The sequence below is a fragment of the Phocoena phocoena genome, chromosome 9 (genome assembly GCF_963924675.1).
Source record: "Phocoena phocoena chromosome 9, mPhoPho1.1, whole genome shotgun sequence".
NCBI lineage: Eukaryota > Metazoa > Chordata > Mammalia > Artiodactyla > Phocoenidae > Phocoena > Phocoena phocoena.
This window is the reverse complement of record NC_089227.1, coordinates 27,573,212-27,645,300: the sequence shown is the minus strand read 5'-3', so window position 1 is coordinate 27,645,300 and position 72,089 is coordinate 27,573,212.

Sequence of the window (72,089 nt, the reverse complement as noted above, 5' to 3'; positions counted from 1 at the left end):
CCGAGCGATTCTGATGTGAGGCAAATTTTGCAAAAACACTTTGGTGGTAGGATGCTCTAGTGTATCACCATGAAGATCTCCCCTTCATGTCTGAGGCATTCTTTCTCCCAGCTTCTGGAGGCAGAGATACTCTTACTGGCAACAGAGAACTCTTTAGTAAGCCCCCCTCACTAAGAGGAATTGCCCGCCATCAAAGAGAGCTGAGAGCCATCAGGTCCCAACATTATATCTTCTCCTCGGAAGCATCCCATCTCTGTGACAAATAGATGGAGGGGCTGGTATTAAACACCAGGCTCCCTTGCTTCAAGGTGGGCAACTATGAAAGGTCATTCCATTTTCAGGATTCCCTCAGATTCCAGCTGTAATCACATTATAGTTCATTGTCTCCCTTTGTTCAATCCTGATTCCCTCACCCCTCACGGGTATTTTTTCCATAGTACTCTCCAACAATCTTTTTGCAAGCAAATCTCAGACTTTTGATTTCTGATTCCTGGAGAATCTACACTAAAATAATTACCAATGGCATCCTCAGTGGCAGAGGTAATAAAATATTCAACATCTATTTCATTCAGCTGCTATAATAGTTGTTGTTATATAACCACCATTCTCTCCTTCTTGAAACCTCCTCTTAGTTCCAGAACGCCATTGCTGTCTGGTCTTTCTCTCATCTCTTGATTTGACTTTATCACGGTCCTTTTGAAGATTTGTTCTCACCATTCATTCTCTCAGTCTTGATATCACTCTATTCTTGTTTTTTTTTTTTTTTGCGGTACGCGGGCCTCTCACTGTTGTGGCCTCTCCCGTTGCGGAGCACAGGCTCCGGACACACAGGCTCAGCGGCCATGGCTCACGGGCCCAGCCGCTCCACGGCATGTGGGATCTTTCCAGACCGGGGCATGAACCCGTGTCCCCTGCATCGGCAGGCGGACTCTCAACCACTGCGCCACCAGAGAAGCCCTGATATCACTCTATTCTTGCTTGTCTTTCCACCTAACTCTCCCTTAAAATGTCTTTAACCATGCTGTGCATTAAATCTCCAGAACTTATTCATGATGACTATAGTTAATAACACCGTATATTTACTTAAAATTTGCTAAGAGGGTAGATCTTAAGTGTTCTTGCCACAAGATAGAAAACTATGTAAGAGGTGTTGGATGTGTTAGTGAACTTGGTTGTGATATTTTTTCGTGTTGTATATGTATATTAAATCATCATGGTGTACATCTAAAATTAAAAGAAAATCATATTGTATATCCTAAATATATACATTTTTTATTAATCATACCTCGATAGAGTTGGAAAAATATCTTTTACATCCATAGAATCAAAAAGATGCCAAGTTTATATTCTACTTCAGAACTCTAGTATAATGTACTCATTTTTTTTACTAGACATTTACAGCCTGATGTCCAAACAGCACATCATGGAATAATTTATTTAACACGTTGATTAGGTATATCTTACTTATCAGATATTCAAATGTATCAGCAAATTCAAAATTGAACACTGTCTACTCCCTCATACTCTGACATGGTATGAGCAAGGTATGTGAGTGAGAAGTAAAATCATCTGAACTTAGGGGATTTAAAGCAAGTATCTTGTTGCTGGAAGCCTGTGCTGATTGGGTCAATAGATTTTAAGAGAGTAGCTCATCCTCTGAGGAGAGGAAGCCAGCAGTCCCAGGGAAAATTGCTATGTCATCCAATAGATGATCCACTGGTCTTTCAATTCCCTCCTAGGTTAGAGTCCAGACTCCTTAGGGTCCTTCAGATAACAATACAGTCTAATTTTCTAGTCTCACACCCTGACATTCTGGTCAGTTAAAACTTATGATTTGCTTAATACAACATTCTTTTTTATCTCTATGTGTTTTCATCTGCACAAATTATTTATTTTACCTAGAATGCCTTTCTTTTGTTTCCCACTTTTTTCTCCTTTTTTGGTTGAAGTATAGTTGATTTACAATATTATATTAGTTTCAGTTGTACGGCATAGTGACTCAGTATTTTTACAGATTGTACTCCATTAAAAGTTATTACAAGCTAATGGCTATAATTCCCTGTGCTATACAATATATCCTTGTTGCTTATCTATTTTATACATGATAGTTTGTATCTATTAATTTCATACCCCTAATTTGCCCCTCCCTCATGTCCTTCTTTGGTAACTACTAGTTTATTCTCTATATCTGTAATGAAACCTACTCAACCTTACGATTTGCTAAATTGATATTATTCCAAAAATATTTATTGAGTATCTTCTCTGTGCCTGGAAATACTCTAGAGACTACTAAACAAATGTAATATGAATCTCTGCCATATAGAACTCACATTCAAATGAGAGAAGACAGACAATAAACATTAAACACTATAAATGAGTATGGATGCCATCAGTTAATAACTGGTATGGCTTAACAAAACAGAGTAGGTTAAAGGGGACTGGGCAGTGCCAGAGGATGCAGGGAGCCTTGTTGTAACTAAAAATATGGTGGTCCAGTTAGGCATATAGAGAAAGTCATCTTTGAGCAAAAACTTAAAGGAGATATGGGAATTTGCCATGTGTCTCTCTGGTGGAAGAGTCTTCCAACCTGAGGAACCAGTCAACCTTAACAACCTTAAGGTAAGAGTGCACCTGACATCTTAACAACCCTAAGGTAAGAGTGCACCTGACATCTGTGAGGAATAGCAGGGAGCTTTGTGTGGCCAGGTAAAGTGAGCAAGAGTTCCCTTTAGAAGAGTTGGAGATGGTGGGGCCATAGTACTATCATGGGCATACATCACAGAGCATACTGTGTGCCATTGAAAGAACTTTGGCTTTTGGATGAAATTGGTAGCTATTGAAAGTTTTGAGTATAGGAGTAGCATAATCCAACTTCCTTTTTAAAAGGACTCCTATAGATTCTGTTTTGAATATAGGCTATGGAGGGGACAGAGGCAGAGCAGAGATACAACTTGGGGAGTCATGGCTATACATAGAGTTTTGTCTTTTTTTTTTTATTTTAATATGGAACTGGGTGTGATAATATTGGAGTATCCCAGTATTGTGCCTGGGATACTCCAATATTAAAAGTCATGAAAGGAAAGGAAGATTCAACCACATAGATTGAGAAGAAATAGCCAAGGAGGTAAGAAGAAAAACAAGAGAGTTTGGTGACATAGAAGCCAAGTTTAAAAAAAAAAGTTTATTATGAATGAGGGAATAATCAACTGTATCAAATTGCTCTGTGAAATAAGATTACATTTTCTATTACTTTTCTATACTAACAAAGTACCACAAACTTAGGTGTGAGGTAACTTATTATTTCAGAGCTTCCCAGGGTTAGGAGTCCAGTATATTTTAACTGGGTTCTCTGCTCAGGATCTTACAAGCCTATAATCAAGGTGTGAGCTGGCTGCACCCTCATCTTAATGCTCAGCTAGGGAATGATATTCCAAGTTAATTCAGGTTGTTGGCAGAATCAAAACTATGAACATATATTTATTATTTCCTTTTTAAAAAATTTTAAAATTTTATATTTCCTTTTTTTAGGTAAATATCAAGTATCTAACAATGTGCAGTAGTTACTCTACTAGGTGCTGCAAAGAATAAAATGGTTAATTACACTGATATTTTCTTCAGAGAAAACATAATATTGTCTGTTAGATGAAATCTGTAAATGAACAACTATAGAGGTTATTCTAAGAAAGACATGTTCATTTTAACTTGGGGCCTGAGGAGTGTGGGGAATGCTTTTTAAAAGAAGAATGGGATTTCACAAATAGAAAATGCCTTTGGCTACTCAACTGCCATCTGGCTTGATCAAAAGTAGGTTGGAGGGAAAGTCAGAACAGAAAAATATAGCTGTCTTAACCAATTGTCATTAAAATATTTTAGTTTTGCAACTTTTCAAATAACATGTGACCATGTGGACACAAAACTAGTGTTCTTCTCTAGGGTCAGAGAAAGAACCCAAGCCAAAGGGGCCCTGAAACCAAGCTTCATTTACCTCCTGGTAACCCCACTTCTGCTGGAAGTGTAGGGTAACAGATCACTTAGGGGTTGAAAGCATGGCTAAGCAGTTGGTCTTTAGTAGTTAAAGGGGAGTTACTGAATCAAATGTAAAGTGTGAGGAATTACCTGCGTGATTCGCATCACGAACCAATTTTATCTAGAACATCCAGATCACTGATGGGGGAGAAAGGAATTTGTTGGGTTTTTATTTTGTCATGACTTGTTTATAAAATTTATTTCATTCTCCATTATGTTATACAAGTGCAATTAAGAGGAAAAAAATGAAGCCATTTATTCATGTGGATTTTATTAAATAATTATCAATTCTATGTGTTTATGAAAAACAGATCCTTTTACAGCTTATTTAAAATTATAAAACATTTAAATTAGCTCTGAGATTTGTCTTTGAAGTAAAATGTTAAAGTATGTAGATGTACTAGTTTTTCCAACAAAAGAAGGGAAAATTTAGTTTTTGTTTGTTTCTATTTTCTATCTTGCATTGTTTGCTTCCTTGATTCCAATTGCAAGCTGCAATTGAACAAATTATTTCTCTGACTGATGCAGAACTTTAACTGAATTAACATGCCTTTTCTAACCTGTTACCTATAACCTTGCTACTCAAAGTGTGGTCTGTGGATCTCATTAAAGTTTGAGAAGAACTGTCCTATAAGACCTAGAAAAAAAGACCTTTCAGGCAGTTCTTGGAAACACTTTAAAAATCCTTGTCAAAAACAAACCATTACATTATGTATATAAATACAATTAAAATGTCTTTATTTGTTCTTTTTTGGTGACATGAATACTGTGACATATTACCTACAGTAATAAAACTGGCAGCTAAAAATGTTATTCCCATGCCTTCTAAACCCTCCTAATTCCCAGAAATTCCTCCCATGAAGAACAAGGGAAAAGAAAGTCCATTCATTTGTATGAAAAATGGAACACAATTCATAATAACTCTTTTGAGGCTTTCACAAGACTGTGACTAGCTGTAAAAAATAATTTTTTGAAAGCTAAGAGATTCTACGCATATTTTATTTGCTTATTATCTTACGATTTATACACATACTACTGCCAAAAATGAGCGGAGGCCCATTTTTTTTAACTTATTCTAAAGACTTGTCTTATTCCTGTACATAAATTACCACTGGCATTTTTGCTAAAAATAATAACCTGTTATTTGTGATAATCCTCTATATTGGTTATTTCCACGTAAATATATTAGAATAATAGATTTGTAGAAGTGAAATAATAAAGGTCAATTAATCCAACCTCTTACCGAACAGATGAATCTACTCTGCATTGGAAACTATTGCTTGGTTATATGGTGGTGACAAGCAATTCCAAAATTTTTGAGGCTTACAACACTTAAGTCATATCTGACTGCAGCTTGGGGGTGTTGTGTGAGGCTCTATTCCTTGTGCCTTCATTTCAGAATCCAAGCTGAAAATCCAGCTTCTATTTGGGACATATTATTCTCATAACAGAGAATGAAAAACAAAAAAACAAACAAAAAAACCCCAAAATGAGATTTAGCAGAAAGACCTATCAACGGTTCTTAAAACCTCTCTTCAAACCGGGCCTATGTTAGTTAGACTCATATTTTAGTGACCAAAGTGAGTGTCTTGCACAACCTTTCCATGGTGCTGGGAAGAATTCTCCTTCCAAGGGAAGGCAGTGCAAGTACATCCAATTTGAGGAAATGGATAAACCTCTTACAGGGAAGGGGAGCAAATCATTTGGAATGATATTTTTTTAGTACAATTCAAGATTTACGTAAGTTTAAATTAGTTAAGTTACTTACTTTAAATTGCACAATGCTGAGGCCACTCCAGCCTGGGGGAGCATAGTCTATACTAAGTAACGATTATTTCCATCTAGTAATACACGGTCATCCATCAGCTCTACTCAGTCATGAATTCACTCACTTCATACAGTCAAATGCAAACTCCAGCCATTGTGAAGAAGAAAAAGTTTATCTCAATGTGAATTTTCTCCTTTAATAATCCTACCACTTTTACCTACAATGCCCAGTTTTCTTGTTCTGTCTTTGATGGGCCAGAGCTGCCTGTGAGCTCATTTTTCCCTTTATTTCTCTTTTTCCCATCCTAGCTTACTTCTACAGCTTTTAAAGCTTTACTTTATAATATGTAAATACTGTAACCAAATTTCTATCAGGGTTTTATTTTACTTGGGAAACATAATTCTTTTTCAGTGAAATTGAATATGTCTCCTTAAGAATATGGGTCAGCAGTGAGGATGATGGTGGAAATTGTGGGTTCTGTGTAGCCGATTGAGTGGGAAGGGTCTTCTGTCATCCCCTGTGTAGAGGAGTGTCTTCTGCAACACTGCATCTGATAGGTAGACTTTTCTCTGGAGGCAACAATTTCAGACTTGTTAATGGATAGCTATAAATCAGTGAGAAGTTAAAACAAGGGAAAATCGTAACTCTTAGTTTGTAATACTTAGCATTTTATTATAATATCAAAATCAAGTAATGCCATTTTTGCCTGTATTTTGTAATGAGAAATAGCTATAAATTTAGCTGTATCTAATTTCTCACAAAAAATTATCTTGAACTGATGAACACAATTTTTTCTTTTCTCTTTTTTTTCTTCCTTGCCCATCTATACACAAAATAAAATACAAAATTTGTTAGGCAATTAAAAAATGTTTCTCTCAGTGGATGATATATGAACTAACTGGATAATTTCCTGAATTTCAATTTCCATTTGTATATGTACACATGGCCTGATTTTTTTTAAGCCTAGCCAAAAGTTTTTCTGTGGTGAACTTTATGTTTCTTGTTAGAAGATCATTTCGGTTCTGTTGGTAAAACTGTTCAAAGAATGAGGATTTGTGCCACCAATCACTTATATTAAAAACAATAAATTTACAAATATTTAAAATCAAATATTGAGGTGTGTTTGAATGAACTACAAGTCCTTTGTTGAAAACTTCTGGGAAGAAACTATCTTTAAAAAAGCTTTAGAAAAAAGAAATAAAGTAATCACATACACCTTAACCTCTGTGGATTACAGAATTGCTTTTAACTGTACTGTTTGCTACTACTTTAAGTCTAGTGGGGTTTCCATTTGTTTGACTAAACCAGGGAGCTGCACTAGAGAACCTTGTATGACTGATTTATCACTACTGACTCTAATCAGGGAGCCGTTTCCTCACATAGTCTCTCTTGCCTGAAATATTTTCCCTGCTGTGCCGTTTAGTTTGATTGGAAAAGCAGTGATCCTTCCTCTATTTTTGTAGTAAAACCAGAAAATTTCCTTTTTGCCCTTCAACCATCTTTGAAAATATATTTCAATAATTCAAAAGTTTGTAAACTTACAGCGATATGACTTTTTGTCCTTGGAGAAACATAATCTAGTATATAAATTGAAGAATAAAGTGTATTCTTCCAGATTGGTATTTTTGTAGAATTAGATATTATAGGAATCTTATCTGACTTTTAGGTCACTACTTTATCTTAAAGATGGTAATAAAATTCTAGTAGCATCCAGAGTTATGTTGTTGCATTTCTTAAAAGAGCATTTTATACATGAAACAGAAATATGCTTACTGAAACTGATGCTCTGAATACAGGTTTTTCATATTTGGGGCTTTAAAATTTTTGTAGGGTATAATCATTTAATCGTATAATTAGACTTTATATTGTGAACAAAATAATAGCTCTCGTACTTCTATTTCTAAATGAGAAACTGGTTAAATGCAAATTGAAACCACTTAGAAATGTCTAGATAGCTGGAGGGGATTCACCCTGAAAGTGAGAGTTAGACCAGAGGTGATAAATCTCACTTATTTAAAAATGCTAAATAGGACACCAAAGCACTAAGATTAACCTTTGCCTGCAATTCTTGAGGTGCCTCTTTCACTATAAACTCTGTAACAGCTATTCTTGAAATTGTTTCAAATTTAAACTAAGCTAAATACAGGTACATGATTTATCCAGCTAACCCTATTATTCCACAAGATTCTAGAAAATTTCTTTACATCTATTATTTTGAATAATTTATTCCTCTTGAATTATAATTTGTTTTAAATAATTGTATGAATTTCTTGTGGGGCTGGAGCTGAGGGGAATGAAAATTGGGTAAAACTTGGAATTATTTATAGGACTTGTAAAATTTTATTTTGTAATACAATCTGACACGATATTTTCTTCTTAGATGAAAGTACTGAGGCTTGGGCTACATTCAAAGGGAAATAAAGATTTCAAACAGTCTTTCAAGAAATTAAGATTTTTATATCTTATATTTGGTAATTTCCAGTTCTTCAGATGATGTTGCGTGTGTCAAAGATACATATATATGTGTGTGCATACATATATCAAGAATCAAATAATTGGTTATTTAAGAATTGTAAAATAAATTCAGTGTGAAAAAATTGGTCAGAATAGTAAAATTGTGGCTATATATTTGTTCCAAAACATAGTGAGTAAGATATATTTAGCCTCGTATTTCGTTGTAGAACATGATTAAGTCACCAAAATTGTTATTAAAGTATGAATTTATAAACATATAAATGAATGTATTTTCCAAGATTAGTTTTAGTCCTTTGTGTGCCAAAGGAAAATACAAAAATGTGAAATGACTTTTCACTAATACATTAAAACCTATTACATTTTAAAATTTATAAAGTTCTAGATTCCTAATCATGAAGTTGTCTCATAACCCTCTAGACAAGAACATATTTTTTAGGCCATATAACACCTAACTGCTCCCCACCCCCCGTTTTTTTAATACATTGCTAGAAAAAGACCTTTATGAAAAATGCTGTGGTAGAAAAAGTTCTGTTTTTATTATCCTAGCAAAATCAGGTCACCCAAATATTTTATATTTCTAGTTATGGTGCAAAGTAGCATCATAACTAGAGTTTTCTGTAGTTTTTTTGAGTTAAAAAAATCTGTAAAACAATGTCCTTGTGATGCTCATCTATATCAATTCTTAGAACATGTCAACTAAAAAGTATGCCAAAAATGTGATTTAGAGTTTAAAATCATTAAAATTTAATTATTGAGATGTTTATTCAAAGTTAATTCAACCAAAAAGCAAATGGATATAGTTTTATTCACATCCTCTAAATTTATTTACATATATATGTATACAGCAAATCATAAAGAAAATGGTATATGTTGTTAAAAGTAGGCTAATCTGAGTAATTGATATATGTTCTTTATAATTATTTTCAACTAAAAAGTTAAAAATTTAAAAATATGCAAGCTTGTTTCCATTAGTTTGTAACAAGTGAATTTCGAAACAAATTACCAAACTGGTTAACTTTGGAGCCCTGCAGTTGTATACAATTAAAATTTATATACATTTACTGTTCACTTTTACTTCCATTTACTCTCATTTAGCCATATTTCTTAACACCTGAAACTCCAACTTCAAATGAATAAATTTGAGAATGTTGATCACACTCTCCTCCTTGAAACAGTGTTCACTCAGCTTTCAAGACACCGTAATTCTCCTGGTTTTCCTCCCACATCTCTGGTTGCTCCTTCTCACCCTTCTTTTCTGGTTCTTCCTTCTCTCCCTAACCCTGTAAACATTGGAGGGCTCAGTCCCAGTCTTTGGTCTCCCCTGCCACCCCATCTTTATTCCTAGCTTGATGACTTTATTTAGTCTCTTGCCTTAAACTGCAGTGTGTGTGCCGAAAATTCCAAAGTGGACATCCCTCGCTAGTACTTCCATTATTTCCAGACCTCTATGTCCAACTGACTACATGATATCTCCACTTTGATCTTAAGCTAGCGTCTCCAACTTGATCTCTCCAAAAATGAGCCACTACTTTCCCTCAAGCCTGCTTTGGCCACAGTCCTCTCCCTGTTGGCTGATAGCAACTGTAACCTTTTAATATATTTTATTTCTAGTTATTTCAGTATGTCATTAGCCATATGTTCAGTTATTTTCAAGACATGTCTCTTTCTATACATTCAATTGAGCATACATTTAATGTATCACGTTTATATGGGAGAACAAAACACCTGGAGTCATCCCTGCTCTCACATTATCTCACACTACACATCAAATTCCTCAACCAATTCTGGTCTACCTTTAACATGTATCTCTAGATTCTGATCCAACTCTTAACTGCCTCCATCATTACATTCCTCTCCCAAGCGACCAACATCTAACCTATATTATTGCAAAGTCTTCTAATTGGTCTTATTTCTGACCTACACATTCTATATCCTTTCAGACTATTCTTTTTTAATATAAGCATTGAAAGCAACAAATTTCCCTCTAAACACTATTTAGTTATATCCCACAAATTTTGATATGTTAATTTTTAGTATCACTCAGCTCATAGTATTTTCTAATTGCCTTAGTGGTATTTTTGACACATGAATTAATTAGAAGTGTATTATTTGGTTTTATAAATTTAATGTCTTCTAAAATATGTTAGTGTGACTGATTTCTAACAATTTGATTGTAACTACATAATATAATTATTTTGATTGAAGTTCTCTTAAATTATTGAAAATTGTTTTATGACCCAATGTATGATCAATTTTGGTGAATTAATCATGTTCGCTTGAAAAGAATGTGTATTCTGCAGTTGTTGAGTGTGCTTTTCCTCCACATAACAATTAGAAGAAGGTATTTGGTACAGTTCAGGTAATCTGTGTCTTCACTGATTTTGTATATTTTACTTTTTAGTTCTAGAATTTCCATTAGTTCTTTTTTTTTTTTTTTCTTTTGCAGTACACGGGCCTCTCACTGTTGTAGCCTCTCCTATTGCGGAGCACAGGCTCCGGACACGCAGGCTCAGCAGCCATGGCTCACGGGCCCAGCCGCTCTGCGGCATGTGGGATCTTCCCGGACCGGGGCACGAACCCGTGTTCCCTGCATCGGCAGGCAGACTCTCACCCACTGTGCCACCAGGGAAGCCCCATTAGTTCTTTTTTATAGTTTCCATTTCTCTGTTGAGATTTCATATTTTTTTATTCATAGAAGCATGCTTTTCTTTGCTTCATTGAGCATAATTAAAATAACTGCCTTAAAGTTAACTAATGTTTACTAATTCCAACATCTGAGTCTTTTCTCTTTATACTGGGACACATCTTGTTTCTTCATATATTGAGTAATTTTAGATTATATCTCAGACATTATGATTATTTTATTATAGAGACCCGGGATTCTATAACATTCTTCCAAATGGAATTGATAATATATAATATAATACATAACATAATATGTTATATACATAATATAAAATAATACTGTTATATATAAATATATACACATTTATATATATTTTTATATATGTATAAAACAGTATAAGCATTTCTAACCCATACCCCTTTGGTAAACACCTTTATCAAGTAGAATACAGTCCTTTTTTTTTCTTTCAGCCTTAAAGACTCCCTTCATTTCCAAGGTTACTTAGATCAGCAGCTGTCTTTCATATTCCTTCCGTGAGGTTGTTTGTAAGACAGTTAGGTGGTTTTGTCACACTCTGCATTTCATCCTGAGATACACCCAGCCTCCTGTTTTTTAAAAATTGTATACATTGGGCTTCCCTGGTGGCGCAGTGGTTGAGAGTCCGCCTGCCGATGCGGGGGACACGGGTTCATGCCCCGGTCCGGGAGGATCCCGCATGCCGCGGAGCGGCTGGGCCCGTGAGTCATGGCCGCTGAGCCTGCGCGTCCCGAGCCTGTGCTCTGTAATGGGAGAGGCCACAACAGTGAGAGGCCCGCGTACCGCAAAAACAAAAACAAAAAAACAAAACAAAAAATTTGTATACATTAAGGTTCCTTGTTCCTTAAAGTGCATTTGATTTTGAGAAATGCACAGTGTTGTTACCCACAATAACATTGTTATAGAGAATAGTTTCACCATCCTGAAACATTCCCTGTCTTTCACCTAGCTAGTGCCCCCTCTTCTCCAGAATCCTTGACATTTACTGATCTTTTTAGTGTCTCTTTTTAGTGTTTCCCTTTTCAGAAATTCATATAATTGAAACCATAGAGTATGTAGTTTTTTCAGAATTCTTTCAATTAGCAATAGAAATTTAAGGGTCATCTATGTTGTGTTCATTACTTGATAGCTCATTTACTTTTATTGGTAAATAATATTCCATTTTATACATGTAGCATAGTTTGTTTATCCATTCATCTATTGAGAAAGATCTTTGTTTCTTCCAATTTGCGGAAATTGTAAATAAAGCTGTTATACACATTCATGTGTGGGTTTTTTTGTAGATATAAATTTTCACATCATTTGGTTAAATACCCAGAAGCACAATTATTGAATCATATGATAAGCTTATGTTTAGCTCTGTAGGAAACTCCCAAACTACTTTCCAGAGTGGATTGTGCCATTTTTCATTCTCACCAGACCCGAATGAAAATTCTTGCTGCTCCATGTCCTTGCCAGCATTTGAAATGGCCAGTTTCTTAGACTTTAGCAATTTTAATTGGTGTGTAGAGGTATCACATTATTGTTTTAACTTGCAATTCCGTAATGAAAAACCATATTGATCATCTTTTCATATGCTTATTTGCCATTGTGTCTCATCATTGGTACTCAGATTTTTTGCCCATGGTTTAATTGGTATGCTAGTTTTCTTACTGTTAAATTTTAAGAGTTCTTTTTGCATAGTTTGGATACAAGTTCTCTACCAGAAGTGTGTTTTCCAAATATTTCCTCTCAGTATATGGCTTGTTGTTATGTGCGGATCGCATACTGAAGAAATTAATTTTTCTATCATTGCTCAAAATTTTCCAAATCAAATGAGGTAAATGTGTTTAAAAAGCATGAATCTGAGGTCTTATTCTATTCTAATGTGTAGTGTTTCCAAATATAAGTAGTTAAACACATAGCTTGTGCTCGCTCTCTCTCTCTGTGTCTCAATATAACAGTTTCATGAGTATAAGTGAATGTTTGTGTATACATGTTTATTTTACCTGTAGTGAGTTCAGTTGCCTGATAAAAATCAACCAATTCATTGGTCTTTATACGGTGGATATTCATGAAAAACAAAAAGATTATATCACCATTCAAGTTTGAAACAAGTAACAGATCCTCCGTTGCATAAAACTGGAATGTAAGCACTAACATAGTAGCAGTGATTTTAACTGTCTTACCATCCAGTATGGAAATCATTGTATGTCAGTGTTAGTATTTCTTTCATCCCTGATGTTTCTCTCTGGAAATTGTTATTGTCTGTAAATTAATTTCAATTATGGTAGTAGAACAATTATAGTCACATTAAATGCTGTATTTTGAAAGTTTTCTAAAAAAGAGAAAAAGAGTCTGAGATATTTTTTGTACTTCTTGGATTTCATTATTGTTTGTTAATGTTCACTGAAAGAGCTCATTTGAGGTAGTTTTGATTGTAAATTCCATATGTCAGCTAGTAAGGCTTAGTTGCCAAAATATGAAGAATAAAGACAGAAGGGAATTCTTAACCAAGCGCAATACATACCAGCTAGTCCTTGTTGAAAAAAAACATTGCTGAGTGAAAAATATGTGGAATTATTTTGGTGGTCTGAGAATTTTAGAAAGTGATCCGTAATAGAATAATGTAAATTGGTTATAGATAAGTATATATAAGGAATATATGTGTACTTACCATTGTATAACATTCCAATAGCTTCTGCATGTTTTAATGATTACTGCTGTCTAGAATTGGAGAGAAAATGAGCTGTTCTACATATAAAGCCACCTTCTCAAAACAGTGATTGTTTCCTCACAAGACTCTAGATATTTCAGAATTTACATTAGTTTTTCTTTGGGAAATAGAGTAATAATAAAGAATTAAAGGGTAGATATTTTCAATTTCTTATTTCTGTCATCTAAGGCACACATAGAATCTCTGAGAGTAATGTAGAAACCCATATATTATACAGTGGAATATAAATAGCATATTTGCATCTGAACAATTTATGATTCTTTTTAGACAAAGGAATGATTATCATACATTTGGACTTCAAGAATAATCATTTTAGTATTTATGATTCTGTATTTGATGGGCCTGAAAGTTCTTTGTAATTTTCAATGCAAAAGGATAATAGATTATATTATTGTAAGTTCAAAAATTCTTATATAGATTGACTATTTTAGATCTTTAATCGGAAGAATTTACCCTCTGAATATTTGTCATTTAACTAATAATTGCAACCTCACATGAATGGAAACCGCAATATGAAAAGATAGTTCTCATTGTGAGAAGCCAAAATCTTTAGAGCAAAACTGAACAGACAGCTAGCTAGGACACTTGGAAAGGGGGCTTCACTATCCCTCTACTGATGGAAATTTCCCCCATTAATACTGGGAATTAATTGATTGAATTAATTGAATTATTTTTATTCTTCACATGCTCTAAGACAATCATATACTTTAGCCTTTTTTCAATTCAGTTTATATTTTAGTGGCTTTAATGCTTTCCCCCATATTTTTCTCTTAATAAACACTACAACTGGGGGTTTATGAGCCCTGTAATTACATTTCCCACAGGAGCAATTAACATGGTGATCAGCAGTTACAAAAACTAAGTGGTAACTATTACTAGTAGTATTATGAATTGGAAATGGTATGTGACATATGTCGTCAGATTTCAGAATGTGAGTTCAGATTCCAGAACTCAAATCAATGAATGTTTCTACTGCTTTCACCTTAAATCCAAACTTAGCAGCTTTCCAGCAAACAAGTACCATGTCCATTCTCAAAGGATGTAAACATCAATTTGAAGAGCATTGAACTTTGATTTTGCCAGCCTGTCAAATTATTGAGCTACCTCTCCTAAGTAACTTACTGAAGAAACTCAATGTACTTAGAACTATCACTCTCTTCTTTTAAAAAAATGTTTTCAGAAACATTTGCTTTTCATGTAGAAACATTTTTATACTGTAGTGCATAAAAACTACCATGTTATTTTTAATTCAAAGGGAGTTGCTGAGTATCTATAATAAGTATTTTGTACTCCATGTTTTAAAATGCTCAAATAAATGTATACAGCAATGAAACTTTCTTGAACCTATCATAAAACCATATAAATTAATAAATTGCAAGAAATTCCTATCCAAATATTTCGTAGGCTAGTAGCAGAGATTTTATTACTGTTGAATCAGAAAAAGACACTGGAGTGTCTGCGGGAGGTTGCAATATATATTTATCAATAATTTATGCCCTTCCATATTTCCTTTTTCTGGCAAATATTGCTTGCCACAGTTTTCTGTGAACTAATTAATATCAAATATCCGTACACTAAAACCTATACTTTACTTGTGTGTAATGTACGTCATTTTAATTTTTTAAAGCATGAGAAAACAAATTCTGGTTTGTGGTAGTTCTTACTAGTTTTTGTGTGCATGCTATGATTTAAAAGGTAAAGGGCAAGGTCAAAACAGTTGCTGACAAAGTTTAAAGCATTGAGGATGTTACAAAAAAGCAGAGCACAGCACGGCAGAAGGAAATGGTGGCTTGGTGTAAAGTCTTTGCTAAACTGTAGGGCTACTGTCGGGGACCGCTGCACTAATATTCTATTTATACACATATATGCATGTGCATATACACATACACATATGTGTATGTATATGTGTGTATGTCAAATTTCAATAAGAACTTGATTCCATTTCTTAGAGTTTAAAGTGGGAATCAAGTTCTTACTGAAGTTTTATAACTATTTTTTAATTAATTCTTATAATTTAAACAATTTTCTGCTATGACATTTCTTTCTTCCTAAGATACCAACAGCCCTGCTAAGTATTCCAGTAAACCTAGGTAGTTTTGCAGGAGAGGTCATGGAAGCACATAAGTGTTTATACAGGTTAAGTCATACTATTGGAAAAATTATTTAAAATAGAATTGCCAGCATACTTGTCAGTACAGTAGATGATAAAATAAATCACTTCTTTTAGTTTATTTAGAATATTTAGATGATACCAAAACTGCCAGTGGTAACTATAACAAACTTTATCTATTTTTTATAGTCGACTTCTCTTTTGTGCCAATGTTTGGAATCTTTATCTAATAAAAATACTTTTAATGCACCTCTGAGAATTAATTTAAAACTGTTACTGTATGTGTGTGGTTCTTTCCATTGTAGGTTATGAGGACATGTTTAAAGTATCCCATTACTTTCCTTCATGTTTAACAAGAACTGTTATTATTTTGTGGGCATAATTTAGAAACTCTAGGAGAAACATGTTAGTATTAGTCTGTCAGTTGAAAAATATCAATTGAAGTTATTAAATGTTGGGTTTATTACTCTGTAAAATATGAAGCTATAGATATCATAGATTATATATTATTAGACATGCATAGGGTGGAACTGTTACCTTGCTTTCTACTTTTCATAAAATGGTATTCATTTATTTTCTTTTTATAATAAACATTTAATATTAATACCAACTTAAGCCATGGCACCAAATTAAAAACCTGGAAAAATACTGGTTTTATTTGAAAGATAATGAAGTGTAGTGGAAAGAACACAGACTGAACGTCAGTAGACATGTCTCTATGTCAGAATCTGCTCAAATTAGCTATGTAACTGTCCATAAGATATTTGGCTTTTGGGGGTCTCAGTTTCCTTAGCTATAAAATAAAATTTTAGAAAAAGGAGTAAATCTCTTTATGTTCTCTACTACGTACTCCACCTTTAGTTGGATTACAAAGATGTAGGTACACATTAAAAAAGAGAAAATGATAGACATGTATATTATGTTATGAAAATGGGTATTAGGTAATGGTTTAACTTACTATTATTTTTAAAAATCTTGTATATAATTGAGGAGGAATAAAATCAGTAGAAAGCAGCATGGTTGTAAAAGCAGAATGAAACATGTTAGAGTATACATAACGGTAAAAGACAAAATAGATATAAAGAAAGGAAAACCATGAAAGAGTATAATCAGGCAAAATGAGAAGACTAAACAAAAACTGAAAATAAGCATCTTTCAAGCCTGTGTATTTCTGCTTCAGTGAAGAAATACTTCTATTGTCCTACTATCATTGCCACCACCATTGATCTGCAATTTCTACTTGCTGTTCTTCCTCTTGATTGTTATCTTAAAATTTGTGTCAAATATAAATATTCATAAAGTTCTTCCTGACAAAATTCCGGAGTAAAACTTAAATTTCTATTGTAAATTATATGGTTTCAAATGGCATTAAAATGGAGTTTGGTTAGAAGTATTTTAAGCAATGACCATCATCAAAAGAAGAAAATGTAGATTTATCCAAATACCATGGACTTCATAATCTGTAAAGAAAGGCAAAATAGGATGGATGTAGTGTGAAATTCACCCATTCATTCATAACAAAAAATACATATTTGGCATCTACAGTGTACAAAATATCACTTGATAGGGGTAACATACTACATCATGGTCCCTGTGTTGGATGAGTTAGTAAGTTATGCTTCTCTAAATAAAAACCTCAAACAGAAATACTCTTGAAAAAAAAAAATTGAAAATAGACATTGAATGAAAAACAGAATAGAGGCATTGCTTCCACCTCTTGGTGGACCTGTGTGAGTTTTGCACGTGCCTGAGAGGAGAGAGAGGGAGATGGAAGGAGATAGAGGGAGAGCGAGGGACAGGGAGAGGGATGGGGGCGGGGGGGTGGAGGAGAGAGAGAGAGAGACAACCTAATCAGACTTGTCTGGGTGTTGTAAGTTGTTATTGTGTAAAATGGTGTCCTTTGAAGTACAGAAATTATAGCCCTATTTGATTTCCTAGTTGACTGAAGGACTGTATAGTGGGGCAAAATATGTCACATTCAGTGTTTAGTGAAGGAAGAAGAAAGTCCTCAAACAGTGCCCTCGAGGATTTCTAGTCCTGTCAATGTTTCAGACTTTGGTAAAAAATGGAAAAGGAAGGGGCTTCCCTGGTGGCGCAGTGGTTGAGAGTCTGCCTGCCGATGCAGGGGACATGGGTTCGTGCCCCGGTCTGGGAAGATCCCACATGCTGCGGAGCAGCTGGGCCCGTGAGCCATGGCCGCTGAGCTGCGTGTCCGGAGCCTGTGCTCCGCAACGGCAGAGGCTACAACAGTGAGAGGCCCACGTACCGCAAACAAAACAAAACAAAACAAAACAAAAAATGGAAAAGGAAGAGAAAAGTTAAATCTAAAAAAGAAGGATGCATAATAATGTTGGATCTCAATATTATAAAAAAAGAACAGTATATCCCAAAGGCACGTGCACACTTGAACACACACACACAAACATATATGTTTGTGTGTGTATGTGTGTTTATATATATATCTATATATGTGGAAGGATAGATACCAAATTGATAATCCTGGTTACTTTAGAAGGTAGAATTAAATGTGTACAGAGGGGCATGTTTCTGTACATATTTCTGTATTATTTTTACTGATACAATAAAAATGTAACATTTTCATAAAAGGAATAAGACCTTGAAAGAAGGGGCCAGTAGTAACATACTTTTAGGCTATTTATCCATGGCTTATAGTAGTCTCTACAAAAAAAAAATTCTTTTTTTCTTTCAACATGGGTTTCGGGTTTTGTGTAGCAGTTTACTTTTTTGCGGGGGTAGGACATTGTTACAAGCACTTGTGGACAGTGGAACATTGAGATGCCCTGGAACAGTTCACCTTAGCTGATACCTTTTCATGCTTGGTTGGGGGCTAAGTCAGTCAAAAGGCATGACTATCTTTTGCTTCAGTCCTGTTCACAGGGCAGTGTTAGGGGAGGCTTAGGCTCAGAGACAGCACCTTATGTTTAGTGCCAAGACATAAAAAATGGACTCACTGGCATATTAATTTTTTCATAAATACAAGAAATATTTACTTCATGTCTATCATATGCCAAACAATCAATCCTAAGGAATATAGATATTAATATGACAAACCCCGGTTTTTAAAGAACTCTCAATCCACTGAAGACAGATGCTCTCATAAACAATATGTTATAATACAGTGTGATAAGACCATTATAAAAGTATGTAAAAACATAAGGGATGGCACAGGACCTCTCCATGAAATTGCTCAAGAAAGGCTTACTTAAAGTGAAATTTGAGCTGGATCTTAAAAAAATGAACAGAGGTTTGCTAGATAGATTTATTACTGGCAAAGGACATTGCATCTGACAAGACAGAGAAGTTAAAAAATAACAATTTTGGAAAAGTGAAAAGTTACTTTTTCATTCAGATTATAGGGGGCAAAGCAGGTAGCAGCTGGAGATGTGACTGAAGGTGAGATGTGGGAATGAGTATGTTTATGCCCTGAAAAGGCTTGAACTTTCTCCCATGGCTCATGGACAACCATGGAAACACTATATATAACAAATCAAAGATCAGCACTGTTCTCTTTTTAGCATTGATAATTTTCCATTTTTCTATTGAGTCATTTGCTTTTTTTCCAAAATGCGACACATTTTCTTCTTTACAAAGGTACATTATTAATCAAAGTAGAACCACGTTTTATTTTTCTAAGTAGGAATGAGAGAGGAAAAGTGTCTATTCAAAGTAAAGGCTGAGCATATAATGAAGAATGAGATGGGCACATGTGTGGACTGCCATCAATCAAAGCAGTCGTTCCTATAATTTTTACCTCTAAACATATATTTGGGGAAAACGATGCAAAATATTTTTAATCAGTTTAGATAATGAAATGGGCATCTATTTAAACAACTTAGAGTAGAGACCAGTGAACATTTCTGAAGTCATCTTTCTAAAAAGACTCTGGAGTCGTACTTCTCCATAATTATTTCGCAAATGGTGTATTATATTAAGGGGTTAGTTGAGATTTTTACAAATATCAAAGACACGCAAATGCTGTACTTTGGGTTTCTGTTTGAATTGTGTGTGGTCCTACACACAACTGGGATCATTGGCAGCTAATCCTCATGTCTCGCAGAGAACAAAATTCCTATTGTTGCAGTTCTTCGTTGGAAACAGCTGGGCTACCTTTCCTGGGTTTGTTGGCAGGATGGGCAGCTGCATTCCTCAAATCACGCAAATCATCACTGAACCTTATTTTGATTGCTAACTTCTGCTACATCAAGATACCTTTTTTTTTCTTTTACTGTTTTTTTTGTATGTTGCAGTAGATTCTTTCCATGCACTGCTTCACCCAGTAAAATGTTTGGTCTGCAGGTCCCCTTTTTCCACTGTAAAGATTCAAGCCTTCCCCAACTTTGGAAAATATTACTCTCTGGGATTTGTTGCTGCAGTTTTGAATGGGGAAAAAACCCTTTATTTCTTCCGTTTATAGTTGTATTCATAGTTTCCCCTAGGGCAGTTTTGGAATTTGCAAAATATATTTCAACATACACTAAAAGTATGTAGTGTGAGTTTGGAGCAGTTTGGGGCATGGGGAAATACGTATTTCTTTTGCTATGGAGAAAGAGTCTCCATTGATGAACTTTCTTCTGAAATGAGGGAATTGCCTTTTTTAGTGTCAGCGTGAGCTAGGAAGAGAGGGATAGCATTGTCATGACAGGGAGTGACCTAAAATTGCTCAGATAGTTTATACACAGCATGATGCTGTAAATTAACGTACTGTTTGCTTTAATGGGGAAATAAAGATGGTATTTATTTACATATAAAAAATCCACATGTTACTAATATATCCATTATAAAAAGGTTTGAACTTGAGAGAGTATAACTGGGAAATACTTTTTTTTTCTTTTCCTTTCAGTGTTGCCCCACAGAAAAAAATTTAGAATCTCTCTTTTTATCTGTTAGATCTCACAGGTTTTCAGATAGTTTCAATTGTTAATAGCCTGATTTTTTTTTCTCTGAAATAGTTGATTTACAATGTTGTCTTAGTTTCAGGTGTATGACAGAGTGAGTCATACATTTATGTATAATATATATATATTTTTCAGATTCTTTTCCATTATAGGTCATTACAAGATACTGAATATAGCTCTGTGCTATACAGTAGGTCCTCGTTGTTTATCTATTTTATATATAGTAGCATGCAATTTTTAATCCCAAACTCCTAATTTATCCCTTCCCCCCGCTTTCCCCTTTGGTAACCATAAATTTGTTTTCTATGTCTCTGAGTCTATTCCTGTTTTGTAAATAAGTTCATTTGTATCATTTTTTAAGATTCCACATATGTGATATATGATATTTGTCTTTCTCTGTCTCACTCCACTTAGTATGATAATCTCTAGGTCCATCTGTGTTGCTGTAAATGGCATTATTTCATTCTTTTTTATGGCTGAGTTATATATATATAGGCACACACACATACATACCACATCTTTTTTGTTTTATTGAATTTTTGAATTTTGTTTTATTTTTTTATTTTTTATACAGCAGGTTCTTATTAGTTGTCTATTTTATACATATTAGTGTATATATGTCAATCCCAATCTCCTAATTCATCCTACCACCACCCCAGCCCCCTGCCAGTTTCCCCCCGTGGTGTCCATACATTTGTTCTCTACATCTTTGTCTCTATTTCTGCCTTCCAAACCAGTTCATCTGTACCATTTTTCTAGATTCCACATATATGTATTAATACATGATATTTGTTTTTCTCTTTCTGATACTTCACTCTGTATGACAGTCTTTAGATCCATCCACGTCTCTGCAAATGACCCAATTTCATTCCTTTTTATCGCTGAGTAATACTCCATTGTATATGTGTACCACATCTTCTTTAACCATTCATATGTCCATGGACATTTAGATTGCTTCTATGTCTTGGCTATTGTAAATAGTGCTGCTATGAATATTGGAATGCAAGTATCTTTTTGAATTAGAGTTTTTGTATTTTCTGGATATATGCCCAAGATCAGGATTGCAGGATCATATGGTAACTCTGTTTTTAGTTTTTTAAAGAACCTCCATACTATTCTCCATAGTGGCTGCACCAGTTTACATTCCCACCAGCAGTGTAAGAGGGTTCCCATTTCTCCACATCGTCTCCAGCATTTATTATTTGTAGACTTTTTGATGATGGCCCTTCTGAGTGGTGTAAGGTGATACCTCATTGTAGTTTTGATTTTTATTTCTCTAATAATTAATGACATTGAGCATCTCTTTATGTGCTTTTTGGACATCTGTATGTCTTCTTTGGAGAAATGTCTATTTAGGTCTTCTGCCCATTTTTTATTGGATCGTTTGTTTTTTTGATGTTGAGTTGCATGAGCTGTTTGTATATTTTGGAAATTAATCCCTCATAGTCAGTCACTTCATTTGCAAATGTTTTCTCCCATTTTGTATGTTCTCTTTTCATTTTGTTTATGGTTTCCTTTGCTGTGCAGAAGCTCTTAAGTTTAATTAGGTCCCATTTGTTTATTTTTGCTTTTATTTCCATTACACTAGGAGATGGATCCAAAAAAGATTGCTGTGATTCATGTCAAAGAGTGTTATGCCTATGTTTTCCACTAGGACTTTTATACTGTCCTGTCTTACATTTAGGTCTTTAATCCATTTTGAGTTAATTTTTATATGTAGTGTTAGAAATGTTCGAAGTTCATTTTTTACATGTAGCTTTCCAGTTTTCCCAGCACCACTTACTGAAGAGACTGTCATTTTTTCTCCATTATATATTCTTGTCTCCTTTGCTCTAGATTAACTGACCATAGTATGTGGATTTATTTCTGGGCTTTCTCTCCAGTTCCATTGGTCTGTGTTTCTGTTTATGTGCCAGTGCCATACTGCTTTGATTATTCTAGCTTTGTGGTATAGTCTTAAGTCAGGGATCGTGATTCCTCCAGCTCTATTCTTCTTTCTCAAGATTGTTTTGGCTTTTATTTTTTTCATACAAATTTTACAATTATTTGTTCTAGCTCTGTGAAAAATGCCATTGGTAATTTGATAGGGATTGCATTGAGTCTGTAGATTGCCTTGGGTGGTATGGTCATTTTAACAATATTGATTTTTCCAATCCAAAACATGGTATATCTTTCTATCTGTTTGTGTTATCTTCAATTTCTCGGGGTTTTTTTCCCTGATTTTTAATTATTTAAAATTCCATTATTATGTAAATGAAAACTTCCATCATACATCAAATTTAGAACAGCTCAGTCCTGACTCCCTTGCATTTCAGCTATGAGGAAGGTATACCTCAAATGTTCTTTTGCTCTTCTTTTTCCACGTCCTCCTTTCCCAGAACCCATTCCACTGCTTTTGGTTTCCCAAGGATGGAAAGGTGGGCAGGAAGAGAAGGACCAGATGAAGATACAGTTTTACCTTCTAGTGTTCTTGGATTCTGACTGTTGGTTCCCTCTGCCTGGTGCAGATGTTACATTCCTTGTCTGACCTCTTATAGCTTCCCCCTTTCTCCTTTCCCGATGATTCACATTCTGCTAGGATCCACACAGCCTAAGAGGCAGCCATTCCTTTCAGATTATGTTCATTCAAGATGGTTCCTACCAGGTTATGTTCTGTCATGTCCATTTGGCCCACAAAAGATTTTTGTACATTTTTGCTTATCTTCTTATTTCTAACCTTGTCAATGCTGACCAGCTTCAGCTCTTCTACAGTAAAGGATATGCAAGCTCAAGGGGACAGATATAATTCTTAGCTGCTCTCTGCTGCAGCCTCTCATCAGCACTGAGCCTTTTGATTTCTGCAGAAGTTTTCAGCTGAGATAACTTTTCATTTCTGGAAGCTACCTTTACAACTTTTTTGACTGTTTTCTTTTGACTTCTTCATTTGGCCATGTGAGGGGAAATACCACAAAGAGATTCTCCTCCAAATAATCTCCAAAGAATCTCTGAAATGCCTCCAAGCATCTTTCATATAGGTCAGCAGTGAGATATGCTGTAAGCATAAGAAGCCTGGTTTTCTTTTCTTGTTTCAAGCTTGGCAGTGAGTACTTATCACAATTGTTCTCAACATTCCTTTTTAGTCAGAATTTTCAGAAAACAGGAATTGCCTCATTTAACATCCTAATAAATTAGTAAAAAGTTAACGTATTTTATATATGTGTTTTGTCTTTTGTAATAGGTTGATAATAGTTCTCAAAGATATGACCAATTTTCTAATCCTTGGAACCAGTGGATATTACCTTACATGGTAAAGTTTATGCAGAAATGACTAATTTTAAGGATACTGAGATGAGGAGAATATTTTGGATTATCTTGTTGGGACCCAAAAGCCATCACAAGTGTGTTTGTAAGAGAGAGGAAGAGGGAAATTAGACTACACACTGAGGAAAAAGCTGTGTTAAAAATGGAGGCAGATACTGGAGTTATCAGGCCACAAGTCAAAGGTGGCTAACGTACATCCCTGCCAACTCCTCACTGAAAGAGGCAAGGAATGGATTCTCCCCTAGAAGCCTCTAGAAGGAATACAGCACTGCTGACACCTTCATTTCAGACTTCTGCCTTTCAGAACTGTGAGAGAATACATTTGTATTATTTTAAGCTGCCCCGTTTGTATTGATGTTTTGCAGAACTCATAGGAAACTTATATATTAGTGTGTTTTATATAACAAATCCAATCATAAATCTCAGACTTCATGTCACTTGACTTACCAGAAACATTTAATACTGATGACTTTACCCTTCTTCTTGACATACTTTCTTCACTTGATTTCAAGATGCCACACTCTGATTTTACTCTGCTTTTCTGGCCAATTCTTTTCATTCTTCTTTGCAGATTCCTCTTCTTCTCTCAGACCTTTTAACCTTTAAGGGCCCTAGGGCTCTCTTTTGTCCTTGTCTCTAGCTCTGTCCTTCCCTTAATGATCTTTTTCTCATGGTTTTAAATACCATGATGATTCCCAAATTTATATGTCCAGCTCAGGCCTCTCTACTGAACTCTGAATCACATCTACAAGTGACTAGGCAATGTATTTCCATTTGGATTTTAATATATATTACTATATTACATATGAAGGCCATACTTCTGATCTCTCATTCCCTTCAGATCATACCAGATTAGGCTCATATACAGTCTTTCTCATTTCAGCTGAGGGTAACTCCATTGCTTAGACTAAACATTTTAGAATCATACTTCATTGCTCTCTTTCTCCCTCACACTGTCTCTAAATCATCAGCAAATATTTATTTCATTTATTTTAACAGTACCTCATCTCATCATCTTCAAAGTTACTATGCTGATTTAAGTCCCCTGAATTATGGCAATAGCCTTCTAACTACTCTCCCTATTCTACACTTGCCTCCTATTTGCAACAGAGCTGTCTGAGTAATGGTTAACCTAAGTCAGGATTTCTGCTTCTGGAAAAATGGAGTGGACATACTTTTTCCTACTCCTCCCAATAAATAGAACTACAATTCCTGGACATTATATGTAAAACAAACTTAGAAGACTCTCACAGGTGGAGAGAGGAAGGCAAACCAGCTAGGGATCTCAGGACCCAAGAAACAATATAGTGGTAAGTTCTTTGATTTTCTTTTTGCTTCATATATCCCAGACTGGATACTGGAGAAGTAAGCATCTCAGAAACACCATAAGGACAGAAAAACAAATAGCCCAAGTAAATCCTGCTTTCTCTAGCCAATCAACTAGAAAGGGGCGAAGAGCATTGAATCTACTCCAGCCAAACATCACAGAAAAATCTGTTGCTCCACCCACTCTCAAGCCAGCAAAGGACAAGTGGGGATACCAAGGTGGTGTGAGAAACGGCAAATGGAGATATCCGGGTATTGTCAGAGAATACTAAGTGGGCAGCCAGGACTTTCATCCCTGCCATGAAATAATGAGCCCCTCACAATTTATGATATCAGAGGAGACTGTGGGGAGCATGGACTTTCACTACCACCCAGTAGTAATGAGGCATCCTCCCCGTGCCCCCCTGTCCCCACCATCTCGGGTCACTGCAGTGCTGTTAGAGGAGGCCTAATGAAGAATCAAGACATTCACCAGCGTTCAGCAGTAACAAGATCATTTCCACTCTCCAACACATACAACACAGTGTCAGTGGAGAACATTTGGGAAACTCCAACCCAGCAGTTATGGGGATCCTCTCATGCACCTCAAATGTCAATGGGGGCTGAATTTGAAATCTGGACTTCCACTCCATCTGGCAGTAATGAAGCAGCAGCCCTCTTCACTCACTGGATTGTTTTCAGAAAGTTCTAAAACACAAGATTTAATCAATATCCAGTGTTTTATAAGATAATAGCTAAAATGTCTATACTCTTTATACCAAGAACAGCAAGACCTTAAGCTAAATGAGAAAAGACAACTAACAGATGTTAGAATTATCTGACAAGGATTTTAAAATACCCATCAAAAAAATACTTAAATGAACATTTGCTAACATGTTTGAAGCAAATGAAATTAAAATTAGAAAGTTTCAGCAAAAAAATAGATATATGGAATCTAAAAAAAAAAAAAAGAAACAATGGTCAGAAGAAACTAGGGGCAAGACAGGAATAAAGATGCAGACCTACTAGAGAATGGACTTGAGGATACAGGGAGAGGGAAGAGTAAGCTGGGACAAAGTGAAAGAGTGGCATGGACATACATACACTACCAAACATAAAATAGATAGCTAATGGGAAGCAGCCGCATAGCACAGGGAGATCAGCTTGGTGCTTTGTGACCACCTAGAGGGTTGGGATAGGGAGGCTGGGAGGGAGGGAGATGCAAGAGGGAAGAGATATGGGGACATATGTATATGTATAACTGATTCACTTTGTAATAAAGCAGAAACTAACACACCATTGTAAAGCAATTATATTCCAATAAAGATGTTAAGAAAATAGAAGATATAGAGAGGAACAAATATAAATTTTAGAACTAAAAAATATATAATAACCAATATTAAAAAACCTCAGTGGATGGGCTCAACAGTAGAAATGGGAAAGAGAAAGAATCAGTGAACTTAAAGGTAGAACAACAGAAATAGCCTATTCTGAAAACAGAGAAAAAAGTACACACAAAAAATGAACAGAGCCTCAGGGACATGTGAGATTAAGACCAAAGATCTAATATTTGGGTCACCAACATCACAGAAAGAAAGGATAAAATAGATCAGGATGATAAAGTATTTAAAGAAATAATTGCTGAAATCTTCCAATTTTTTTTCAAAAATGATAAAAGTACAGATTCAAGAAGCTTAGAAAATTGCAATTGGGATAAGCCCAATGAAATCTATGTCAAGAAATATTATAGTAAACCTCTGAAGACTAGGAAACAAAAATCTTGAAAGCAGCCAGAGAGAAATAAAACCTCACTTACAGTGGAAAAAACAATTTAAATAACTATAGATAGCTCATTATAAAACTAAGAGGACAGTGGGCACTGCTACTATATTTTTTAAGTGCTGAAATAAAATTATTCTCAACCCAGAATTCCATATCCAGTGAAAATATTCCTCATGAATGAAGGGGGAAATCAAGAGATTATTATATGAAAGAAAATGAAGAGAATTTATATCTAGCAGAGCTCCTCTAAAAGAATTACTAAAGGAAGTTCTCTGAACAGGATTAAAATTATAAAAGAAGGAATCTGGGAAGATCAGGAAGGAAGGAAAATACATAAATAAAAATATGGCTAAATATAATAAATAAAAACTTCTCCTCTTGGGCTTTCCAAATTATGTTTAGTGGTTGAAGCAATAATTATAAGTATCTAATATGGTTCTCCATGGGTATAGAGAAAATATTTATGACAAATGTATTATAAATGGGGAAGGGAAAGAAGGTACATGAGGGGAGGCAAGGTTTCTGTACTTCACTTGAAGTAGTAAAATAGAGTCACTAGTAGAGTTTGATAATTTTTGTATATATAGTATTATAGCTAGGGCAACTACTAAAAAACAAACAGCAAAAAACTCTATGAAGAGATACACTCCAAAACACTATATTTTCTTCACAGTGGACCTCTAAAATGTGTTCCAGTAAGCCCCAGTAAGGAAAGAAAAGAAAATAGAAACGAAGAGCAGAAAAAAACAGAAAACAAAAAAATTAAATGACAGAATTAAGCCCAAACATAGCAGTATTACTTTGAATTTTAATGGCTAAATATACAACTAAACAACAGATTGGTAGAGTGGATTAAATAACCCTGTCAAACTGTTTGCTGTCTACAAGAAGTTCACTTGAAATGTAATTATATATGTGGCTTGAAAGTGAAAAGATGGAAAAAGTATACCATGCAAACATTAATCAAAAGAAAGCAACAATAGCTATATTAATATATAAAGTTGATGTTAGAGCAAAGGAAATTACCAGGAACAGCAAGGAACTTTGCCTAATGATAGAAGGATTAATCTACCACAATGACATAGAAATCCTAAATGTATATACACCAAAAAAAAAAAACATTAGAGCTGGAAAATAATGTGAAGCACAAACTGATAGCACTGAAAATAAATGGACAAATCCACAGTTATAGTTGGAGACTGAAAGCCTATATAAGAAATTAAAACCACCATTAACCAATAAGATCTAATTGATGTTTATAGAGCACTCCAACCAAGAACAGCAGAACATACACATTCTTTTCCAATGTCCTGGGAATATAGATCAAGATATACCATATCCTGGGCCATAAAGCAAACTTCTGCAGATTTAAAAGAAAATAAATCATACAGACCATGTTCTCTGGCCACAATGTAATCAATCTAAAACTTGATAGCAAAAGATGAGGAGAATTTCCAAACACTTAGAAACTAAACAACACACTTCTAATTAACCCATGAATTAAAAAGATAGTCTCAAGGGAAATTTAATAATATATTGAACATACATTTGTCCAAACCCATTGAAAGTATAATATCAAGAGAGAACCATAAAATAAACTATGGACTTTGGGTACTTATGATGTATCAATGTAGGCTTATGCTTGGTAAAAAAAAAAAATGTACCATTCTGGTGATTGATGTTGATAATGGGGAGGCTATGGAAGTTTGTGGGCATGAGACATATGGGAGATCTCTGTATTTTCCTTTCAATGTTGTTATAAATCTGAAACTGCTTAAAAAAATAAAGCCTTTAAAAAGTGTATTGAATAGAATAAAATAATAATACAATATTATTTCAAAATCTGTGAGATGCAGCTAAAATAGTGCTGAGAGGGAAATTCATAGCACTAAAATACAAAGAGGGGAGTATCTTCTTATCATAGTTTGTATCTCTAATAGTATACTTCAAGGCATACTTGTAATAGAGCCTTACAAATTTGAAAAATAAGCCTTAGCTTAGTACATGAAGAAGTACAAATACTTCATGAAATTCACAGTAATGTTTCTTAATGTGTTTCTCTCCTGCAAAACTTAAAAACACTTCTGTTTTTAATCAATGGATTTATTGAAATCTTAGAAAGATTGTAGATAACAATTTTTGATAGAGAAGAAAACTATTTTGATGATATGCACATAATCAGTTCCTGGCTGTTCAGCATATTAAAAAGAGGAAATTTAAAGATAAAGCCAATATTAACCTTTGCATCTGACACAATTCTTGAAACATGTCTCATTCTCAGTTGCCACCCTAATTTATCACAGTCAGCCCTGTATTTCTGTGCAGACGAATAGTAAACACAGAACATATTTGTTCTATTTCAAATAAAGCAGAATTTGAGAGTTTAGTATTTGAGAGTGTTAATTCAAGAAAGGTCACATAGCACTCCTTTCATTGATGGTTATGTGTTATGTGAAATAAACATTAAGGCTAAGTTTTCCATTTTTTTCTGCAAGTAAAACTATGAGTCAGAAGTTCATTTTCATAATATAAATTCTTTATTTTTTCCAATATGATGGGTACATATAAAATATGTGTCAGACTTACTTCCCTCTTACTGCCAGCTGAATAGATTTCAGCCACCCACTTTACCTGAATGGAGAATGAACAGTGAAAAAAAGCTTATATCAGAAAATGTAAGTTTTTTGTTAGATAACTGATTTGTTACCAATTTGTCCCATTGTCACTTTTTGTAGGTTAAGAGGGCTTTTGCTTTGGGAGCAGGATAACTTTTTTCATACAATTATTTTATATGTCCCTTACTCTAAACTGGAGAAATTGTTTTTCTATTCTTCCATGAAACAATTTTATCTAATATTGATAAATATTTTAGAGTACAAATATATTATGCAAGCAGCCTCTGAGTTTTGCTACATTTTAGCATTGGAAGAATAAATCCCTTAGACTACCTTCATGTATATGTCCTATATTAAAGTAAATTTTGTTCCAGCACATTGGAATTAGAAATATGTAATTCACTGTATTTATTGTGGTTCTCTGGTAAGTAAACTTTAATGATAGTTTTTTTAATATTTAAAAGTCTGTGCTTTTTTCCTAATACTAATTATATTTATTGGAAAGGACTTTTGTCCTTTCATTACTAGAAAAGCAAGATATCAGAACAGGTGAAAAAATCTTCATATAACCTAATGTTTCTTATTAGTCAAATATATTAATCATCTGATACTTTTAAACTTTAATCTTTCTTCCATTCTGTCTTTTAATGTATATTTATTGAATGATTTTTATTAAAGTATAGTTGATTTACAATGTTGTGTTCTTTAAAATAATTTTTAAAGATTATTCTGAAGCATCATCTTCTCTCTGAAATCTGTACTACTCTAAGTGTGTAAAATTTACTAATACATTATGCCTTCAATGCCTGTCTTGCATCCTTCTATTATAGCAACCCTTATCTTTGTGCTTTACATGTCTTTCTCCCCAAACCTTGAGAGTAGGAAAATATTTAAATATTTATTCACAGATTGTAGCAAACAAAATAGCAGACACGTAAGTGTTTGTTCAAATAATTAACAAGCGACAGCACAATGGAAATAATTAGTCAAAGTAGCAATTTCACCAAACAGGGGCCATTGTTGAAGTCCTGTGAGCCCACTGCTGTGGAAGCCTGAAAACTGACTTAATATTTCTTCAGTGAAGGTGTTGGGTAATGTGTATTTGACAATAAAAAGGAGAGAAAATGATTCACGTTAACATTTAAAATACATTATTTTGCCATTTAGGTATATGATTTGTGAAAGTAGACCCATGGGGAGCATGATCTGACAATTCCTACATAGCAGGAGTTAGGAATAGGTATTCAGGGCTTACATGCACAACTGCATTTTTTCCTCTTCATCACCTATGCGGCTCCAGTGCCTCAACACCACTCTAGTTAATCCCTTTGTAAAACAACTGCTCTTAACCGCAGAATATTTGGTGGGCACAGAATTTTGTTCCGCCTTCTTTAGTGGTGCTCTAACTGATCCACAATGGCTACCCCCTGGAGTTTCAGTAAGACACTAATCCAGTGAGTTCTAAACACTAAACCATGGTTACTGGTAATTTTTTTTTTTTTTTTTTTTTTGGCGGTACGTGGGCCTCTCACTGTTGGGGCCTCTCCGGTTGCGGAGCACAGGCTCCGGATGCTCAGGCTCAGCGGCCATGGCTCACGGGCCCAGCCGCTCCGCGGCATGTGGGATCTTCCCGGACCGGGGCATGAACCCGTGTCCCCTGCATTGGCAGGCGGACTCTCAACCACTGCGCCACCAGGGAAGCCCTACTGGTCATTTTTAACCAGCAATAAGATGAATTTCTCCAGTTAAACAACCTGAAGAACAGAGCTAAAGTGATTAGGAAATGTTTCAAAGGCAAAAAATAGCCATTTTTATACATGTAAGTATTTTAGTGTACATTTAAAATTTATATATGTATATATCAAAAGACTTCATAATAATAAGGTTACATATCATATATTATTTATTTGTGCATAATATAAACTGTCTCATAAATTGCAAATGCGTACTTCCTGGCTTGTTTTTTTCGATTAAGACATAGTCACTCTTTCGTATGTCTTCACAGCCTTCTGTAAAATACCGAGATGATGTGATTTAGTTTATATTAATTTTTTTTCCTAGATGGATTCCTACTGTGCTTTCTCAACAGCTTCCTTCTGCCTCATTTCCCAAAGAATCCTGCAGAATTGGTATGTAGGCAATAAAGTCAATTGGTCTTGAAATGGTTCTTTTTGTACAATTTTTTTTTTTCTCCCTGAGATGGAAGACTAATAATGAGTACTGAAGCTTCCAGGCAAAAGTAAAAACAGTCTTTTAAGAAAAATATTCTATTTCAAGCTCAGTGATTCTTATATGAATGGATGCTATATATATATATATTTACACACACACACACAAATGTATATGTCGTATGACTGCTTTCTCAAAAGTCTTCCAAAGAATAACAACAACAAAAAAAATGTTTTTAAAGGTAGCTAAGCAATTTTTAACTGGCCTAGCCAGAACATTATTCATGAAATACTATCAAATACATAAACTATGTTTATAGTGTATCAGTATAGTATAATTTAATCTATCTCACATAATAAAAACTTGCATTTTAAGGATGTATATTTTGAGGGTAAAAGGAATGTTTCCAGCATAAAAATAGGAATCATTATATACGCTTTTTAAAAATAAAACTATGCATACGCTTTTGGATATAGATTCATGGACAAATAAATTACATCCTATGTTACCGAATATTGTCCTTATTCAAGTATATGTAATACTTGCATTTATTTTCCTCTTCTGTGGGTGACACTTCATTACTAGAAGTCTGTGCTTTTTTATTCTTTGCCTCATAATTCGGATTCTTGGCAAATGATATTGAATTTTATGGCTAAAACTAAAGTAAATCATGCACAGCTGTCTCTATTTTAGGTGTCCTCTGTGCTTATTCTAGTAGTGTTACTATTGTAAAACTCAGTGTTTCTGAATCATTGGTTTCCACAATTCTGGATTAATTATGCAGATTTGTAACCATTTTCAATTCTTGGTCACTTTCATGAATGTTCTCTAAATGTGGCTGCACATTTGCAGATGGTATTACTCAAACCTTGGTTCAAAAACCACAGTGGTAATAATTGTAATATACTCTAAAAGCATTTTAGGTCACAGGTCAACAACCTACAGATCATGAGACAAATCCAGTTCATAGTCTGTTTTGGTATAGCTTCCAGGCCAATAAATGTTTTTATGTTTGCAAATGGTTGTTGAAGATAAAGAAGGAGAAGAAGAATATGACAGAGACTGTAAGTGCACTTACAAGGCCTAAAGTATTTAGTATCTTGCCTTACAGTTTGCCAACCCCTGTTTTTAGGTTATCTCACCATAATTATTCACTGCTTTTACAACACTTTGTTCATAGTAGTAATTCAACAAAATAGGTTCAATACTGATGTTATTCAATTTAGCGTTCTGTTAATTTTCGTTTATGTTTCTAAGGCAAAAATATAACATTACTGTAAAACGGCAATTAATAAATCTCTTTAGAGCAATAATGTCTTTAATACTGTATGAATTACTTGACTAAAAATAAAAGATATTATCATTAATATAATCCCAGGAGAGAAAAATTGTTTTTAACAGATGATACTTGAACATTTTAAAAGTATTTCCTCAACTCTGAGTGAACAGTTGTATAACACATACAGAAAAAGGGTCTTGTGAATGAACTGCTTGATGATATAGTTTTTCAGTGAGACCTATCACATTATTAAGGTTTGATTGGCCATAACTAATACTATTTTTGATATGTAAGAAATGTTCACTTAATTCGAAAACTGCAGATATCAATATGAATATACATTTGAAAAATATTTAGTGAGAAGAGTCCGTCAAAATCTGCATGTTTAAATTTATTGATTTCTAGCCCAAAGAATAGAAGCATCAGAACAACTAATTAATATATTAAAAGATGCTTATTAATAAGGATCAGGAGTAGATTAAGAATAACTTTATACATTTTCTTACATCCTCTTCAGGAAACTTCTCACTTTATCTCTGTATGACTGAATTTCCTTTACAGACTGACTCAAGTCTCTTTTAATCAGAATCATCCCCATTTTAATTTTCATATTCACTTAATTTCTATTAAAGGCTGCAACATGAGTTTTTGACTGTAATTATTAAACCATAATTGTATTATAAATATAGTTTGTATTTATGAAAGACCACTTCAGTATTGATTATACAGTTGTAAATAACTATAAACATTTATATATTTGATAGAAAAACAATACATAGTGACTGACCATCTTCATGTTCTTGTGATGTGTAATATGTTGGCTGCTGCTTGCCATCACTGGGTATGGGCATTTCTTGACTTTTCTTACCACTGTATCGGTTTTTCTCAATCTTGAGTGCACATTGAAATCACATGGGATGATTTAGCATTACGAGTGCCTGAATTCCATACCCAGAGATTCCGCTTTAATTAGTTTCGGATGGGGCCTGAATTATTAGAAGCTCCTCAGGTGATTCAAATATATTGGGAGTCTCAGGAACAACTTAAACTACTTGCTGATGGACATGTTCCTCACTTGTCCACATCCTCACAAAGCAGTTGGTACCCAAGATTTGATCTGTATGATGAGGGTAAATGGAGAGGTTAAAATTTGATTTTATACTTTGAGGTTCTTAAGAATATTTCTCAAAATGTGGTCCCTGAACCAGCACCATTAGCATCACCTGGGAATGGGCTAAACATGCAAATTCTCAGACCCATTCTAGACCTATTGAATCAGAAACACAAGAAGTTGGGTCCCGTGGTCTGTAGTTTAACAAGCTCTCCAGGTGATTTTGTTCATGAGCTATTAAAGCCAAAAGAACTCAAATAAGGGCAGGGATTTATACCCTTTGTCTGCTTTTCCACTGTGAATTTTTAAAAAATCTATACTGCATATTTATTTTATAATTCATATTTTAAAGGAATATATAATTTATATCTTCACAGTACATGCCAGTTTCTACAGAATCAACTTCATGGTAAGGTCTGATCTACTTAATTAATTAGTCATATTACTATAGAAAACATACGTGTGTATATATGTATTGTGATATTTCTTTCAAGTATGTTTAGAGTTTGCTAGTATAAATATGTGAAGTATTAAGCTTTTAATTTATAGCAGTGAGGTTACTTGGATTTATATGGAATAAGTAGTCATCTGGTATAATCTGAGTATCTAAAAATCTGTACAGAGATGCATAATTTCAAATCCATCTACATCTATAAGCATGTCTATAAATAAGGTAAGTTACTTATAATTTAGTTACTTATAATAAATATTTATAATTTATATAGTTTTATCATATAGTAATATAATGTATGTTATATAAACATTTTATTTATTTTTTTATATTGGCATTTAACAGCGTGTGAGAATCTTTATATAAATATGTACACTCATTTGGTTGGATTGTTGAAGGCAGAATACTTTAAGAGTCTGGGCCTGGAGTCCTCCAGATCCTAGTTTGTATCCAGCATTGTTCATACTTATTAGCTGTGATTTTGAGCAATTACTTAAATACTTCAGTTTTGGCTAAATTTTGTTTCCTTTATATTAATTTCTTTATGCATGAAACAGAGATAATAGTAACTATTTCAAAGGGCCATAATGAAGTTAACGTATGGGGTAATATACGTAAGACCGTAGACCCAGTGTTTCTTAGCACTGAATAAATATTAGCTATTTTTATTTCTATTATGTACAAATATTTATTTATACAACAATAACCTTTTTCTTTTTAAGAATATATACTTTTAACGTATTTTGGGAGTTGCATGAAAATAATCCTATTTTGTTTTTCTAATATGTTGATATTTTCAACATTGACATTAAAAGTTTTGTGTTGGAAAGTTTTCAGACCTAAACAACTACTATGAGAGTTAATAAAGGGATCTACATAGTGAGCTATTGTTCATGTAAATGCAGTGGAACCTTGATAAAATATGACCTGCTATAGCATGAAATTTAGCATAATCCTATTGATTGGTGATTGTTACTGAAAGAAACAGAAGGTTCTTGTTATACTACTTTATCTTTATCTTAGTTGCTTGGCAAAAACCCAAAGAAACATGTTTTAATGAAGTCCATCTTTGAGAGAATAATGGAACAAAACATGATTCTTCTTCACTTTTACAGAACTCATAAAATGTTAATGTTAAATAAATGGAGTGTTAGCAGTGATAGGGAGGCATCATATGTCTGAGAGGGAAACAAAATAAAACCCCAGATTTTTATAAATACAGAAAGTTGGAAGTTTTGGTCTTGAAAGAATTGAGAATGTAAGACATCTGATAAGAACTGAATTATTGAAGTTGGTTGAATTTAAGGTAGCTTATTGTTTTTCAAGATTATGTTTTGTCTATAAAATTTGATGTAGATATTATCTCGATGATTTCATAATTTAAGTCAGATTCAAAGATTCTAACAGTGTGGTGTAGATCTCTAATTTGTATTGCATACCTCAAATTATTTCTGAGATTTTATTTTGAATATATTGCATAGTTATAGAATGTAAACTATTTGAGATTAGAAGCTATATTTTATACACTTTGTATTTCATATGCTAGCATGGTACTAACAGAAAGCAGATATTCCTTAAATGTTTTCTGAATGAGTAGAAAGATTAGCACTTTTCATTCATTGATGGTAAATCACTATGTCCGTGATTGACTACTACTCAGTGTTGCTTTCTTTTGAGAAGATAGTAATTCCGAGTCCTGATTATTCCTTGTATTCAAAGGTATATCCAGTAGGGCAACTCTCTTGATCTCTCTCTGCTCCCATTTGTGCCTTCCCAGGAGTAAAGGAGTAACTTAACTGGCAGGTGGCTTTGGAAGTAGGAACTGGGCTTGCTTTGCTACTCCCTTTCTTACCCACTGCATTCTGGGATACATCTTTCAGTGTCAATAGAGCCATGTGGTAAGCTTGGAGGTAAAGGCTGCAAGGCAAGACCTATGGTTTTGCTGCTCTGCCTGTGACTGTACTGATGAGTCTGTCCAGTATTTTGGATGCAGATGAGACCAGCACCTAAGACTTAGGATGCTGCACACATAAGCCATGGTCTGTATCTGCTCCATCAGTAATAAAGCTGATATTTTAATTTTTCCTCTTCCAATTCATCTACCTTACTTGTTTCAGAATTCAGGCAGGAAAAAGTAGGTGCTAAAATTTGACCCTCTAGAGTGTGTGCATGCAGGCTTGCTAACAGTCAGGGCAGAGAGAGCCTTGCACTGGTGGCTGCCACCTCGCCACATTTCCCAATCCGAAGGGGCCCTGCTCACTACCCACCACAGCCTGGTGTGAGATTAGGCAAAGATTTGATCTATCCATACAGAGACAGACCAAGGGTGCCTGGGGTGAGATCTGGGTGGAGCCGTAGAGACCACTGTCAGAGCATACCAGGTGGTGCCACAGGAACACACAGAGACTAAGCCTTGAATCTTGAGCAGACGAGCCCTGGGCAGGCGTACACAGCAGTTGATTTCCCAGGGAGAGTGTCTTGGCTCTGCCTGCTCCACCACCACAGCTTAGCACTTGATCTCAGGCAGACAAGTCCTGAAAGAAGTCTGCCACAGAGACAGCCCAGATATTAGGCAGCAGCACATCCATCTCAATTCCTGCAGCCACAATGCCCCGACACCCAGCCTCATCCTATGCCACACCACAGCCTTGCACTAGATCTGGGACAAACACAACAGAGAAAGGGATGCAACTTTGGGCTGCTTCTGAATGGAACCCTGGGTGCCCACACAGGTGGGACATAGGCCCGCTGTGACCGCATGGGCCTCAGTTCCTTCAGCAAACACCTCCTTTGGGGCAGGGAACGCACTCAAGGGCAAAGGAGCCTGATCAAGCTTGAACCTCAGGGCTTCTACTCCAACAACTGGGGAGCAGACCCCACCCCAACAGGGCAGTAACAGCCACAGAGCAGAGAGGAAGCTCCGCCTCACATTCAGCATATGCTCTAGACAATACAACACCAACTACACCCCCTATTAAGGGGATAATGACCAGCACACTCAGAGGAAAGACGTGGATGGCATCCGTACGAAAACAAGCCCTCGCACCAAAACTGCTGGACATGCACAGTCTACACAGGAATGCTCCGACATAAATACACCCCTTAAAAACCATGGTAGATAACTGTTTCTCCTAAATTCATAGAGACAAATTTAACTAAAATGAAAAGGCAGAGGAACCACTCCCAATTAAAAGAGCAGGAGAAATCCCCTGAAAGAACAAATAATTAAACAGACCTTACCATTCTACTAGACCCCAAGTTCAAAAAGGAGGTAATAAAAATGCTAAATGAACTAAGATTATTGATAGAAATGCAGATCACTGTAATAAGGAACTAGAAACTATAAAGATGAACCAATCAAAAAGAGACAAATAAGTTGCGGCGATAAAAACCAATCTAGAAGCAATGAATAGCAAACTGAATGACACGGAAGGAATAAGTGATTTGGAAAATAGAATAGTGGAAATCACCCAATCAGAACAGCAGACAGAAAGGCAAATGAAAAAAATGAAAGCAATATATGAGACCTATGGGATAATATGAAACCTGCCAACCTATGCATAATAGGGGTTCCAGAAGAAGAGAGAGAGAGGGAGATCAAAAAGTATTTGAAGAAATTATGGCTGAAAACTAAAATACCCAAACCTAAAGAAGGAAACAGGTATCCAGGTGCAGGAAGCACAGAGGGCCCCAAACGATATGAAACCTGACCCACACCAAAACACATCATGATTAAAATGGCATAAGTTAAAGACGATGAGAGGATTCTTAAGGCAACAAGAGCAAAATAGTTAGTTACAAGAGAACCCCCTTAATGCTAGTAGCTGATTTCTCTACAGAAATTAAGGCTAGTAGCTGATTTCTCTACAGCTCAGAAGGGAGTGGCAAGATATATTCAAAGTCCTGACTGAAAAACCTGCAACTTAGTATCCTCTGCCCAGCAAGATTATCATTTGGAATACAAGGAGAGATAAAGAATTTCTCTGACAAGCAAAAACTAAACTAATATAGCAATAGTAAACCTACCGTAAAAGCAATATTGAAAGGTCTTCTCTAAATAGAAAAGAAACAGGAATCTATAGGAAAGGTAAAATCACAATAGAAAAAGCAAATATACGAAAAGATTATAGGTCACTTAAATAAGCCGGTACATAAATTTTAAAAAATATTTGTGAAGGAAATTTTAACTGCAATGAACAGCAAAAAGATAAACATGAAAATGTAAAATAGAACATCAAAATCAAAATGTGGGTGAGGAAGTAGAAAATATAGATTTTTTAGAATGTGTTTGAGCTCATATTATTACCAGTGGAAAGCAAGTAGGTATATTAATGGATTAACATACCTGAAAACCAGGATAACCACAAATATAAAACATACAATAGATTCAGAGAACCAAAAAGAAGAGAATTCAAGCACAGTACAAAAGAAAACCATCAAACCACAAAAGGAAAAAGAAAAAGAAAGGAGCAAAGAAGAAATACAAAATCAACTGGGAAACAAAGTCTAAGATGGCAAGAAATACAAACCTATCAATACTTACCTTAAATGTCAGTGGACTAAACGCTCTGATCAAAAGACATAGAGTGGCAAACTGGATAACAAAAGAAGAATCTACAATATGCTGCCTACAAAAGACCCACTTTAAGGAAAAGGACACACTTAGATTAAAGGTGAGGGGATGGAAAAAGGTATTTCATACAAATGGAAATGACAAGAAAGCAGAGGTGGCAATACTAATATTAGACAAAATAGACATTAAAGCAAAGGTCATAAAGAAAGATAAAGAAGGACTCTATACAATGATAAAAGGATCAATACAAGAAGAGGATATTACACTTGGTAACATATATGCACCCAATATAGGAGCACCTAAATATATAAAACAAATACTGACAGAAATAAAGGTAGAAGTTGATGGGAATACAGTAATAGTAGGAGACTTTAACACCCCACTGACATCAATGGACAGTTCTTCCAGACAGAGAACCAATAAGGCAACAGAGATCCTAAGTGACACAATAGACCAGTTAGGCTTAATTGATATCTTCAGGACATGACATCCGAAAAAACCAGAATACACATTCTTTTCAAGCACACATGGAACATTCTCTAGGAAGACCACATACTACGACACAAAACCAGCCTCAAAAAATTTAAGAGGATAGAAATTATTTCAAGCATGTTTTCTGACCACAACAGCATGAACTAGAAATCAACCACAGAAGGAGAAAGGAAAAAAAAAAAGATTAATGGATACTAAACAACATGCTACTAAAAACCAGTGGCTCAGTAACGAAATCACAGAGGAAATTTAAAAATGCCTTGAGACAAATGACAATGAAAGCACAACCATACAAAATCTATGGGATATAGCAAAAGCAGTCCTAAGAGAGAAGTTCATAGTGATGCAGGCCTTCCTCAAAAAAACAAGAAAAATCTCAAATAAACAACCTAACCTACCACCTAAAAGAATTAGAAAAAGAAGAACAAAAACTAAAGTCAGCAGAAGGAAGGAAATAATAAAGATCAGAGAGGAAATAAATAAAATAGAGATTTTAAAAAAACAATAGAAAAAATAATCAATAAAACCAAGAGCTGGTTTTTTGAAGGGATGAACAAAATCTATAAACTTCTGGTCAGGCTCACCAAGAAGAAAAGCGAGAGGACCCAAATAAACATAATAAGAAATGAAAGAGGAAAAATAACGACCAATAGTGCAGAAATACAAAAAATTATAAGAGAATACTATGACCAGTTATATGCCAACAAATTGGGCAGCCTAGAAGAAATGGAAAAGTTTCTAGAAACTTACAGCCCACCAAAACTGAATCGAGAAGAAATAGAAATAATTTGAATAGACCAATCACTAGAAGTGAAAAAGAATCTGTAATAAAAACTCCCCTGCAAACAGAAGTCCAGAACCAGATGGCTTCAATGAAGAATTCTACCAAATATACAGAGAAGAACTTATAATGATCCTTCTCAAACTCCTCTAAAAGATTAAAGAGGAGGGAATACCCCCAAAGACATTCTGTGAAGCCATCATCACCCTGATACCAAAACCAGACAAAGACACTACAAAAAAGAAAATTATAGGCCAGTATCTTTGATGAATTCAGATGCAAAAATCCTCAATAAAATATTAGCAAGCAGACTCCAACATCACGTAAAAAGAATCAGATACCATGAAGTGAGATTCATCTCATTGTCACAAGGATGATTCAACATATGCAAATCAATTGATGTGATATACCACGTCATATCAACCAAAGGAGTACACCACATTATTATCTCAATAGATGCAGAAAAAGCATTTGATAAAATTCAATATCCATTCATGATAAAAACTCTCACCAAAATGAATATAGAGGGAACATATCTCAACATAATAAAAGCTATTTATGGCAAACCCACAGCCAGCATAATACTCAACAGTGAAAAGCAGAAAGCCTTCCCGATAAAATGTATCCAAATAAGAAGGGAAGATGTAAAACTGTCATGGTATGAAAATGACATGATACTCTATATAGAAAACCATAAAAGCTCCAAACAAAAACTATTAGAATAAACAAATTCAGCAATATAGCAGGATACAAGATTACTGTACAGAAATATGTTGTGTTTCTTTACACTAACAATTAAGTATCAAAACGAGAAAGTAAGAAAACAATTGCTTTTAAAATTGTATCCAAAGAAATAAAATACCTAGGACTAAACGTTACCAAGGAAGTGAAAGACTTACATGCTGAGCACTGTAAAACATTGATAGGGACTTCCCTGGTGGCATAGTGGTTAAGACTCAGTGCTCCCAATACAGGGGGCCTGGGTTTGATCCCTGGTCAGCGAACTAGATCCCACAAGCATGCCGCAACCAAGAGTTCGCATGCCACAACTAAGGAGCCCATGAGCCACAACCAAAACAAAAATAAAAGGAGCCCACCTACCGCAACTAAGGAGCCCATGTGCCACAACTAAGAAGCTGGTGAGCCACAACTAAGGAGCCTGTGAGTTGCAACTAAGGAGCCTGCCTGCCTCAACAAAGACCCAGTGCAACCGAATTAAAAAAACAAAAAAATTGGTAAAGGAAACTGACAATGATTCAAAGAAATGGAAAGTTCTCATGCTCTTGGTTTGGAAGAATTAATGTTGTTAAAATGGCCATACTACCCAAAGCAATCTACAGTTTTAATGTGAACCTTATCAAATTGCCCATGACATTTTTCAGAGAACTTGAACAAATAATCCTAAAATTTATATGGAACCACAGAAGATCCAGAATTGCCAAAGCATTCCTCAGCAAAAAGAATAAAGCTGAGAATAACCCTTCCAGACTTCAGATTTTACTACAAAGCTACCGTAATCAATACAGCATGGTATTGGCACAAAAACAGACATATAGATCAATGGAACAGAATAGAGAGCCCAGAAGTAAATGCATGCACGTACTGTCAATGTATGACACAGGAGGCTAGGATATACAATGGAAAAGACAGTATCTTCAGCAAGTGATATTGGGAAAGCTGGACAGCTACATGTAAATCAGTGAAATCAGAACATTCCCTCACACCATACACAAAAATAAGCTGAAAATGGTTTAAATACCTAAATATAAGACTTGACACCATAAAACTCCTAGAAGAGAACATAGGCAAAACATCCTCTCACATAACTTGTAGCAATATTTTCTTTTGTCAGTCTCCCAAGGCCAAAGAAATAAAAGCAAAAATAAATGGGGCCTAATCAAACTTAAAAGCTTTCGCACAGCAAAGGAAACCACCCACAAAATGCAAAGACAACCTACGGAACAGGAGAAAATATTTGCAGATGATGCAAATGGCAAGGGGTTACTATCCAAAATATACAACCAGCTCATACAACTCAATATCAAAAAAACATACAACCCAATCAAGAAATGAGCAGAAGACCTAAATAGACATTTTTTTCCAAAGAAGACATAAGATGGCCAACATAGAAATGAGAAGATGCTCAACATTGCTACCATATGATCTAACAATCCCACTCCTGGGTATAAATCCAGAAAAAATGAAAACTCTAATTCGAAAAGATACATGCACCCGGTGTTCATAACAGCACTGTTTACAGTAGTAAATAGACATGGAAACAACTCAAGTGCCCATCCACAGATGATTGGCTTAAGAAGATGTAATATATATATGCAATGGTATATTACTCAGCTATAAAAAGAATGACATATTGCTATTTATAGCAACATGAATGGACTTAGAGAATATTATGCCTAGTGAAGTCAGACAAAGACAAATATTATATGATATCACTTATATGTGGAATCTAAAAAATAATTAAAATGAATCTATACACATAACAGAAACAGACTCACAGACATAGAAAACAAAATTATGGTTACCATAGGGGAGAGGGAAGGGAGGAGGGACAGATTAGGAGTATGAGATTAACAGGTACAAACTACTATATATAAAATAGATAAGCAACAAGGATTTACTGTATAGCACATGGAATTATTTTCAATATCTTCTAATAACCTATAGTGGAATATAATCAGAAAAAAATAACTGAATCCCTATGCTTTATACCTGAAACTGACACAATATTGTAAATCAACTATACTTCAATTAAAAAAATGACCCTGTAGAACTATAAGTCTTATATGTGTATAACTTGCATATTGGAAATATCACTGACACAAAGGGTTGGGATAGGCATGGAGGGCATGCAAGTAATTACCATTCACTTGGCTGGAGCTCATATCATACCTAGGGAAACATGACCACTCTTTGCACCTGAGAACTCTTAAAACAAAGGTTGTAGAAATTATCATGATGCCAGCAAATATTAGCAATGTGGTATTCACATTGTGACTGAGAATTCCCTATATCCCTAATTTTCTATGAATATTCACCAGATTCTTCTTAATAACTGGCAAGTGGACAGAAAATATTTCCATTCCTAGTTCTGTGGCCGCTGTTACAGTTTTGTACCTTGTGTAATGGTAGCCTAGCCTATTTTTCATACCATGTAATAATAGCCTGTTTTTCTGTCTTTTCTAAATCAGTGCATATTTCTCAGCTACACATCATCCTAAACTTTACTCATATATTGGCAGAAATATTTTTCTTCCTCATGAAACTGCCATTTGTATACCACCATCACATTAAAATCTGAAAAAGATTCCATATTTATCATTTTCCTTTATATCTCATTTTTGGTCAGAAGTTCAGCTTCTTATCTCATATAAAGTTACTATTTTTATACCACTCTATATTTACATGACTAGCAGCCTACTCTTCACATTTTTGGAAAGATGAAATAGTGTAAACATATATACTCTCATTTTTTTCCTGTTTGATGCTCTGTCAGAGAAGTGAGCTTATTATTAAAAGCAAGTGGAGGGCTTCCCTGGTGGCGCAGTGGTTGAGAGTCCGCCTGCCAATGCAGGGGACATGGGTTCGTGCCCCGGTTTGGGAAGATCCCACATGCCGCGGAGCGGCTGGGCCTGTGAGCCATGGCCGCTGAGCCTGCACGTCCGGAACCTGTGCTCCGCAACGGGAGAGGCCACAGCAGTGAGAGCCCCGTGTACCGCAAAAAAAAAAAAAAAAAAAAGCAAGTGGAGCTCGGCTGTAAAAACCTATAATATCTGTTATGGGATATATCATCAGGAAATGAAAGTGACTATATAAACATATATGTAATATATAAACTATATGTAATATATAATTATATCAGTATCCATTATAAAAACTTAACAATTGTCTCTCGTTCGATTTCTCTAAATTACAACTTTATCCTATTATTCCTCTTCCTCCATCCTATATGCTCTCATTTCTTTCTGCTCCTATTTCTCCCCTTGATTTACTCCCCTCTATTTCTGGCCACACTAAATCCCCTAAAGCACATTTGCCTCTTAAAGATAAATCACTCTCAGAACCTGCATGCCATTTAATAGGCCCTCAATAAACAATTGTTGAATGAATGAATGAAGTAGTTTAGGTCAGAGGAGTTAAATTTCAATCCAACTCTAGAGATGAAAGACTAAGTTTATAGTTTTAATCTCTGTGAATATCTGTTGATGAAAGACTAAGGTTACAGTTTTAATCTTTGTGAACATCTGTTTCCTCCTCTGCACTTTGGGGTTAATGAATTCTCCTTTTAAGAGTTGTTAGGAGGATGAGAAGTAAACGAGTTAAGTACTTTGTATGTGTAGGTGCTCAATAAAAGGTTTCTAGTGTTGTTAATAAAAGTTTGTACATTATTAATAATTATAATAATTAATGATTTAGAATATTAAACATTTCTGTTAATTTGTATATTATGATAATTCGAATTACTGTTGATAATTAAAAATTTTCAAAGATAAGGCCACTTAGAAAAAAAAAGAGCACCAGTGAGTCATACAGTATTACAAAGATTTGCGAGGAGGGCGCAATGTAGATACTAATAACACGAGTATGGTTGCTTCTCAGGCACATGCCTTGGCTCTCCTGTGCCTGGATTTTCCTGCATTTTGGCTGAGAACCATGAACCAGAAAACAGGCCTGTGTGGAAACTGGCCCTGGGGTATTTACGTTTTCAGTTCACAGCAGATATTCCTGACATAAAGGTTCATCTGACCCTGGAGCCAGTTTATAGGGCATGGTATTCTTTTTTCAGGCATGGTTTTTTCCACTGTTCCCTGCATTAACTGTACAAGAAGCCTTAGAGGGACTGAGTGTGCTCTAGTGGCAGAGGAATAGGTAGTTGGTTTTACCACATTTTAGGTTCACTTGGGACGTAGCAGGTTTTTGTGGCCTTGCTCTGAAACCTAACCTGTGAGACATCATGAATAATATAGCTTCAGTGGGGAAATTCCTTCTGAGTTCTTAACAAATGATTTACAAAGGAATTTTAGAAACATACCCCTTTACAATTGCAGACGACCTATATTTCAAAGGTTTCAAATGGCTCCGCATACAATTTACATCCACTTTGGAGTTTTCTGTTCATCATTTCATGAAACATAATGATCATTTCTAAGTGGACAACTTTGATTTGGAGATTACTGGGCACACTGTTACCTATTTATTTTTTCCCTTGTATTTTTCCCACGTACCTTTTCCCTTAATGTGTGCCTTAACATTGTTATCACGGTTCTCATATCAATGTTTCAAAGCCCACTTTTGAAAAACATAATGCCCTTGTTAAAGGCAGATTTGTGTTTGGCTTTACAGAAAAATAAACTTAAAAGAAGCTTTACTGAAATGTGAATACTAACCCAACGGGCATTATATTCAGCAAGGGTAACTTTGCACCACTTCTGAGAAGCTGAGATTGCTGAGTTCTCTAGCATTTGTGTCAGGCCTTGGGGGAGACACTGAAATAGAGGAAGCCCATCTCTAACTCCTTTCTCTTTTCTTTGTAATGGAAAACACTACTGTGTCTTTCTTAAAACATTTTGAGTTTCTGAGATGAAAGACAATAAAAGAAAAGAAGGGTATTGCTTTGTGATTAAAATGAAAACAGATAAATTTTTACTGAGTAATAAATGGCTTTATCTCTGGCAAGACTGCAAGAGAATGTTGTTCTAGAATGTCATGGGATTTAGTCTGATATACTAATCTCAGAATCTGAATGGGGATGAGGACTGTCTTAATTTCAAACCTATTGAAGTTTTCTTCTCAGCACATTCATGGTTATGGGGAGATAAGAAGTTACAGCCACTTAGGCCTGTTTGAAGTTTATAGAGTGTGACCTATTTATGAGGTTGTATATAAACAAGCTATATATCCCCATAGCAAAGAACAAGGGTAATTTATTTGAGCAACAATTTGAGTATTAGGTACTGATTAAAACACTCAGACCCTTCATGAATGCAGCATTTAAATGTTAAAGCTAATAAAATTAGCTATGTTATTAAATATTTCTTTCTATTAATCATTTTATTTTTAATGTTAATATTTTTAGTATTTGACTCAGAAATTTTCTCAAAATTTTTAGTTTGAAACTTTTAAAGATACAGGAAAGTGAAAAAACTCTATAGTGCCTATCCCTTATACCTTCATCTGGAGTCACTCATTTTAACATTTTGCCACGTTTGCTTTATCTCATTATATACACACACACACATGCCTATGGTTAGCTCTATATATGTACTTCAAGTTAATTTTTGTGGTGGCATCAGAAAAGGGATACATTGATTCTTCTATATGAGTATCCACTCATTTTATTACCATCTCTTGAAAAAAAAATATTGTTCACCTAATTGAATTACCTTGGCATCTTTGCCAAAAACCAAGTGGCCACATACGGGTAGGTTTATTTTTAGACTTCCTATATTGTTTCATTTATCTGTATGTTTATGCCAATACCATGCTGTCTTGATTACTGTCATTTTATAGTAAATCTTGAAATTAGATAGTGATAGTCCTCTAGAAAAAAATAGAAAACTATTCTTTTTCTAAGTTGTTTTGGCTATTCTACATCCTTTATTTTTCCATATAAATTTTAGACTTATTTTGTTAATTTCTGTAAACCCACTTGCAGAGATTATGTTTGGGATCATGTAGAATCTATAAATCAATTTGGGGAAAATCGATATCCTAGTAGTATTCCGTCTTCCAACCTTTGACCAATTATATATCTCTGCAGTTATTTAGGCCATCTTTGACTTTTCCTGAAATTTTTGTAGTTTTCATAGCATAGGTCTTATACATATTTTGTTGTATTTATTTTTCTATTTTTCACAATTCTAATGCTATTGTAAACCTGCTTTACTTTTCCTTAGTCATTGTTGGTTGTTTGAATTAAAAATGTAATGTAAATGCTTTAGTTATGAAGGCACTGTAGTAGAATTGGAAATGTCCCATATCAGTAAAGACAAACCGCATTAATTGAGCTAAGAGAATGAGGCAATTTGATGTATCTCTTGTTGTATAAACAGTGACATCCAGAGCTGCCATTAGAATTCCTTAATATGTGAATAAGTTAAAGGTTATCATCTGCTGCAGATTTAATGGATTGCAATAGAATTACAGCACATGAACGTTGCAGGTCCTTTAAACTTGATCGATCACAATGTAATTGTCAAGGCAGAATAGCAATTAATTTTCATTAAGCTAGGAGGTAATTAATACTTGTTGTTAGTGAAAATGGCTATTAAGTTGTGATTTAAGAGATTTAATTTTTTTTTACAATTAAAAACCTTGCTTAATTCACTGATTTCATACAGGCAAGGGAGCTATTATAAAGCTATCAGTCTCACTTCATGTAAAATTGATAAAATGTGATACAACTAAGAGTAAAAATAACTGTGTGTGTGTGTTTGTGTGATGGGTAGTTGAAATATAGCTTGTACAAAAGATATTTTAAAAGAAGGCTGAGTTTATACAATATTGTTAGATTGGCTTCACTTGTAGGTTATTATACTTCTATATATTTTACCACTTTTTTAAAAAACTCATTTTTCACTTAAAAATATATCAGTACATCTCTGGACTTCTTACAAATAGAAGAATTAAAAAGAAAACCTTACCTAAAATTTAAAAATTGGCTTAAACATTCAGGTACTCAATATTGTCACTATCACAAATCTATTAAATTAGAAACAAAAAAAATGAACTTTCTTGAAATCTATTTCTTCATTTCCTAAATTAGTGTATTTGAAGTATTGTGAGTGTAAAATATAGAAAAACTTAAGATGAAATTTCCTGGGCTTCAGCCTTAACATAATTATTTAGCAAGTGTGAGTCAGGGCTCAGGACTACATTTTAAATTAGAATGGCAGGTGATTCTATGGATTGGTTTCTGAATGCGTCACTACCTTGGGTTTATTCATATATACTTTTAATGTAAATAAACAAAAATCCCATATTGTGTGCATGTTTTGTAATCTGCTTTTATCATTTTATTATGCATGTGGTACTTTAAATGCCAATCAATATACTTATATAACATAATGTCAATTAGTATGCTCATATAACATAGTCCTTAATGGCTATATAGATTTCCAGTGTATACATAATACTTTATTTAATTAATTTTCTGTTGTTGATAAATTAATCTGTAGGCCTTAAGATCACCACATAACCATGCTTTCTCTCCTGAAGCTAGGGGAATCCTAGAGAATCCATTATCACATATGAGTAAATACATTGTATAATAGAATGAATAAATGCAGTAATAAATTCTCCATTTTCTTTAGAGTTCGCACAATTTTCTATCTTAAGCAGAGCTTGATAGTATTTTAATTTTTTCAGTATAAACTAAGCAAAATATTCTTCTTGTGGTTTTTAAATATGGTAAGATGCAAAGGAAATGCATTATTAAATAAATCCCAAACCTTTAAATATATCTTGGTTCTTCATTACACTCTCTTTAAGGGAATTGTAAATTGCTTCTTTGTTTCTCTATTAGGAGGGGCTAGTGAGGCAATATTACTTTTCACTAGCAAAAGTAAAAGGTTTGAATATTGGGAGGAAAAGTAATTTTTTGCTCATCATTTTTCTTTTCCAATATTATGCTTACCTTACTTATTATAACTTTATATTTATGAAATATGTTTATGATATCTACATAATGCCCACTTTAAAAATGAATGAACAGAACATAGATATTTGATAACTGACATAGTTAAATTTTCATGAGTCTAGGTTTTACTCATGCTGTTTTACTCACAGCAAAGGAAACAATCAACAAAATGAAAAGACAACTTACGCAATTAGAGAAAATATTTGCAATCCACAGATGTGAAAGTGGTTAATATCCAAAATATACAAGAAATTCATACAATTCACTAACAAAAAAACGAGCAACTCAAAAAATAGGCAAAGAACCTGAATAGATTTTTTTTTTCCAAGACATACAAATGGCCAACAGGTACATGAGAATGTGCTCAGCATCACTAATCATTAGGCAAATGCAAATCAAAAGCACAATGAGGTATCTCCTCACACCTGCTAGGATGTCTGTTATCAAAAAGATGAGAGATAAACAAATGTTGGTGAGGATGTAGAGAAAAGGGACCCCAGCACACTGTTGGTGGAGATGTAAATTGGTGCAGCATCTAGGGAAAAAAGTATGGAGGTTCCTCAAAAAATTAAAAATCAAACTACCGTATGACCCAGGAATTCCACTTCTGGATATACATCCAAAGGAAATGAAATCAGGTTTTCAAAGGGATGTCTTCATTTCTGTGTACAGTGCAGCATTATTCACTATAACCAAGGTATGCAAACAACCTAAGTGTCCATTGACAGTTGAATGGATAGAGAAGTTGTGAAATATATATATAATATTATGAAGCCTTAAAAAAGAAGGAAATTCTGATATTTGTGACAATATGGATGAACCCGAAGGGCATTATGGTAAATGAAATAAGCAAGGCAGAAAGACAAATATGGTATGGTATCATTTTTATGTGGGATCTAAAAGGAAAAGTTCAAACACATAGAAACAGTAGAATGGTGGTTGCCAGGGACTGGGGGTGATGGAAATAGGAAGAGGATGGTGAAACAATATTCACTTTCAGTTATAAGATGCATGAAGTCTGAGGATCTAATTTATAATGTGGTGACTACCATTGATTATACTGACTATATAATTAAAATTTTCTAAGAGAGCAGAACTTAAGTGCTGTCTCTAAAAAAAAAAAAAGCTGAGGTTGTTCTTAAAGTTTGTTCCAATGTGTGTGTGTGTGTGTTTTTTTTTTTTTCCTCGATGCCTGTTGACTACATGAGTTTGGAAACAAGTATAATGATTTCAATGATATGTAAATCTGAATCTGTAATAACAAGATATCTGTGATATCTGGAACATCTAAGTTAGTTAATGAAGTACTTTTAATTGGAAAATTTCTTAAATAAATAAAAATTATAAAACATGGTTGAAAAGTACCATTGTGAATTAATATCAAATGATGAGTTTGATTAATTTTAAAGTATAGTAAGATGATTTATCAGAAATTTACTATATTTTATCTGATTTGCAAATTGTGTCTTATTACATCTGTAACATATATATATAACCCATAATTTCAACTTATGTATATTTTAAAATGGGCAATTTATTATATTAAAAATAAAACTTACGAACACATATTTTTGAAATCTATTTTTACTCTTTATGATTTAAAAATATGTGTTTTACCCTATATATAATAAGACTATATATAATACCTGGGAAATGTATATGGAGAGGAACTCAAGCCCTTCTATCACTGTGGTCAATAAATATCCTTGCTTGAGTTTACAATTAAATTTTATTTTCTGATAACTAATCAATGGCAGAGAGCATGAATTTCTCATTATTAAATGAAAGGCAGCATTTTTGTCATGAATTTAATACATTTCTTTAATGTATTATTAGTTTAATAAAATTCATTTAGCACGTAGAATGTCATTAAAGGGAGATTATGTAACATATCTATTTTTTTACATACCTTGTCTCCTCTCCTTCCTCCCCTCCCCAAATTCTTTGGCTATAAATGCCTTGAAGATAAAGAATTAGCTTTATTTATCTATTTTGTGTCACTGGTGCCTAAGTAGTATCTGTTTCTTGCCAGACTTCCAATAATTGTTAGTTTAAATAAATCTTAGAATGCTTTTAAAGAAGATACAAAATACTGTTTTTTGTGTGTGTTGTTGTTGTTGTTTTTTGCGGCACGCGGGCCTCTCACGGTTGTGGCCTCTCCCGTTGCAGAGCACAGGCTCTGGACGCGCAGGCCCAGCAGCCATGGCTCACGGGCCCAGCTGCTCCGCGGCATGTGGGATCTTCCCGGGCCGGGGCACGCACCCGTGTCCCCTGCATCGGCAGGCGGACTCTCAACCACTGAGCCACCAGGGAAGCCCCCAAATATTGTTTTTTGTGACTATTTTCTATACTGACTTTCAATAAAACCTGAGACCATAACACTAAAATATAGATTGTTGATGTATTATATTGCTAGAGGAGTTAATGACTTCCAGGTACATAGCTTCTGGTCACATAACTTGCTTGAGAAATAGAATTTAGAATACCTGTACAAATCATATAATAGAATGTTCTTAGATAATTTTCTTTTAGATATCAATTCTTTAAATTCAAGCTGTGTAAGGTTACACTTGGTGATGAAAACACGAAGTGTGTATTATTGGCTCTAATGCTTAAAAATAATCCATATGTTTTAGATATGAGAAGAAGCAAACAAAGCTAAGCGTTGATAAAGAAAGTTAAAGAAGACAATCAAAATGATTACAAGGGTTTTTGAGTAGAATCCAAATTTGTAAAAGGACTTCAAATTTACCTCTAGCAATAAAAGAATGTTGCCTAAGACGGTGGAGTGTAGCAAAATGGGCATTGTAGAAGCAATTACTGTCACAGCCCAAAGCATGATGGAGTTTCAGGAACTTAGACTTCTCGACTGGGAGGTGAGTCAAAGTAAATATACAGAAAGCTGGCAAGATGCCACTTGCCAGGGACTTCCCTGGTGGTCCAGTGGTAAAGAATCCGCTTTCCAATGCCGGGAACACAGGTTTGATCCCTGGTCAGGGAACTAAGATCCCACGTGCTGCGGGACAACTAAGCCCTCCTACTACAACTACTGAGCCTGTGCCCCTCAACTAGAGAGCCCGTGTGCCACAAACTACAGAGCCCATGTACTCTGGAGCCTGCGCGCCACAACTAGAGAGAGAGAAAACCCGCATGCCACAACTAGAGAGAAGCACACGTGCCACAACTAGAGAGAAGCCCACACGCCACAATGAAGAGCCTGCGCGTTGCAACAAAAAAAACCTCGTGCGTGCCACGATGAAGTCCCAATGCAGCCAAAAAAAAATGATGCCACTTGCCTAAGAGCTATTTCTGTTTCCAGAAAAAGGAACTGACCAAAGTCAAGCAGGACACCAAAGATTCAGGTTGGTGGGATGTCAGGGAAGAATTCTAAGTCTGCAGGAAAAGGAGTACCAATGTGGTACTATAGAAAGAAAATTAAGCACCTCAAACCTGGGGACTGGAAAAAAAATGTAGAGTGTACTGAAGATCTATTTAAGGACTGTGGAGTTGTCCATGGCTCACTGAATCTCAAGGAGAAAAGGAGAATTAGCGTAGAGATGGGGCAGGGACAGATGTATGCCAACAAGTCAGAGGAAGTTGTCATACATCTGCTTCTGTCAGACACTATAGGAGAAATTTGGAGGGCATGAGCCTATAGTTTGGGGGCAACAAAGGATATAGATCTAAGAAGCCAGAGCAAAAGATATAAGGTAAACAAAAAATACATTGTCAATTTTATATTGAAAAATGCAGGAAAGATTCCTCTCTTGTATCATTTATCTATGAGAGAACATCTTATAGTTTCTGTGAATTGTTTTGGTTGAGCTACATTCCTCCTGACAGGCCTGTCAAGATGAGGTCCCTGAAAAGCATCCCTTGTTACTAGGAGAATTGACTTATTGCATTGGTATAACTTAGTATTGTCAATTTGAACTGTGATTTTTATTATGTAACTTCTGATATTGTCACTGGAATATTATTTGGTGATTCATAATAGTAAAATTGTATCCTTGCTATTTAAGGAAGATAATTGACTTCTTTAAAGAATGTAAATTAAAGCAATGATCTTGGGGGGGAAAAACTTTGTAAATATGCAATGGAGACAAAGATATATAGTGTATCAATATTGTCTCTCTGCTCCTTGCTACCCCAAGAACTGGAAGAAATAGAATTGGAAGACTAAAATTACTTTTATTGTAAAAAATTACTGAATAGGACTAAGGTGTAAAAGGGACATAAAGCAAAGGAAGAAATGAAGAGGGGGCAAAAAGACAGAGCTTGATGGAAGACTTTGAAAAGAGTAGGTTTTTTTTTTTTAAGCTAAAAAAATGTGTGGGGTGGATTTAAGAAATGCGGAAGAGTAAATAAATGGACAGAAACAGGATTATATGGACTTACGCTGTAAACAATTATTTGTATCCCCTTTGATATTCATCAAGAGACTCTAGTAGAAACTTAAAATACTATTAATTTGCTCTTGGCTGCTAGAGTGAAAGAAATGCAGAGATCTTTTTCACTTTGAGCACACTTTATTGTTTGTTAACATTTGTAATTCTTTCTACTTGCAAAAGCTATCAGTTACCTATCCAGATTATGAAACATTTTTAAAGATATTTTTATGTATTTGAAAGGGCAAGGCAAGACACACTCCTGCTTTATAACTTTTGAAGTAGAATTATCAGCACATAGGAGATGATCTTTGCTCTCTCTGATTTTCATATTTTTATATTTCATATTCTGTGATTTTCAAATGCTTAGATTTGGAAGAAGAACAAAAAATTTCATGAATCTAACCAAGAAGACTCAGTAAATTAGGTCACTTATGGAAAACCTGATCAATTTACCTGCCACTAAAAATAAATCAGTTCTGGTTTCAGCTTCAAAATGTAAAAGTCTTGGAATGGTCACTCCCATCCCTAGAACATGAAAATGCTCAACCAACTGAACATCAGTGACTTTTCCTGAACCTGTCAGAGAACTATGTTGGCCAGGCAAATTGCCATCCCCAAATGTGAAGAGACATTTGAACACAGAGAGTTGCAACTGGGATCTGTTTACTTGGAGCAGAAGCTTCTGGAGCCACCAACTGATAGGAACATTTAAATTTTAATTTTGATGATTTCTTAAAATCTGAGACACTGAGAAATGCCAGGGCCTGTAGTCTGAGGTGATGGTGGGGGTCAGCATCCTTTTGTGGGTTTGTCTCCAGGAACCCCACTGGTTTTTCATAGTAAGGTGTCAAGAAAGATTCCCCTTTTGACTCTGTCAAGAGAAGGGGAAGAGCAATCATTGTGAAATATACCCAGAATATTCTCTCTCTCTAAAAAAAAAAAAAAAACTACTCTGTAGCAGACTTTGCCAGTGCTTTACCCTTTACTGCTGGAGGAAGAGCATTTCCCTAATTCCACACCCCTCTAGCCTTTCTGTCTCACCTAAGCAGAAGGGGAAAGTTTGGAAACAATGTGACTGTCACAGTACAGGGTAACAGGTCCACTGAAAGACTGAGATTTAATCGTAATATTATAGAACACTTACCTCCCCGATGACTAACCACCACAGCACCACAGTGGTGGCACCTAACCACCACTCAACATTAGTGATGTTGAGCATCTTTTCATGTGCCTGTTGGCCATCTGTATGTCTTCTTTGTAAATATGTCTATTTCAGTTCTTTGCTCATTTTTTAATCAGGTTGCTTATTTTTTTGACGTTGAGTTGTATGAGTTCTTTGTATAATTTGGATATTAACCCCTTATCAGATATATAGTTTGCAAATATCTTCTACCACTCAGAAGGTGATCTTTTTGTTTTGTTGGTAGTTTTCTTTGTTGTGCGAAAGGTTTTTAGTTTGATGTAGTCCCATTTATTTATTTTTGCATTTGTTTCCCTTGTCCGAGAAGACTTAAGAAAAAAAAATGTATTCTGTCAACGAGCATGCTACCTATGTTTTCATTTAGAATTTTATTGTTTCAGTCTTACATTTAAGTCATTAACCCATTTTGAGTTTATTTTTGTACATGGTGTGAGAAAGTAGTCCAGTGTGATTCTTTTGCATGTAGCTGTCCGGTTTTCACAACATCATTTACTGAAGAGGCTATCTTTTCCCCATTGTATATTCTTGCCTCTTTTGTCATAGATTGATTACCAATATAAGTGTGGGTTCATATCTGGGCATTCTGTTCCATTGATCTATGTATATGTTTTTGTGCCAGTACCGTAATGTTTTGATTACTATAACTTTGTAGTATAGTTAGAAATTAAGGCGCATGATACCTCCAGCTTTGTTCTTCTTTCTCAAGATTGTTTTGGTTATTCTGGATCTTTTGTGTTTCCATGCAAATTTTAGAACATTTGGTCTAGTTCTGTGAAAAATGTCATTGATATTTTGTTAGAGATTGCGTTATCTGTAAATTGCTTTGGGTAGTATGGTCATTTTAACAATATTAATTCTTCCAATACATAAGCATGGTATATCTTTCTATTTGCTTGTAGGTTTTGTTTTTTTTTAAACTGAACTTCTTTTTTAAGTGGCAAGGGTCCAGGTGGGTGCTGCTTTAAATGTGAATGGTCTTAATACATCATTCAATTGAAATATGCATATTTCCTCTCTCTATAGATTCCTGTGTTAGACACAGGTAGCCCTAGGAAATAAAGTTAAGATATTCCATTGTACTTTGATACTATTAGCTTTGTAAGTTTGCTTTATCCCAGGCTTTTAGATAAATCACAACAGCAGATTTTTATATCAGGTCATACATTTTGACTCTAAATGTTTGTGGTTTCTAAATAAAAGTTAAAGGATAAAAGTTGACAGTTTCATACTATTATATTGTATCCGTTATTTGTATGGTAGTGTATCATTGTAATCAAAAGGAGCTGTGGAAGCTGGTCTGCATACGGTTTTAACCAAAAAATACTTTCTATTAAAATAAATTATTTTCATTTTTGCAAGATGACCTACTGCTATAACTCATATTTTACACAATAAAAGAGCAATATAAGTCTACAGTGTTTATTTTCTAACTGGAATATTTGCTATGCAGCTCTTTTATATTTTTCCCATTTATTTTGCATATTTGATTTCTAGTTGATTTCCCACATGTAACTTTATCTATACAACCTAAGTCATGTCAGACATTGCAAATCTTTTAAAGGACAACTTTCTTTTCCTACAACTCCCTTATGTGGGGGCAAGGCATTTTTACTATAGAAAATCTAAGGTATTTTCATTTTTTGGGTCTCCAAATTAGTTTTCTTCGTGAAACTACCCACTCTACCAATGATGTCACATAATAGCATCTGGCAATCGAAAGTTATAATATTGTAAAGCAGTATGCGATACAACTGATTTAAATAACATATAACATGTTGCCTTAGAGACCAATATAGTTATGTTTTGGCTTAATTACCATTTTCTTCCAATTACCTTTGGCCCTCAGCATCCACAGGTCCCACATCTGTGGATTCAACCAACCATAGAATTCATACTAAAACCATTCCCTGCAAATACCTAGGGACAACTATAATCCATTCTCTGCAACTTTATTTTTACCATATATAATAAGAAAATACCTTAATTCGTGTTATTTAAATTGTGATTCGTAGCTATTATTTTATTATTATATATCATGGGTCAGCAAACCTTTCTGTAAAGGGCCAGATAGTAAATATCTTAGATTTTGTATGTCACACTGTCTTTGTTGCTGACATGGACAATGAACAAATAAATGTAGCTGTGTTCTAATCAAACATTATTTATGGACACTGAAATTTAAAGTTTATATAAGTTTCATTGTCATGAAATATTATTTTTTGTTTTTCAGTCATTTTAAATATAGTTCATAGCCTGTGCAAAAACAAGGCAGAAGACTGGATTTGATCCATGAGCTATACTTTGTTAGTTCTTATTATACATTAATAATAAGTAAATCTAGAACTAGACTTTAAAGAAAAAAATCAGATTTTTGATTCAGTATTTACAAAGACTTTTAGTAAATTTTAGTCATGAATAAGTCTTTAAAATATGCAGTAGTTTCTGCAAGACAAAACATTATCACAAACTCTTCTTAAGAGATTTGAGAGAAAGCATTGCAGTGGAAAAAAACTCATTCATTAGAACAAGTCAGACTTAGTTTAAATGTAACCTGGTTTCTCACTAGTTTTAAAAGTCATGCTGCCTCTCTAATCCTGTTTCCTTATCTAAACTATGAAGACAACATTTTAGAAATGTAAGGTAATTGTGAGGATTGAAAATAATGTATGTAAAGTCATTCAACAGTTCATAGCTTTCCTAATAATTATTTTAGAATTATTTTATGGTAAAAATCTGTTGAAAGGCAAATATTTTGTAGGCATAGTTTATGGAATATCACTGATTGTTAGCTGAGGATATAATTTTTATTCATCAACTTCTATTTCATATTTTGAGTGTTCTTTATAGATAAAAACAATCTGGAGGAATATAATGTTTAACAAACTGAATATCAAAAATTTTAATAACCCACTAGTAATATGCCTGTACCATGGTAATCATCTTAATATTACAAATTATTTCAACATACATAATTGATATATAAATGATTCAATTTATAACTAAAAGTTTATAGTTATATACTCATAAGCTTATTTAATTATGATTAAATATTAAAACTTATGTTAGAACAACTAACTTGTAATTTGAGTCTTCCATGAAATATCACAGTGATGACAAGGTGATAACTCACAAAGTTAATGAGGCCGCTTTGGTTAGAACACATCAAATTCAGAAATGTATTAAAATCATTATTAATTCTGGATATATACTTTACTATCCAGTTTTGATTATCTTTCAAAGTTTGCTTGTAAAATACATTTCTAATTCAGTTACATTTTCATTTCCAAGTTATGAGTTATTCAAGGAAGTTAAATAAAGTCCTTGTAGAATACTCAACCCACTAAAAAACTTGAACTCAGTCTCAAGTACAAAATAAGTGCAATTTTGGACTAAATTACCATGATTTCATTCTAAATCTCTATATAATCTAGTACAACCAATGTTTTATTCCAATATTCATTGACATATGTTTTAGCAATGTGTTTATCTGACCCAAGGCCTTCATAATGCTGCATTTTAATGAGCTAAATTTTCAGTATATATCAGAGCTATATAGGACAACATGTTCACATTTTTCTAGACAGCCATGTGCATTTGTAAATATTTTAGTAATTGTTTGGCTTAGAAATGGTAATGTGAATGTTTGAGTATGGAACACTGAAGCTTAGAACAACAGAATAGAATTTAGACATGAACTGTCCACTTTGAATTTTGTTTACTTTGGATAAGTATCCTGTTTTTACAATAAAAAGATCAAAACAATTTACTGGGCAATCAAGTATTTTTTTCCCCAAACAGCTTTTTGATGGGTGAAGTGTAAATGAATCAGAACCATATGGGGAGAGTTTGCGTTACAACACACACTGCTTTAATGGGAAAAGTGTTTATGAGAATGCATTTTGTTTTTTAAAATTTTGAAAAATATTCTGAGAAATAGTTTAACAATTCCAAATGTGGTTTGTTCATCTGTTCCTGGTGCAATACACATCAAAAGAAAGTCTTGGAAACAATAACAACTCTAGGGCATGGTTAATCAGGGTGATATCCCTAACTCTCCTGTTTATCAAGGCCTCCTCAACTAGAACAGGGCATGTCTCAGGGAATTGGGCAAGGTAGAGAAAGAATTGGTTCTGGAAGTTTGAAAAAAATAAAAAGAATTTGTGATCATCACACAAACTTTCATTATCATAAAGGCAAAATTTTGGAGCCCTTGTGGGGGCCAGTAAATAGCACCTCTCTTCTCCACCTAATTTCTGAAACAATTGAAAAATATAACAAAAGAATCAAAAGGTGAAGAACTAAAATGGCACTAATTTTGCTGGGAAATACATCTGGAAATTAGAGAAAAATGGGTTTTCTATACCCTGCTTCCAGAGAAGGACACAAAACAACTCTCTTGAGGGAAACTTTAAGTTTGCTGAGAGGAAAAACTGAACTCTGCCTCTGACTGGTCAAGCACAAAGGAAGGTCAAAAGAGACCAAATATACTTTGTACAGAATTTTTGATATATTTGTTCCACTACAAGGAAACTAGGTCAGTGGCCGTATATTAGTTTGCTAAGGCTACCATAAAAAGGTACCATAGACTGGGTGGCTCAAATAACAGAAATTTATTTTTTTGCAGTTCTGAAGGCTAGAAGTTTGAGATCAAGTTGTTAGTAGAATTGGTTCCTTCTAAGGGCCATGAGGGAAGGATCTATTCCAAGCCTCTCCACCTGGCTTGTTGTTGGTGCTTTTCTCCTGTGTCTTCATATCATCTTCACTCTATACATGTCTGTGTCCAAATTTCCTCTTATAGGTACACCTGTCATATTGGATTAATCCCACCTTAATGACCTAATTTTAACTTAATTACCCCTGTAAAGACCCTGTATGGTCATTTTCTGAGGTACTGGGGTTTGAACTTCAGTGCATGAATGGAGTGGGGGAGAGGCACAGTTCAGTCAATAACCAGCTGTAGTTCACTAATCAGGGTCTCAGTTCACCTACACTGGAATTCCTTTAGCAGCAACCTGGGCTGTCTCTAACTCAAACAAGTATAGTTCCTTCAGGAACTCAGAAATTATGTTTGTTCAACTCTAACTCTCTTTTGAGCTTTATTTTTAAAGAGTCACAGATTTGATAGGACATTCGTGATTATCACAGCACTGGCCCAACCCCTACCAAAGTTAGAAAACCAGCCAATTCTGCTCTGAATAGTGGTTGTACCTGGCAAAATCATGCTCTGTTCCCAGAACTGTTAACAAAGACCATAGTGAGAGTTACATGCTTGCTGAGTGAAGAAATGCAGATACAGAATATATTCTTGTGTTCAGTCTCACCAGGATGCTTGATTGTTTATGATAGTTGTCCAAAATCCACTAACAGAGAACGAAGGTTGAGTTGAGAAAAACTTGGCACTGTTCATTTACCATATCAGGGGAAAATAACCATTTATGCATACATAAATCTTCAGTTCTCAGAGAATAGAATTTGTTGTTTTCTTAGGCAGTTTAGCAACTTACTATAGTGACAGCCACAGTCAGAGGGTCTTATTTGTGGTTTCTTTCTCTACTTCCAAAATTTTCAAAATATGTTAATTACCATTTCCCCTTTGTCATGAAGAATTTAAATATAGACCCTTCTAATTCTCTGAATGGATACTGAATTCAATTACTTGCAAATTTAAAAGCAGCAAATAATGCTTTGCTTGCTAACACCTAAAAGACCTTTACAGATCGATCCTCTTTTCCCTACAATTGAATCCTTGCTTCAGCTGCATCTGCTTGCAGTCTCTCAGGGTGTGCCGTAGCCTATTGCTGGCACACACATGCCAAGCTTTGTTCAAGGTCAAGGTCTGGTATTCTGTGCTCAGAGCTTGTCTGCACCTGCTAAAATCATGTGTAAGGGTTAAACAAAATGTTTTCTTTGATTTCTTCATGTCCTATATCCCTTTAGGAGTGGTTTTACTTGGGAATAAATAATAGAACCTTCCTTTGTACTAAAAAAATCCAACTCTCTTCAATTGTTAGTATTTTTCATTTAGAAATTTTAAATTGCTTTATAATAACTGCTTTAAGCTCACCTTTTGGATAGCCTGATGTCTAACTAAAAAATTAGTAAATCTATTTCAAGAGCTCTTTGATGAATATGACTTGTGGCCTGAAATTTATTTGTAACAAGTCTGTAAGTATGATGGATCACAAAACTAGATTTATCATACATCAGTTATCTTAGAAAAACTGTTCTAAAAGTAATGAAGGGAGGTATCTGGGAAGATGTCTTTTGGGGTGCCTGTTGCTCTTCCTCTACCCCTAACTCCAATCTGTCTGCTTCTTTAGAGACAAGCTGCTGCTGGAACTGGCAGGGAATTGAGTGGGAATGAAGCCTTTGGATTTCTTGGGGTACTGATAGGCTGGTCAGGAGTTTAGTCACCACATTGCCTAGCCCTGAAGTGAAATCAGAATGTGGTAGGTTCATAGATGCTCATGGGAAAGGTCCACGTAAGTCTCTTGTGATTAAGAGGGGTCCCTCACATCCGAGAAAGATAAAGAGGATCTTAATGGTGGGTGGAATCTTCTCTATTCCTGAGAACTAGAAAGGGGTAATGATACAAGGAGCCCAAAGGCTTCTTAATATCTCTGAAGTAGACTGGTAGCCTCCCTGCGGCCACACCTTTGGAACAAAGACTACTTTATCTTTCAACATTTGAGGTAATGGGACTCCAAAACCAGAATAAGACTCAACAAGGAAAGAAAGAGATTTCTAAGGGAGCTCAGTAGCTATAAGAAATGACAATCAACCAGATAACGCAGATCATGTTGCTAGATCATTGAGTTCTATCAAAGAGTTAGAGCTGTGGACCCCTCAGATAGATTCCTTGGTTTTCTCATGTTCTTCTCTCTGTTTCTGGGACTAATCTTTCCAGGTTTCAATGCTCTACACTCTAGTACTCACATTGCCATTTCCAGGTAAAACGATTATTAAAATATTTATAAATGTGTATTACTCTCCAGAAAAATGTGAAGATGTAGTTTTTGTCCCATATAACTTTAATATAATAGCCTTATAGCTGAAAATATAGCTCAATTAAATGCAGTGTATGAAGATTACTAAAACCAGACCTTGGGTCAGATAAATACATTGCTAAAACATGTGTTTTAATGAATATTGGAATAAAAACATCAGTACAGTTACATTTATAGAGATTTGAAGATAGACACAGATTTAATTCAAAAGTGTACTTATTAATTATTTAATTGAGACTGAGTTCAGATTTACTAGTGAAGGGAGTATGTCCTTAAGGACTCTATGTAGCTCCCTTGAGTAACTCATAACTTGGGAATGTGTTATTGAATAAAAAATGTAGGCCTTTAAGGTGCCATGGTATATTTGTTATATTGTGTACTGGATCACATTTTCAGAACTTATGACTCCCAAGTTATTTTTGACATCAACACTGAATAATTAACAGGCTCAATTAAATAAAATTATATAAAAAGATAAATTTTTATCCTTCAAATATAAACTGTATGTCTGTAGATGTTTATAACAAATAATAATGTATCTGATTGTAAATAAAAGTTTAATTTTGTAAAACATTGATTAAATTTTAAAAGTTAGAGGTCACATTCTCTAACGAAATTCAAATATTAGAAATAACTGACCACAACTTAATTATGTGGAAATTAGAAATGAATTCCTAGATGACTCTTGAATTTAAGAGAAAAATTTATAAAAACAGGTTAAGGGCAGTTAGTGGTGTTCAGTACTTTCCATTTCTTCATTTTCTTATAACTTAGGCTGTTCACAAGCAACAGTACATTTATTTTATATTCTTAATGGTTTTGTGCTGATTTGTAGATTTCTTTCTTTTTTTTTAAGATCAACTTTAATGTGTCCCAATGAAAGTAAGTAATTTCCTCTAGGTGGGAGAATAGAAAAGGAGGATAAAAGGGAGCTAGATGAGATAGAACAGAGTAAGGACATCCATGCCTTTTACGAAAATGTTAGTTTGAATTTTTGGCCACTTCTTTAGTCAATCCATCAAACAGCGAGTTGATTTTTCAAATGAAACATTGATTACTCAGCCAGACAGGACAAGTTACTTTTTTCAAACCAAGTTCTTTCAAACTTCTTTCAAAGTAGTCTCAGAGGTCTACTTTGTATTTATTCTGTATTTGTCTGAGCTGGCATGTACGTTTTGTGAGTTGGCTTACTTGAGATGAGATGGATTTCACCCTGACCAGCTCCCTTTTGTTGAGTGATCAACGGATAAGATGGTGTGAAATCATGTCTACATAGTAAGAATTGCTAAACGTAAAAGGCTTGATCTTTCTTTTAAAATATTATAATTTTATCTTGGCCTACAGAGTTCTATTGAAAATAATTTTTTGACAGTTTAAATTTCTTAACTAAGGACAATTCATATTAAAGGAAAATATGTAGTTCATTTCTCTTTAAAGGTAAAAGCAGTAACAATTTGATTCACTCTGTTCTAATTGATTTGACTTGCTTAAAAAATTGTCTGCTGAGCAGGTATTCCAGATCATTTTTCAGCAGTGACATTTCACAGCTATTAAAGTATTACAACTTTATAGAAAATGCTAAATCTGGAAAAATTACTCATTATTTGAGCAGACAACTGAGGCTTTATTGTCATCATTACTTTGCCAAACTGATAAGATAATTTTTACTTGCAATAGTCAAAGAAGACAAAAAAGGAAAGCCAGGTGTATGTCTTGTTATTTGTGTTCATATCTGTTCTCTAGAAAATTCTTACCGGTGTTTATATTGATTTACCATTTTATTTTTCACAGTTTCATTGCTTTAAAATACACAGATTTCATATTTTTGAATTCTCATCACATATTATTTAATCTTTAGCCATTTTATATCAACTTTATTTTTTGATGGAATTGTAAAAAAATTGAAAATAAACACCCTTAATATTTCTAAAGGGCCTCCAAAGCATAAAGACTTAGCTAAGGTATAAAATGATTATGCTGAGCTCAAGGACAGCTTTCAAATTTGGTTGCATGTTTCTTTGCAGTTAATTTACATTTAAAAATCTCAAATCCAAATTTCTAAGAATATGCATGTCTACAATATGTATTGCTCTCTTAATCACAGGGGTTGGATAAAATTGACTTATTTTGGTTGTTTGTTTTTCCTGCTAGGAGTTTCTATTTAATTTGGTAGAGTGCAAGTTAGGCATCAGTATATATTTATTTACAGTTAACATAAGCTCTTAAGGCTATAATTGGAGAGAGAAAGTGTATTTATTTTGTTTGGGCATAATTTTGTTAAGATCTGTTAACAAGTCTGGAAATCCATTAAAAGCAGAACTAAAATTGATGGAGACGTGTACTTTGGTATGGTTTAGATGAATTCTGTAGCCTCACTAAATATATACGGATAAAACCTAAAGATGTTGAAAAACGTTCTTGTAATAATCTGATTGAATCATTGAGACATTGCTGGAAGGCATTTTTATTATTAAACACCTAACCTTTTCATAATGTGATACACTGGTGTATTTACTAAGCGAAGGCGAAAAATGAATATATAGAACAAAAGTACATTTGCATAATTGTGTACCATCTTTTAGGCTAAAAAAGTGCAGTCTGAAGCATGGAATTTTTAATGTGTATCCTATGGCTATTTAGCATGCTTTTAATGGCGATTACTAGGAGGTAAATACAGATCATACTTTCAGAGTACAAGGCATCTGAATGCCTAAGTTACACTGGCATTTAATATGTTAATATTTTCACATTAATTTCAACCTGTTTTCATGTGGTGTTACCTCTCCTTAGCAGTGTTGTCACCAATAAGCAGTGCCTTGTCTCTGACCTTCTACTCTGGCTTTGTGTGACTGTCACTTTTAAAGCAAATAGGTTTTTAGTGCAGCTCCATCCTAGCTTCTCCCCAGAGACTTAGCAGTCAAAAAGTATTTAGAATTCATAAAGAACCCAACTACAGCCAAGTTGTTCCAGCAATGAAACATGAAAAGACGTCATAGGTGGGGCATTTCTGAGGAATAATGTACAAATCATGCAAAAAACACCCTCAGGGTTTGTACCTCTCTGAGCACCCATCATTATTTCCTCCCATTTTCACTCCCTATATTGTGTATAAGGCTTAACCGTGAAGTATGGTAAGTAGTAAAAGTAAACTAGAAGTAAAACTCATCTCTATTCTTTTAATTTTGCTAACTTTTCAACAAAATCTAATATTCAAAAAAGTACACATAAATGTACAGCTGACTCTTCACTTACTGCACACATCCATGTAACCAGCATCCAGCTGAAGAAGCAGAACAGTAGTTCATATGTCCTTTTGTAAACTCTTTCAGTGGTTATCCCCCCAAAAGTAAACAGTATCCTGACATTTTACAGCAGATATTTGTTTCACCTGTCTTTGTACTTCTTATAAATGACATCATGCTATTAGCATTGTTTAGTCTACCTCCTTTTATTCAAAATGCGTTTGTGAGACTCATCCAATAGTCACATTAGATGTAACTAATCACTCCTATTGCTGTAATGTACTATTCTTTATGCATTTATCCAAGTTGCTAGATTCAATATCAATATACAAAATAGAAAATGAAATAAATAAACAATAAAATTCACAGTAGCATAAAAACAATTCATTTTAGGAATACCTAACAAAGTATGTGAAAAACCTTTACACTGAAAACGAGGAATCACTGAGACAATTTAAAGAAGACTTAAATAAAAGGGTAAAAATCCATGTTAATAGATTGGAAAACTCAATATTACATCATGTCAATTCTTTTCCAAATTAATCTATAGATGTAATGCAATTCTATTAAAAATTTAAAAGCTCAGCAGGACATTTTTTGCATAAATGAACAAGCTGATTCTAAAATAAGTATAGACATTTAAAAGGCAGTGAATTACGAAGGAATTTTTGAAGAAGTGATGACAAGAAAATATTTGCAGTAATGTAGGAGAGGGATAATGAAGGTCTAAATTTAAGACAGTGGCCTAAAGGGGAGAAGAGGGACAGATGGCAAAGACAAGGAGGAATTGACCAGACTTGGCAAATTACTGGATATAAGAAATAATGGAGAGGAAGTCATTATGGAAGACTTCAATATTTCTGACTAAGAAAGCTGAGTAGATGCAGATGACTTTATTCAAAATAGGAAATAGCCTCAAAATGTGTGGGGATGAGCAATGCATAATTTAGGTGTGGGCACTATTAGTGGTTGTAAGGAAGAAAAGCAAATTTAGAGGGGATAATGAAAGAAATTATTGAGTTTGAGATGCCTTTAGGATTATGAGTTGGAAATTTTATTTGATAACTAAGTACAGATGCTAGGGATCTGGAGTGAGGTCTTAGCTAATGATTTCGATTTCAGCATCTTCAGGATCTCTTACTCTGTCACTGTTCTATTCATACTGTTCCTACTCTAGTTCAAACTCACCCAGATTCCACTTCCACCCTCTAATTGCTCGAAACTCCAATCCATCCTTTGGGCTGCCATCAGGTGTGTCTTCCGTTCATTCACGACAAATCCTGTCACTACTTAATAAATAATTTCACTGTTAACTATTATATTTAAAATGGCATTCACATTACCACCCCTTTCACCTTCTAGCATTAAGATCTTACCCTGTTTTTCAAGCTGATTTCCCACCAGTCCTATATCCATGATCCACATTCTGTAGACAAATACAATTCCTCCATGTTGGTCAAACACAACCTGAATTCAACAATCTCTATGCCTTTCCCCTGCTGTTTCTTTCTTTCTTTTTTTTGTTCTTGTTTTCTGGAGGTGTAATTCATCCAACCTCCAGCACCACTTCCTTAGCACATTGGTAAACACCTGTGAAGAGAGAATATATCCCTCATCATAACAAATGAATAAAGTCATTCCATCCATCTTTTGAAACCCTATCAACTTGCATTTTTGCAGCATTTTGCAATTTACGTTGCACTTTATAAACAGTATTCCCTTGATTCCTCATAAAAAGTCCCATTTTACAAATGAGTAAACTGAAATTCAAAGACCCTTAACGACTGCATGATCACAAAGCTAGTGACTGGTAGGTCTTGGACTTCACAGCGTTCTGGCTCCAGATCCTGAGATTTTCCTCCAAGTTATTCTCTGATCATACCTACATTCGCTCTTGTGATCGAGTTTTTTGCGTTATACAATCCCGTTAGTCTAAATCTCCTTGTGAATAATCGTGATGCCTCATTGACTTTTGTGTTCTTGGCAGTGCTTAACATGATGCTCAATATATATATTTGGTTGAGTATATTCTTTGTTGAGAGATGTTGCAAGTAAAAACTGATTATTTTAGGAGATCCAGTTTTAAATCTGCCAATAAAAATGACACTACTACCACAGAAAAAAATCAGCTTTCATATATTTTTTATTATATGTTTCAGTTGTACAACATTAAAATTCAACATCTGTATATACTACAAAGTGATCACCACCACAAGCCTAGTTACCATCTATCACCATATACTTGACCCTCTTCACACATTTTGCTATGAAGCCTCTTCCCTTCTGGTAACCACTGATCTGCTCTCCATATCTATGAATTTCATTTTGATTTATTTTGTTTGCTTGCTTTAGATTCCACATATAAGTGAAATCATACGGTATTTGTCCTTTTCTGTCTGACTTATTTCACTTAGCATAATAGTCTCAAGGTCCATCCACATTGTCACAAATGGCAAGATTTCATTCTTTTGTATGGCTGAGTAGTATGCCATAGTGTGTGTATGTGTCTGTGTGTGTATCTGTGTGTGTATATCTTCCTTATTCATTAATCCATTGATGGACACTTAAGTTGTTTTCACATTTCGGCTATTGTAAATAATGCTGCAGTGAACATGGGGGTGCATCTTTTTGAGTTAGTGTTTTTATTTTCCTCAGATAATTACCCAGAAGTGAAAAAGTTGAGTCATATGATAGCTCTATTCTTAATTTTTTGAGGAATCTCCATACTGTTTTCCATAGTGGCTGCACCAATTTACACTCCCACCAGCAGTTTATGAGTGTTCCCTTTTCTCCACACCCTCTCCAACATTTCACTTTTCATATTTTAATTAATGAGAATCAAAACTCATTGTTTTCTTCTCTAACAAAACAGTTAAAGTGACTTTCTCTAGTGTTGAACTGATATTAACATTACTTTTTTGATAGAATGAATAATAATGACTCTGAAAAACTTGATTCGATTAAACTGAAATTCATGCACCTGGGAAGATACAACTGTTGCTAGAATTAAAACAGTGATACAGTGAAGAAAAATATGTTTTCAGTGACTCAAAAAGACTATAAAGTTCCGACTGAATTAACAAATCTATTTCTATCTACACACACTATGATTTATTCTAGGTATATGAAGTTTTCACTCTCCAATATCTGTTTTATCTCTCTTTTAAATAATACTGTCCTGAAGGATAAAGTTTTACCTTAATATAGATGCCTAGCAGGGAACTTTATTGTACTTCTGAGTTGTAAATTGACATATTAATTTGATTTCAGAGGCATTCTTTAAACAAATGAAGATTTATATTATCTGTATATAGTACAGATATGTACTGTAACACAGGTGATCCAGTTTTGCTTGTGTGGTTCTTGTCACATCATTGGATAATGTGGACCAAAACATGAGCCATTACTCATGCCTGGTGATCTGGTGGTTCAGTAGCCCTGGTCATGGAACAAAAATATTTTGGTGACCTAGTGTACCACTGTAGTCTATGATTAGGCTGTGGTTTTCCACATGGAGGATAAGCATGTGTTATGCTAATACTTCATTCATCACTGCACTGGATTTCCAATTTCAAAGCTACTTTAGTAAAGGAAAACTTTTTAGTTTACATGCACACACCATTTTCTCCAAAGTATTCTGTCTCTTGCATGTACCACCACTTATTCTAGTACTTCCCTTCCCCGACTAGTCTGGACAAATCTTGATTTTCCAGTCTCAGATTTAAGCTGTCCCAGATTTAGCCACCTCTTCCTTCTTCTTGGGTCAACTCTGAGAGCAGAGGAAGTTTCTCCTTCTTTCTCATACCCAAGAACTGCAATATTTCCTGTCCTACATATGCCGTTGTCCCCATCCCACTCTAGAGGAGAGCTCACCTTTAAAATTATCACTAATACTACTTAAAGTTCTAAGGAAATTACTTTGTAACTCTGATCTTTGGTTTCTTCATATGGAAAAGGGCCTCTGTAAAAATTTTAAATAACCTCATAGACACTAAGATCAAATAATAAGAATAATAGAAATGATCTAAACAAAATACATATGTTTGAGTTATTCTTAAATCCTTCCCAACTCAATAGTAACAAAATTAGGGCTGGGGAAAAAAGATATGTTACTCAGAAGATTTTCTACTTCAATGCAAATCACACATTATATCAACCCTAGGCAGGATTACGTTGGTATACCACTTGCAGTTCTATGTGAAAGGGGGATTTTATTATAATAAATAAAAAAGAGGTTAGGAAAGGTAAATTGGGATGAGGACAGGAAACAGGATTCCAGTGGAGAAGACTTTGTTGAAAAGGATAATTACATCTTTGTATATTATTCTTTCCCTGTCTTCCTGCTGTGCTCAATGGTAAACAGAAAGTTTTCAAACCAGTTCACTTTCTCTGTAGAATTGATAATGATGATGATGGTGGTGGCAATTTATCTCTTTAAAAAATATAGACATGAAAATGGTAACTTTAAATTATTTATAACATACCCTGAAATGATTTGCAGTTCCTTGATGGTTGCGTGATTATTGAAAATTTCAAAGTATTTTCAATTTAAAATCATCAACATAAAATCAGCAACAAAATAAATAAAGTGGTACCAGATTATAATCCAAAATATAAAATTAACATACATATGTCCATACTGATGTAAATGAATGATTGAATAAATAAATAAGAGGGAATAAAAATATTTCATGCAGAAAAATTTCAAAAAATTTATGTAGATACCCTGTCCTCAGGGAGCTGGAGCATAACTTCCTACTCCTTAGGTGTGGGCTGTACATAGTGACTTCATCCAAAGAGTACAATGTAGAAAGAGGGGAAAAGAGTAACTTTACACAACAGAAATTTGACAAGCACTCCACGAGGTGATCAAAGTCAAGGTCAGTGATAAGTCATGTTGATAGTATGTACCCTTAATATGATTTGGTGAGAATGGTGTTTTACCCCTGTGGTCTTCCTCCTCTAACCCATAACCTCAGTCTAATCATGAGAACATTAGACAACTCCCAGCTGAGGTATATTCTACAAAATACCTAACCAGTACCCCTCAAAATATCAAAGTCTGAGAAAATATTACAGCCAAGAGAAGCCTAAGGAGACACAATAACTAAACACTATATGATATTATAGAGGAAATGTGGAATAGAAAACAAGCATTAGGTTAAAAACTAAGAAATCTGGATAGACTATGAGCTTTAGCTAATAACAGTTTATCAGTATTGGGTCATTAATTGTAACAGATGTTCTATGCCAATTTAAGATGCAACAGGAGAAACTGCTTGTAGAATGCACAGGAATCCTCTGTATTAGCTTTGTAATTTTTTTCTGTAAATCTAAATCTATTCTAAAATAAAGTATTTATTAAAAATAAAAGAAGGAAACAGAAAAAATCCAGTACATAAATCAGTTTCTACATACATACATTTGATTATGTTTGTGTGATTGTTTCTCTGTCTGAGACTAAGTTTTGGAACTTGTTTAGCCATTGCAGGGAAAGGGTAGGGAAGAGCTTCTTTTTTAGTAGCTTATTTTATTTGGAGTCAATTACCATATCGCTGGGAATTTATTTGGAAAAGAATCAGTGCCCTGTACTTCCATACTATAGACAGTGAAGGACAAGGGTATATTTAAACCTCAGTTCAATGTGCTTTAGTGCGTAGCGGGTGGAAGGAAAGTCTTATCAGGATGGGGCACGAATGCTCCCCAGATGCTCGGTTTCATTCCCACCTTGCATTAAAAACAAAATCACTGTGTAGTACAAGTGAGTGGAAAGGCTAACTACATAGGTCAGAGTGTTATTTTACTTTACCTAGAGGTAATCTTTAGTGATTAGTGCCTCATGGATTTTACTATGTAACAAAAGCAGCTGTTAAACACTAAAGTCACTAAGCAGCGTATGCAGTTTCAAGATACTTGCACAGTTTATGTACTTTCTATTTATAAGCATATATACACATATATGTACGTAGGAATATATACATATACATGCATGCATATATATATATGCGTACCTATGCTGTAAACAGTGAATTTGCATGTGTCCATTAATTTAAATTTACTTTCTTTAACATTTTAGAGACAGAATTATGAAGAATTGTACTACCATTTTTATGATTGGAAAAATTGGCATTGTTTTATGTCTCTTATAAAAGACTTCATTTGAGCTAGTCATTTGTCAATTATTTTGCCATTTAAAGAAATCATGATACTAAAACAGAAGTCTCTCTTAAATCAATTCCTCTAGTAGCCTCAAGCCCAGTGAAAACATCAAAGTACCTAAATGAGGCGAGAGGTCTGGATTTTCAGTGATGTGAAGGGAGAAAATAGCCTTTCCACCTTTAAGCATAACATATGCTGTAACTTGAAGGAAAAAAGGTCTCAAGTGGTATCCCAATACAGTGTCTTGTAATTAAACTCAGATGTAGGTTTGACCCTTGCACTCTTATTTCCCTCTGGATACTTGAAAGGAGAGTGGATTAAAGACATTTAAAAGTTTAACCTGTGTTGGTTGCTTTGGAGGATGAGCCTTTTTTACCCAGAGGTGCCTGTATTTGTCATTTCAGAGAAAGTTGTTTTCTTAGACACTCTAGTTCAGCTGTAATGTTCCAAGTGTTGGTACGTTCTTTTATGACTGTGTGAAAATGACTGAAGTTATACTAACAGGAAAATGATGCATGGGATTGCAAAGAAATTCGCTTAAATGGTATGAGCAATTTAGTTCAAATATATATATTCTAATTGCTAATTTATTATAAACCTTAGTGTTTTTGTTACATCTACATAATAAGTTGAAAGTAAGAATTAACAGAAGGTCTAAAATGTGTAGGTTCAACAGCCAATCCAGATCCTTCTTCATGCAGGTGACCACTTGGTATCGAAATTCTATAATTGGTTCTACGTTCTTCCCAAAGTTCTGAATTTCCACTTGTAGTGCATGTGTGCTTGAGTATATTGGCATATTGCAAACACTTTTAAGGTTTTGCATCAAAGGAAGCTGATGCTTTTTATGCAAAGTCCTGATTTTTACATGTGGACCCCTAGGCTTGCCACTAACAGGAGTC